The 72089-nt window shown below is 45.6% G+C and overlaps 1 protein-coding gene and 2 gene segments (V, D, J or C); 2 read left to right on the top strand and 1 right to left on the bottom strand.

Annotated features, from left to right (window-relative positions):
* Positions 1 to 28385: 28385 nt before the first annotated feature.
* LOC133114151 (Ig kappa-b4 chain C region-like) lies at positions 28386 to 30557 on the bottom strand (the record flags this gene model as incomplete). The annotated part of the segment is given in 2 exon segments: positions 28386 to 28881; positions 30449 to 30557. Coding segments are annotated over 2 exon segments (426 nt in total), but the record flags the coding sequence as incomplete, so codon positions are not given.
* Positions 30558 to 40952: 10395 nt separating this feature from the next.
* Positions 40953 to 41978, top strand: LOC133114990 (protein NYNRIN-like). Its single transcript, XM_061224696.1, has 2 exons — positions 40953 to 41625; positions 41774 to 41978. Exons 1-2 carry the CDS (start codon positions 41215 to 41217, stop codon positions 41849 to 41851), a joined length of 489 nt encoding a protein of 162 aa, XP_061080680.1. The 5' UTR covers positions 40953 to 41214; the 3' UTR covers positions 41852 to 41978.
* Positions 41979 to 52718: 10740 nt separating this feature from the next.
* Positions 52719 to 55637, top strand: LOC133114150 (immunoglobulin kappa variable 4-1-like; the record flags this gene model as incomplete). The annotated part of the segment is given in 2 exon segments: positions 52719 to 52778; positions 54588 to 55637. Coding segments are annotated over 2 exon segments (324 nt in total), but the record flags the coding sequence as incomplete, so codon positions are not given.
* Between the last annotated feature and the right edge of the window lie 16452 nt (positions 55638 to 72089).

Genomic DNA, 72089 nt, shown 5'->3' with positions numbered 1-72089 from the left:
GCTCTCCTGTTGCGTCTGGGTTTTGTAAAATGTTTTTGGACCCCAAGGCAGAGACAGTGACAACGAACGAGAGGATACAAACTAAAATTTATTCAATAAGAAAACAATAACAAAAACGCTGGCATGTAGGGGAGGCAGCGGGCGGACCGGACTGTCGGCACCACGAACCGGGAAAACGCGAGAGACAAACCACCGAGAGGAAACAAGCAGCTGTGATACTGACTAGCCATAATACTGACTTGTCATCGGAAATACGTTGTTGTACGTCGCTCTGGATAAGAGCGTCTGCCAAATGCCAATAATGTAATGGCACCGGAGTGAAGCCAGGCTTTTATGGAGCGGGGTAATTGAATGATTGCTGCCAGGTATGCCTCGTAGAAGTACCAACAGTCCAGCCACGCCCACTGCCACACACCTACACTGCCAGGGGGGAAACAGAATAAGGAAACAGAAAACACACGCAACCAACACCAAAACCTAAACCATAACAGTACCTACCCGGCTTATCCGGGAATCGTCCATAAAAGTCCCGGATGAGCCTTGGGTCCAAGATCATGGAGTGGGAGACCCATTGACGTTCCTCCGGACCGTACCCCTCCCAGTCTACTAGAAACTGGAACCCCCGGCCCCGCCGGACATCCAGGAGCCGCCGGACAGTGTAGGCTGGGTGGTTGTCGATGAGTCGGGGGGGCGGTGGGGGGTCGGCCGGAGGGCAGAGAGGACTGGTGGCGACAGGTTTGAGCAATGAGACGTGAAAGGCAGGTTGGACACGAAGACCTGGAGGCAGCTTTAGTCTAACAACATTGGGGTTGATGATTTTAGCAATTTCAAACGGTCCAATGTACCTAGGGGCAAGTTTCCTGGACTCTACCTGTAGGGGTAGGTCCCGAGAGGAGAGCCAAACCTTCTGCCCCGGCGATAGTCGGGCGCCGGGACACGATGTCGGCTAATTGCTGGTTACGGGGCGTGGTGCGAGCTAGGGCTGCCCTGACCTCCCTCCAGACTCGGTGGGCCCGCCGAAGGTGCTCCCGGACTGAGGGAACCGCAACACCAGACTCCTGTGTAGGGAACAGAGGTGGCTGAAATCCAGTAGCAGACATAAAAGGTGACATGCCTGTGGCAGAGCTGACCAGGGAGTTATGGGAGTACTCGATCCAGGGAACATGGGTGGACCAGGAGGCCGGATGGCGGGCTGTGACGCAGCGAAGGGCCGACTCCAGGTCTTGGTTAGCCCGCTCCGTCTGTCCGTTGGTTTGGGGGTGAAACCCCGATGAGAGGCTAGCATTCACCCCCAATGCCCGGCAAAACGCCTTCCAAACACGGGACGAGAACTGGGGTCCACGGTCAGACAATATATCCTGGGGGATGCCATGGAGTCGGAAGACATGTTGCACCAGTAGGTTGGCTGTCTCGAAGGCTGAGGGGAGTTTTGGTAAAGGGACAAAATGAACAGATTTGGAGAAGCGATCCACAATGGTTAGGCTGACAGTGTTACCTTCCGAGGGGGGTAGGCCAGTGACAAAGTCCACCGCGACGTGAGACCAGGGGCGTTGAGGAACTGGCAGGGGGCGTAATAGGCCAGCCGGAGGGTGGTGAGAGGCCTTGCTGCGGGCACAGACGGAGCAGGCTGCGACAAACTGCCTCCCCAAACGAACAACCTCCCCTGGGGACACTCCTCTGGTGGCGGTTGGTCTTGCTGAGCCTCCTGGACCACCCGTTCAACTTCCCACCTGGCCGCCCTGACCACACAGGCAGCAGGAAGGATAGTCCCTGCAGCCTCCTCCTTTTCCAGAGGAGCAAACTGGCGTGAAAGGGCGTCAGGTTTGGTGTTGCGGGACCCTAGCCGATAGGTGAGCGTGAAGTTGAATCGGCCCAGAAACAGCGCCCACCAAGCCTGGCGAGAGTTAAGCCTATGGGGAGAGCGGAGATAAGACAGATTTTTATGGTCAGTCCACACAATAAAAGGCTGAGAAGAGCCCTCCAGCCAGTGTCTCCACTCCTGTAATGCCAGCACCACGGCCAGCAGCTCTCTGTTACCAACGTCATAATTTCTCTCGGCCGGGGACAGCCGGCGGGAGAAGAAGGCACAGGGATGGAGATTCTGGCTGTCTGAAGCACGTTGGGAGAGAACCGCCCCAACTCCAGTATCCGAGGCCTCCACCTCCACCACAAACTGGAGAACCGGGTCTGGGTGAGAGAGAATGGGGGCAGAGGAGAACAGGCGCTTCAACCGTTCAAATGCTGCCACAGCAGCAGGAGACCAAACAAAGGGAACCTTAGGGGAGGTTAACTGGGTGAGTGAGGCTGCTACGGAGCTGTAGTTGCGAATAAACCACCGGTAAAAATTAGCGAACCCTAAAAACCGTTGGACCTGCTTGCGGATAGCGGGAACAGGCCACTCCAACACAGCTTGGACCTTCTTAGGATCCGTCATGAGCCGTCCCTTCTCGATGACAAACCCCAAGAAGTCTACTGAGGAGGCATGAAACGCGCATTTCTCGGCTTTAACATATAGCCTGTTCTCGAGCAGTCTCTGTAGGACCAGGCGGACGTGTTGGACGTGCTCCTCGATATTGCGCGAAAAAATTTGGATATCGTCTAAGTATACAAAAACGAACCGGTTGAGCATATCTCGGAGCACGTCATTAATTAGAGCCTGGAAAACGATGGGGGCGTTGGTGAGCCCGAATGGCATGACTAGGTATTCGAACTGGCCCAAGGGTGTGTTAAACGCTGTCTTCCCCTTGTCCCCCTCCCTAATGCAAACCAGGTAGAATACGTTGCGAAGGTCTAGTTTTGTGAAGATGGCCGATTGTGATTTCATTTAAGCCGCGGTAGTCTATGCAGGGACGCAGACTCTTGTCCTTTTTGGACACAAAAAAAAACCCGGCTGCAAGAGGGGAAGAGGAGGGACGAATCAAATCGAGAACTAAGGGCACGGAAGGAGACAGAATAACAAACAGTGATATTATTGCATGGTGGTTACCGGAGAGTTGTAAGGAGAGGGGACTGGTGCGGTGAGTAACGTGGGCCAGAAGTTCACCATTAAGTGCAAACACGTCTTTCGGTTCAGGGAGAGCCTCTAGTGCTAAACCTATTTGAGAGGAGAGAACAGAGTGTTACGATCGCTCGTAAATCGTAACATAAAGGACACACACCAGTTTAAGGAATAACAAAATAATAGAATTTAATAATACAAAAGATAACAAAACATACAAAAATTGGTAATGAGGTGTGTAGAGCTATGTGTCATGTATTTAATGTAGGTGCATAAATTGAATGTGAATGGATACATGTAAATGTTAGTCAGTCAAACAAAAAGGCTTGTCAGCATGGGAGGAAGCAAGCCCCAACTGCAGGAATGGCAGATGTTTTAAGCACAAAGCCTCCGGCCGCAGGTGCACCTCGTTAACCTGATGACCCTCTTGTTCCTCAGCCAGCCACTTGAAAGACAAGCAAAAAGAAAAACCAGAAACGGATACGAGAGGGCCGTCACAAGAGTCAATAAAATTGTCATCGGCGCCAGAGTCAATCAAAACTTGTAGAGGAAAAGAGTTCAGTTGCCATCTTAGCATACCTCTCTGCGTAAGTCTGGTGGGGGGGCCGTGGAGGAAGCGGTATGGCTCATCAGTGCCCTCCCAGCCGTTGATGAGCCTGATCTTTTGGCAGCGTGGGACAAGCCGCCAGGAAATGTCCCGCCTGCCCACAGTAGACGCACAAACCCTGGCGAACTCGGCGTTGTTGCTCCGACGGGGTGAGCCGCATGCGACCCAGCTGCATGGGCTCTCCAGGGTTGTCGGACGAAGAGGAATCCAGGACTGGGACCGAGGCCGTCGGGGAGTCAGGAAGCGAGTCCGGGAAACCAACGTGCCCTCTCTCTCCCTACGTCTTTCACGGAGGCGGTTATCAAGGCGTGTGGCTCAATCAATTAGCTCCTCAAGCTAGGAGGTCTTGTCACGAACCGCTAATTCATCCTTTAATTTATCAGTTAAACCGCTAAGAAAAACTCCCTGGAGAGCTACCTCATCCCAGCCGCTTTGAGCGGCTAAAATGCGGAAGTCGACAGCGGACACGGGAGGGACGGGAGCGGAGCCCTGACGGAGGGAGAGGAGCCGGTTACTGGCCTCTCTCCCTCGTACAGGGTGATCAAAAACCTTACGCATTTCTGAGAGAAAAGCGGAGTAATTTTGGCAAAAGGGTGAGTTCTGTGTGGACACGGCAACTGCCCATTCAGCGGCTCGGTCGGACAACAAACTCATAATAAAAGCGATTTTAGATCTCTCAGTGTGGTAAGTTAGCGGTTGCTGGTCGAAAACTAAAGAGCACTGGTGTAAAAACGAGCTACATTTCCCTAACTCACCGGCATATCGGGCAGGAGTGGGAATGTGGGGCCCCCGATGGTGGTTGGAGGGAAACCCCAGAGGTACCGGAGAAGCAGGTGGATGGTCCGTGACAGCGGCGGTGGATGCAGGCGCGCCGTCCGAAGGAGGAGCGGTGGGCAGCATAGTAGCTACTTTGTCCATGCGGCTGCTCAGCTGGTTGACTCCGGCGGATAAGTCTTTTAACGTGTCCATTATCTCAACTAGCGCTCTCTCATGTTGTCCCACTGTCGAGGACCCGGCCCTAGGCCCGCCTGATGAGAGATTGACAGGAGGATGGGTTAGGCAGGAATGCATTGTTAACCCCTCGCACACGCCATTGAGGTGGTAGCAAGAACGCCCGTAAGAGGAAAGATATGCGGTTCAGAGCTAATGAGCAGCCCTAATTGTCAGCAGAGGAGTCTGAAGTCGGGGGACTTAGATTTAGGGTTCTAGAGAGCAAGGTTAAAGGTCTGACTGAGGCCATGCATAGAATGAGTTCCAGCATGACCTTGGAGGAGATTCAACATGCTGAGCGAGCAGTCGGGGAATACCCCAACCCTACAGGGGAGGAGCATAATGCCTGGTTAAAGCAAAAAGATGAGGAAAACAATATAGATGATGGGGAAATGATAATCTGATAATTTATTGGATAGATTCAAAGGACGGACTGTAGAGGAGTTGGGTGATGAATTACACTCGGCTATTAATTGGATGTCCTTTGTAGATTCCTTAAGGCGCCACAAAAAAGAGCACCTGAAGAATGTATTGAGATGGTGGAAACTCCCTATTGGAGGGGTATATGACGTCAAAATTTGGAGAGAGTCCAAGGAGAGATTATGACAGGGAGATAAATAACAGTGATGAATAGGCTCATTAAAAAAGTTGCATAAGAGCTAGTGTTTTCCCATTCGTACTTCTGTACAAGTTTCAGGATATATATGGAGTGAGCTTTTAGACGTTAGAAAGCAGAAAAAGAAGAAGCAAGAGAAAAGCCTCTTAGAATTTCGCTTAACAAGATATCTATGGGCTGTTGAAGAAAGAGCAACGCAGAACGGCTGTAATCAAGCTGGAGTGGCGCGCTCCCTCTGCGCGCCACTCCAGGATCTGGATATGGAGAACGGAGTGATGTATGCGGTGCGGACTCGGCCCAGGAGTTGTGGCAGCGGGACTGATGTCGAAGAGGTGTTCATGCGCATCCCTCATCGTGCAGAAGAGCTGGTGAAAGAGTTAAAGGGCTTTTACGACATTCTTGGAGCCATGAACTGCACCTGGCGGGCAACAGACGGGACGCGGGGTCCCTCCACGCTACAGAACACCTTCCTGCTGGACCCACGCAAGAACCTGAAGCCTCCCCCCCCTAACCTCAGTGTCAGTGAGGAGAGGCACATGCTGCGGCTGCACTGCATACCCCCCAACGTGTTCGAAGACTGCTGGAAGTACACGTACCGCTACAGAAGCAAAGTCACGTCTTACGAAAGTCCGGGTCCTGATCCTGCTCCAGATTCCGAAACCAATTCAGCTGTTCAAAGAGCTCATCAACAGCAAGGAGGAGATGGCTATATTTAGGGCATGGGTGGTAATTATAATCTATATTACTTGTAAAAGTAGGAATAGTACATAGAAGTTCAACATTATAAATTTCCTTTCATTTTTATGTCTTTTATTTTTCAGTAAGATACTATATAAGGTAGGAATGAAGTAGAAAAGTTTAGGGGTGTTCGTGCCTATAATATCTAGGAGTAGCTTTTATCTCCCGGAAGGGATAAGGCTTAGGATAAGGCTAAGGCCAAAGAGGATTGGTTTTTTAGAGCCGCGGTGGCGCAACAGGCTAAGATGCAGCAGACTTGCGGTTGCAGTTTGCTGCAGTTGCATACCGGGGACCGGGGTTCGATTCTCGGTCCTGCCGAAAGCCAAGTTTGGCTGGCTCACGTGGGGCAGCAATAATTGGCTTGCTGCTCCAGAGGGAGGGACTTGGCAGGGTTATTAGATCGCTGCACAATAAGCACCTCGGGCGCCATGGAATCACGGCAACGGGCACGAGACAAGACGGCTTGAAGAAGGCGTGTCCCTCTCATTCAGGCCGCCGAGGGACGGGGTATGGGCGGTACATCTAATATGACTACCTCCAATTGAATCAGACGAGGTACAATTGGCTACCAAATTGGGAGAAAAAGGGAAAAATCGGGGAAAAATTTATTTAAAAAAAAAGAGGATGGGTATTTGAGGGGTGTACCTTGAATTTAACATCTGATGGAAAGGTAAATTAGAAAGAGCTAAAGGGGTTATATGAAACTTGTATGTGATTAGCAAACTGAAAGATGATGTTTAACCTGTCAGCTGTATAACTCTATTCTTTTGATTATAAAAGTATATCTGATTATAATCATATGTGATAAAGGTTCTTTTAGAGAAATACAGTGAATACAGGGAATCGTATACCAGATTTGCATCACACCCTTCACTTCGAGACTGGGCTGGAAGTTCAGTAGAACTTACCAGGGCTCCAGGACGTTCGGAGTACTTAAAGAGAGTTTGTCCCCGAGACACCTCCTCATGGGGTACTGCTCGTGGGAACGTGAGGTCTGAGCTCGGCAAGGGGTCCGTGGCTCACGACACCACCCGGGCACCTTGGGTGGACAAAGCGTGGCGGAGTTGCTCTGTTTCTGCGGGGTCCATATGGCCGAATTACTCTGTTGCGTCTGGGTTTGGTAAAATGTTATCGGACCCCAAAGCAGAGACAGTGACAACGAACGAGAGGATACAAACTAAAATGTATTCAATAAGAAAACAATTACAAAAACGCTGGCGTGTAGGGGAGGCAGCGGGCGGACCGGACTGTCGGCACCTTGTCTGGGGTGTACTGCAAGGTGCTGGAGTCTGTGCGGCACCAGCAACAGCGGGACATTTTTACATTACATTTTAGTCATTTGGCAGATGCTTTTAATCCAAAGCGACTTACAAGTGCATAGGTTCTACCAGAAGTCAAAGCATCACAACCAGAACTAGGAAAATACACCTGGACTGCTGTTCTAAACATATAGTCGTCATCATAAGTGCAATTTTTATTTTATTTTTTATTTTTTTTTTGGGGGGGGGGGGGGGTTAGACAGGGATAGGGGTATCAGAAGGGGGGGCGGGGTAAGTCAGGAGGGAGGACTAAGGTAGAGTTTGAAGAGGTGTGTTTTGAGTCTGCGTCGAAATAGGGGGAGGGATTCTGCTGTCCTGACAGTGGTAGGCAAGTCATTCCACCACTGAGGAACCAGAACGGAAAACAGGCGTGAACGTGCAGCTCGACCGCCAGGTGCCCGTAGAGAGGGAACCGTAAGGCGACCAGAGCTGGCAGACCGGAGTGGTCTAGCTGGGGAGTAGGGAGTGATCAGGGATTGTATGTAATGTGGGGCAGTCCCCTTAGCAGCCTGAAATGCCAACACTAGGGCCTTGAATCGGATGCGTGCGGCAATAGGAAGCCAGTGGAGGCCAATGAGAAGCGGGGTGACATGAGCCGACCTGGGCTGACTGGTGATCAAGCGGGCTGCAGCATTCTGGACCAGCTGGAGGGGCTTGATGGCGCACGCTGGGAGACCGGCTAGGAGGGAGTTGCAGTAATCCAGGCGGGAAATGACGAGCGCCTGGACTAGGAGCTGGGTGGCTTTCTCCGTCAGGAGATGACGGATGCGGCGTATATTATACAGAAAGAACCTGCAGGTTCTGGCAGTGGAGGATACTTGTGGAGCCAGGGAGAGGCAGTTATCAAGAGTCACCCCAAGATTCTTTGCCGTACGGGAGGAGGAAACTACAAAGTCCTCCACAGTCAGTGAGAGGTCAATTGACGGAGAGGACTTGGCAGGGATGTAGAGAAGCTCAGTTTTGGCAAGGTTGAGCTTCAGGTGATGGGAAGTCATCCACGCAGAGATATCAGCCAAGCAGGCAGAGATCTGTGTGGTGATTTGGGTGTCGGGGGGGAAGGAAATGAAGAGTTGGGTGTCATCAGCGTAGGAGTGATAAGAGAAGCCGTGGGAAGAGATAACAGAACCAAGAGACATGGTGTATAGCGAGAAGAGGAGAGGCCCAAGAACCGAGCCCTGCGGGACTCCAGTTCGTAGGGGTTGAGGGTCGGAGACTGCGCCCCTCCAAGTCACCTGGTAGGAGCGACCAGAGAGGTAGGAGGAAAACCAAGCGAGTGCAGAACCTGTGATACCCATCCCAGACAGCGATGAGAGCAGAATCTCATGGTTGACTGTATCGAAGGCGGCTGACAGGTCAAGGAAGATGAGGACAGAGGAGAGGGATTTTGCTTTAGCAGAGTGGAGTGCCTCAGTGACCACGAGCAGGGCGGTTTCAGTGGAGTGGCCACTCTTGAAGCCAGACTGGTTGGGGTCATGGAGATTGTTGTGGAGAAGATAAGTGGACAGTTGGGAGCAGACCGCCCGTTCCAGGGTTTTAGCGACCAGACAAGGTACGATCGCTGGCTTAAGACCTTGCTGTTATTGCCGGGGGAACCGGGTGCTTGTGTTCCAAAAAGCATTTGAAAAGGTATGGAATTGGCTACAGGATAGAGTAGTAGTAGGAGGGGCCTTATCCGAGCAGGGTATTATGGGAAGTGGAGTCCCACAGGGATAGGAGATTCTTCAAGGTGAGTTCAATTATCAGAACGAGAGGGCACAAATGGAATTTGGCAAAGGAGAAATTCCGTAGAGATAGGAAGTATTTTTCCACCCAGCGGATTTGTTTGAGGTGTGATTGAGAGTGTGGCAGTGGGGCGGCAGACCTGGGACCGTGTCACTGGCCGAGTGAAGAGGGGCGGTGGTGACGGCTGTGGAATGGCGAAATGGAAGAGAAGGCAGCTGGAGTGAACCGGCGAGCCCCGGGCTGGGCAGGAGGTGAGCGGGAGTGGAGCCCCAGTGGTGTGAGGAACGTGCACCGCCATCAAACGCAAGCGCCAGTGTGTCCCGTTCTGTCCAGTCCACAGTGGGGTAATTGGTGCTGTGCCTTCTCCTCTCCATAGTGCGGCCCTGTTCCCCTGACCGGAGGATACTGCAATCTGGGAAACCCACAGTGTTCGGCCGCGGTGGTTCCAGACGGCAGGAATGGGGAGCAGTCCCTTTTGATTTTGTTTTTTATTTTTGGAGGTGGAGACGTTCTGGCACCTGTGGCATGGGCCGAGTTGCGTCCCTCCCTTTTGGAGTGTCAGAGTGGGGTGGCTGCCAGGTCATGAAACTATTCAAAATTGTAGTCACTGTGCTTAATTCATCCCTGTGTCCTGGTTGCTAGTGGTGGATGGATTCCGGTACCTGTGGTGGTGGGGGAAGCTAGCGTGACTGCTGACCCTCTGACATATGCTCACTACAGACTGCTAGTGTAAACCATGTATGCTCACTACAGACTGCTAGTGTAAACCATGCATGCTCACTACAGACTGCTAGTGTAAACCATGTATGCTCACTACAGACTGCTAGTGTAAACCATGTATGCTCACTACAGACTTCTAGTGTAAACCATGTATGCTCACTACAGACTGCGAGTGTAAACCATGCATGCTCACTACAGACTGCACGTGTAAACCATGTCTGCTCATGTAGGGACTACAACTTCCACATTCCCACAGGAGAATTCTGCGACGTCCACCACGAATGACGTCTAACTTGGTTCAGCCAATCCCGTCATGGCGGGAGCAATAAACGGTCCCGTATAAGAGCAAGACACGTTCTTGGGATCTCTCTTCTGCTTTTTCTGCTTCTTCTGCTTCTCCTCTTCGACGCACCCTTTTTTTGCCATTCGCTTCAGCTCATCTGCTCCGAGACTCGGACAGAGGCTGAAGGCTGCACAGCGCACTACCAGGCCTACGGACACACCCAGTTACCTCGCGGTAACTACGTGGCCTATAGTGAGTGGAAATTGTTGTACGCGGAACGCTACATCAGTTTACCCCAATAAAGCTCAACAACGAAACAGCAACGAACTTTTACACCTGGAAATGGACCAGCGGATCAGACGACAACGCTGCTAAGACGCTAAGACGGGAACACCCCAGCCTGCGCATCTCTCCCAGACACCATTCACAGCACCATCGCCGCTTCTACAAGGACAGCATGTCTTTTGGATCCAGCAATGCGTATGGACTCAGTAAGAAAACAAACATTCAGGCATAGCCAGTGTTTAGTTTAGTCTTAACTGTTTTTGTGAATCTGTGTTTCAATATTTACCATCCAACCATTGTAATGTGTTTGGTTAGCTACATATATATGTACGTGAATTGATTCGCCGTCTTTTGCGCATATATAGAGTAAAACTACGCAAGTAGTCCCTTCTCACAGCTAACTCTAACTCATTACCACACCCAGAACTCTAGCGACACGCGCGCTTGCGCGCGCCACACACACGCACACACACATACCCAACTAAATTTCCTTACTAACTTCCCGTTAGTTTATCTGTTATGTGTTTGTATGTTTGTTTAATAAATATATTTTATTAAACCCCGGTGTCCGTTTTGGAATCGCATAGACATGAGAGCCGAGTTAAAGCAGTCTTTCGAAGAACTTCCAACCTTCAGGTTATCGGTATGTTTAATCATTAAAATTGGTTATTTTAATTATTAATTAAAATACTAAATTTGTGGTTAGATATTTCTGATAATAGTAATTTTATGAGACTGATTACTTTTTGCAGTTATACTGCTACACAACGTTTAACTGGCGCCCCGGTTTCGTAGAGAGTAAAATCCCTGCGTTATTTGGCGGCCCGTGCGAGGACCCTACATAATTTGGAGTCCCGTGCGAGGACCCCTACAATGTGGCAGCAACTAAATGCATAAAAGCATGCAAACATAGTCAAGAGGTTCAGCTGTTCTTCAGACCAAATGTCAGAAAGGGGAAGAAATGTGATCAAAGTGACTGTGGAATAATTGTTGGTACCAGACAGGGTGCTTTGAGTATTTCAGGAACTGCTGATCTCCTGGGGTTTTCATGCACAGTCAGTAGAATTTGCAGAGAATGCTGTGAAAAACATGAAACATCCAGTTGCTAATGAGAGAGGTCAGAGGAGAAGGGCCAGAACGGTTATGTTATGCCCTCATGTTATGTTATGTAACTTCAGCTCTTATTGTCCATATACACATGTTCCCATACAGTTCTATGCCAGAAACAGATACAGTTCCATTCAAATGTGTTGGAACAGCAAGGCCAATTCCTTTGTTTTTGCAATACTCTGGTGCCAATTGAGTTTGAGGTCAAAATATGGACATGAGATGACAGATCCAAATTTCAGCTTTTATTTCCTGGTATTTTTATCTAGATTTGTGAAACAACTTTGAATATACCATTTATATCAGACCACCCAAGTATTGTAACATGTGACTGACAGGTTTTTCTTGTTTCCCAGATGTGTCCTGTAAGATTGATTGCCTTAACAATAAATAGTTTTTAATGTCTATGTCTTGTGAGAGCTGTGAAGAAAAACAACAAAATATCAGTCAGTGACATCACAAACAATCTCCACAGGGCAGGGGTGAAGGTATCTCAATCAACCATTCAAAGAGAGCAGCAATATAGAGGCTATAACAAAAGTTGCAAACCACTCATGAGTAGTAAGAATCGGAAGGTGAGATTACAATTGGCAAAGAGGTCGATGTAGATGTAGCTCATGATGGTAGCAGCAGGATTAATTCAGAAGTCTACAAAAACATTCTGTCTGCCAACTTAAGGAGAAATGCATCCAAAATAATCGGGAGGAACTTCATCATGCAGCAAAACAACGACCCAAAATACTGCCAGCACAAGAAAAGACTTCCTGAGGGAAAAAAAGCTTTTAGACTGGCCACATCAATCACGAGACTTGAATCCAATTGAGCAAGCATTTCTCCTCCCGAAGAAGAGAAGTGAGGGGAATAAAGCACTGAAACAAACAACTGCAGTAGGCTGCAGTAAAAGCCTGGGAAAGTATCACAAAACCAGATTGCAAGCAAGGCATATTCTACCAAAGTGGTATTTGCTTTCCTTTATACTCTGTTCCAATATTTCTGCATCTGAATTATTAATATTTTAGCTGAACCCCAAATGTATTCAGTGTATTGCAAAAATGAAGAAATTGGCATTGCTGTTCTAATACTTTTGGAAGGGACTGTATACAGATATCTGAATGTTTGACAGGGTAAAAATAGCAGTGAACAGTGCACATGTCCCAGCCCTCTATAGACCCCTGCTGTTCACACATCAGAGCTCCTCTAACTGTGTGTGACAGGATTTGTATAGAGGAAGGGGCTTTGCATACCTGTCCTGCCTCACTGCTCCACACACTTTAAGACCCCCAGTACTGATCAGTGACTGTCCAGTCCTTTCACAGACACTGACACAGGCAGCATTATGATGTCAGTCTTTCTACTGCTGGTGATATTGGGATTCTTTGTACAGGGTGAGCAACATCTGAATTTGGGATTTTGGTTATATTTTAAATGGTTATATTTTAAACTCTTATCACAACAATTGTCAATTGAAGTTTACTAGAATATTACACAGGGTCTGATAATATTGAACTATATTTCTTTGTTTTTTGTTTTTCAGAATCAATGGCAGATATAGTCGTGACTCAGTCTCCATCAGCTCAGGCTGTTCAGCAGGGAGACACTGTCTCTATCAGCTGTACAGTCAGTCAGAGTGTTTACAGCGACTCCGATGGCCACAGGCTCCACTGGTACCTGCAGAAACCTGGTCAGGCTCCTAAACTTCTGATATATTATGCCACAAAACGCCGGTCTGGGATTCCTGATCGTTTCAGTGGGAGTGGATCTGGGACTCAGTTTACACTGAAAATCACTGGAGTCCAGGCTGAAGATGCAGGAGATTATTACTGTCAGAGTTTTCACTACCCCAACAGTAAAGATGTGTTCACACAGTGATACAGAGCCGTACAAAAACCTCCCTCAGTCAGACTGCACAGAGACTGCACTGCTGCAGCTGGGACCTACTGCAGGTGCTGAGGGGGGAGCACTGACCCGAGACACTGAGGAGCTCTGCTCTATAACATTGAACTACTTTGTGCAATAATAACTCCCATATTCTCAAACTTAAGACACTTTCTCTAAATGTCAATGTCAGCACATCCAACCTTCCTCTTAAAATCAGTTGTTATTTCATCAGCAAAAACATTTCATTGAAGAACACGCCTCAACCAAAGGAATTTGTCAGAATCAGTTTTCTTCATCTTTTCTGAAACACAAAAAGAATGGGAACTCTGTCACCTCTTTGTAACCACAAGGAAAAGATGCAGAGATTGAAGAAAAGACTGAAGTTGTAACTTATGGTCACCTTACCGGAGATGGGGTCTTAGACTCAGCGAAATACAGTACTGTGCAAAAGTCTTAGGCACCTGTATTACATTCTGTACAGATAAGATTCTTTCAAAATTAATTCAATGAAAGGTCCTAAATGAAAGTACTATACATTTTAGTAATTTGGCAGAATTGTTAAAAACGGAATCAAATCAATATCTTTTGTGACCACCCTGATTTAGAGGAACTTTCATGGGTATTGAAGACTAATTTCAGTATAATTTCAGCCCAATTTGAATAAGTAATGCAGGATTGACCTCTCCCCCAAATCCTCCAGAATTCGGTGTTGTTTGGCTGTAGAGGAACCACTATGTGTTCTGTGTCCAGAGCTCTTTCTCCAGACACCACACGAGCTGCCATTACACTGGGTGCGACTTTTGCTCCTGATGTAAAAGCACTCCAGGATAAAGCTACAGTCGGGTGTTAAACTGAGTGAGCTGGCCAGTGCTGAGTGAGTGAACTGCAGTGTGGGTAAAGAAGGGGTTGCTGGGAGAATGTGCAGTATGGGAGAAGCAGCTTTTCAGTGCTCTCACCAAGTGATGGAGGACATTGCAGAAATGACATTTGTTGTTAAATATGATCAAACATACTAAATTAGGACAACAGAAAAAAATCACTGATGAACATATCTTGGAAAAAGTTCCAAAGCTAGACTGGAGAAAATCTCAGTTATCAGAGAGATGAAGTAGAAAATGGCCTTCGACAGTTAGCCCAGCATTCCCTCAGTCAGACTGTACATTAAATGTATATGGATATGCTGTAACTGAATAATTCCATGTGGCTCAATGAGGTCCTTGACTTTCTGAACTCCCATAGAAACTGCCATCAGAATAGAAAACAAGTATATTTAATCAACTCATATTTTACACAATCTTACCACTTCAGCCGTTCTTCACCGTGTACACATATTCACACATCTACATGAACACAGCTCAATGTCAGAAACCATTATTTTGGTATTTGAATGTTTGACAGAGTAAAAATAGCAGTGAACAGTGCACCCAGCCCTCTATAGACCCACTGCTGTTCACACATCAGAGCTCCTCTAACTGTTTGTGACAGTATTTGTAGAGAGGAAGGGGCTTTGTTGAAGTGTCCCTGAGCAAGACGCCTAACCCCCAAATGCTCCTGACGAGCGGGTCGGCACCTTGCATGGCAGCCAATCGCCGTCGGAGTGTGTATGAATGGGTGAATGAGAAGCATCAATTGTACAGCGCTTTGGATAAAGGCGCTATAAATGCCAACCATTTACCTTTTAACAAATACAGCACATCCAAAGTAAGCTTACAGCAAACCTTCTTTGAAAAAGTAGTCTAAATGTAAATAAATCCCCCCCCCTCCCAAAAAAAAACCAGAAGCTAATTGAACCATTAGCTACGGTACCTTTAATGTTATGAGATATATATGTGTCATGTTTAGAGGTGGTGGCTGCTACACCTCTAACTCTCTTCCATCTCTATTCAGCTCTGTGGTGCTGTTCTACGAGGGTCTTGTCCCAGTACAAAACAGAACATCCCACAGGCTAAAAATCCTGAACATTGTCTTGTGCTATCATCAGTAGCAGCACTGATGAATAAGATAAAATATAATGTGATGTAAAAACACCCCCTATAATAGTACAAATGCCGACCTCTCATCCATGGTGCTTCCAGCGCCCCATTGCAATGTCAGAACGGCCCCTGGGGGGTGGTACCCCCCTCATTGAGAAACCGTGCACTACAGTATAATACCAGAGAGGAAACCACAGCCTGGTATTAAATCAGACCTGGCCAGTGCTGACTGTTTGAAGCAGCCCCACAAGGGAGCTCAAAACTGGCCACAGCACCAACCAGAGGGAGGGTGTCAGTGGGCTCAGTTTGCCCTACTCATCACAGTAGAATCCTAAATTCGGACTAAATTTAGTTTGGTCCAAATTCAGTTTTGGTAGAATAAATCAGTGATGAAAATATGGTGGAATAGTTTTACTCCTGCACAGAAATAAAATTAAGTATAAAGTCTCCTTCTACAGTTATCACAGTGCATTGCTTGTAATGAGTCTTATAATCTTATTTTCTTCTCTCAAGTAGAATATATTAGCTCATTTTATCGAGTTGCTAGAAAGTGAAATTGTATTACCCTATTGGTCAATCTCCAAATCTTGGAGTAAAACTGTGTGACCTCATTGGCAATATTTTGCTGTTATTTAGACTGACAGATGTTTTGTTTTCGGCAGTGAATATGCACAACAGACCCACTGCTGTTCACACATCAGAGCTCCTCTAACTGTGTGTGATAGGATTTGTATAGAGGAAGGGGTTTTGCATACCTGTCCTGCCTCACTGCTCCACACACTTTAAGACCCCCAGCACTGATCAGTGACTGTCCAGTCCTTTCACAGACACTGACACAGGCAGCATTATGATGATGTCAGTTGTTCTACTGCTGGTGATGCTGGGAGTCTTTGTACAAGGTGAGCAATGTTGAAACATTTAAACTTGGGATTTTTGGTCATGTTTTAGATTTAGATTTTAGAATGGTGCCATTATTTTCTGTTGAACTTTACACAGTGCCTGATAATATTAATGTGCATTGACATATATTTCCTTGTTTTCCTTTTTAGAATCAATGGCAGATATAGTTGTGACTCAGTCTCCATCAGCTCAGGCTGTTCAGCAGGGAGACACTGTCTCTATCAGATGTACAGCCAGTCAGAGTGTTTACTACTCCTCAACATATGGCCACTGTCTTTACTGGTACCTGCAGAAACCTGGTCAGGCTCCTAAACATCTGATTTATCGTGCCACAAAACGCCTGTCTGGGATTCCTGATCGTTTCAGTGGGAGTGGATCTGGGACTCAGTTTACATTGAAAATCACTGGAGTCCAGGCTGAAGATGCAGGAGATTATTACTGTCTGAGTGAACACGGTGGTGGTGTATTCACACAGTGATACAGTGCCGTACAAAAACCTCCCTCATTCCGACTGCATAGAGACTGCACTGCTGCAGCTGGGACCTACTGCAGGTGCTGAGGGGGGAGGCACTGACCCGAGACACTGAGGGTCTCTCCTCTAAAACACTGAAGTTCTTTGTGCAATAATAACTCTCACATTCTCAAACTTAAGACACTTTCTCTAAATGTCAATGTCAGCACATCCAACCTTCCTCTAAAAATCAGTTGTTATTTAATAAGCAAAAACATTTCATTGAAGAACATGCCTCAGCCAAAGCAATTGGTCAGAATCAGTTTTCTTCATCTTTTCTGAAACACAAAAAGGAATGGGGACTCTGTCACCACTTTGTAACCACAAGGAAAAGATGCAGAGATTGAAGAAAAGACTGAAGTTGTAACTTATGGTCACCATACCGGAGATGGGGTCTTAGACTCAGCACACACGTGAAATACAGTACTGTGCAAAAGTCTGAGGCACCTGTATTACATTCTGTACAGGAAAGATTCTTTCAAAATTAATTAAATGAAAGGTCCTAAATAAACGTACTATACATTTTACATTACATTTTAGTAATTTTGCAGAATAGTTAAAAACTGAATCAAATCAATATCTTTTGTGACCACCCTGATTTAGAGGAACTTTCATGAGTATTGAAGACTAATTTCAGTATAATTACAGCCAAATTTGAATAAGTAATGCAGGATTGAGCTGTCCCCAAATCCTCCAGAATTCGGCGTTGTTTGGCTGTAGAGGAAGCACTATGTGCTCTGCTTCCAGAGCTCTTTCTCCATACACCACATTAGCTGCCATTACACTCTCCAAACACCGGAGGGAGACAGAGTGCTACTGTTGCTCCTGATGTAAAAGCAATCCAGGATAATCGGAGAGAGGAAGGTTTGAGAATATGAGATGTGCATATGTTGTGCAATCCAGTCCATACTCCAGTCCAAGTCCAGTCCATCGGCTGCCACAGTCCGCCCCAGCAGGAGGGCACCACCAGGGGGTCCCGAGCCCCCGAACACGTCCCAGCCGAGAGGCTTCAGACAGCAGCTTGTCTCAGATCACATAAAGGAAGGGGCTCCATCCCCAGCATTGCACCTGGTGGAGGGATATGTGCTGATTTGTCCATTATATTCCTGAATTCAGCTGCCTCTAGAAGATCTCATATCCTCGAACGTATACACATTCTTGAATGTTAATGTTGACACATCCAAACCTTCCGCTTAAGATCCATTTTATTTAGTTCTGACTGAAAAAAACACACTTAAGACACTAGAATTGGTCAGAAGAAATGTGTTTCATCACCAAGAAGTACATTCAAGAAGGAGGGCTCAATTAACATTTTACAAACACAAGGAATATGTCCACAGATTGAACAAAGCACTAAAATGGCTAATTTAAATTCAGTAATATTTACTGGACCAGAGATTGGGTTGTGAAATGTCTTGAATGTCATGTTTGTACAGATTACACATTCCACTCTCCAACCACAAAGAGCAAACAGTGCTGCTGGTGCTGCTGATATAGAAGCACTCCAGTATAATAAGAGAGGAAACTACAGCCTGGTATTAAATCAGACCTGGCCAGTGCTGACTGTTTGAAGCAGCCCCACAGGGGAGCTCAAAACTGGCCACAGCACCGACCAGAGGGAGGGTGTCAGTGGGCTCAGTTTCCCCTACTCATCACAGTAGAATCCTAAATTAGGACTAAATTTAGTTTGGTCTTTATTTAGTTTGGTAAAATAAATCAGTGAGGAAAATATGATGACAAGGTTTGACTGCTGCACTGGAGAAAATATCAGAGTAATCAGAGAGATGAAGTAGAAAGTGTCCTTCTACAGTCAGCACAGTATACCCTCTGTTAACACAAGGATTCTCACTCTAATCATCTGAAGAACACAGTGTCTAATGTGATGGAAGGACCTGCTCATAATGTGAAAACAATCACCATTATTTTGCTCTACTTCACATTATTTCATATGGAAATCGTGTGTGTGAATCATTACCTGTGCGTGTGTGATATCCAAGATAGGTTCCGTGATATCTGTATGCTAACGTTAGCGTATTTTCGTTGGAGTGTGACGTGACCGCCTGGATGGGTGGGAGCCCATAAACTAGTCTCTGCATATAAGGGTGGGTTTGAGCGCGCACTCTGGGTAACACAGGCTGTTGATTCAAGCTAAACATGTCCAGTGCTTTAGCTTGATTCTCCAACCTGTGTTAGCATACAGATATCAGGGAACTTACCTTGGCTAGCCTGAGCGATATGATGGACAGCTCTGACTTTGCAGAGTTAGAGAACGATTGTGATGAAGAAATACAACCTTATAGTTTTGAATCGGAATTTAGAGAGGAATAATTGCATGAGTGGGAGAGACAGACAATGGAGGACACAGAGTTTGCATCACTGCCAATAATAACAGTATTTATCAACTTCTTCTGCAGCAATAGGAAAATTAATCAGAAGATATATCCACAAGCAAGATTTTGCTACAGCTTGTTAGCTAGATATTTGCTTTATTTATGATTGTGGATACTTCTTCCAATTAATCCTTGGAGATTCAAGCCAAACTGACACTGGACACATTTGCCCTTAGAAGTTTTCCCCTTTATTTAGGAAATGCCTACACTGACACTTTAAAAAAATGCCTACATACATAATTTAAGCATTAATCAAAATAAGCTCAACTGAAAAATGCGTGACAGTGCTCTTTAAAGAAAGAACATAACATTTCAATAAGCCATAAGTCAACCAACAGCTACAGAAATTATTTGATAACTTTTATACTGTCAGATGATGTCATTTGGGGTCCCGCTTGGTGATTTCCTGGAAGCTTAATCATTCGGAGGATGTCACTTGGGATCCAGAATGGTGATTGGTTGGAGGAATAGCCAATCAGATGATGTCGTTATGGGCCCTGCTTGATGGTTGCAGTGCAGGTATTTGAAGGATATCACCTGGAGTTCATAGTGCTGATCAGCTGGTAGCTTAGCCATTTGGAAGATATTATTTGGGGCTCTCCATGGTGATTGGTTGACAGCGTAGCCATTCACCCCCACCCATGGACTGGAGTACTACAGTCTACCTGCAGTTGGAAGCGTTTTGTACAGATCTGGCCAGTGCGCCCCATCCTGAGTTTGTTACAGCAATGGGATGAGCCCAAATACAGAGAGGACGAAAAAAAGTATACAGGTCTGAAACTATCATCTGTAAATGGTGATAGATTATGCCCCCTTCAGGTAACGGCACATTACATTACTTAACTAGACACATTACATAACATTATATTACTTAACCAGACACATTACATAACATAACATTACATTACACTACATTACACAACATTCTTAGCATTTAGCAGACTCTCTTATCAAGCAATAGAACAATAAACACTTACGTAGGAACATTAAACAACTAGTTTTAAGACAAGTAATGACACACTATTGAGTAAATTATGAAGTATTTTTTCACACAGCGAGTGGGTAATGTGTGGAATAGCTTGCCAGTACATGTAGTGGAGGCAGAAACACTGGGGGTTTTCAAGACCAGGCTTGATACAGTGTTACATTACATTACATTAATGGCATTTGGCAGACGCTCTTATCCAGAGCGACGTACAACAAAGTGCATACCCATAACCAGGGATAAGACCGTAGAGGGAAGATACTATTGTTAGACACTATGAAGCTTTTTTTAGGCAAACAAGGCAGTTGGTACACTTAAGGGTAGGAAAAGGCGAGCATTGCTGGGCTAAATGGCCTGTTCTTGCCATTACCTTATGTTCTGTTATATTGTGTTATGTTATGTTAACTTCATGCACCGGGAGCTAAGAAAGCTGGCCCCAAGGGGGTCTCTCTTTCTGTTTTTGGTTTTCTTCCAGCAGCAGCCGGAGCGGCCGGTGTATGTGGTCCAGCCTGAAGAACAACAGGAGGAGCAGATCAACGGAACAACCTGCGTGCCTTTCTGGTGGGCGACGCCTGGAGGGAGCCCCCAGAAGAGGAGGAAGCCAAACGGGAACCGGAACCGGGACCGCGGACCACCACCAGCTTGGTGAGAGCACTTCCCTTGATTGGTCATTGAGAGCACGCACGGGGATGTGGACCGGGGTAATTGGTCTGCTCAGCTCCGCCCGGTTGATTAACTCACACAGCTGCCACTGGTTTCCTTTGACACAGTGTTTGTGGCAGTTGGTGTTCAGGCAGCCAGGAAGTAAACAGGCTCAGATCCACATTATTCTTTCGTTTGTGCTTGGGGGAAATGGATTTGTTTGAGGTGTGATGGAGAGTGTGGCAGTGGGGCAGCAGACCTGGGACCGTGTCGCTGGCCGAGTGAAGAGGGGCGGTGGTGACGGCTGTGGAATGGTGAGATGGAAGAGAAGGCAGCTGGAGTGAACCGGCGAGCCCCGGGCTGGGCAGGAGGTGAGCGGGAGTGGAGCCCCAGTGGTGTGAGGAACGTGCACCGCCATCAAACGCAAGCGCCAGTGTGTCCCGTTCTGTCCAGTCCACAGTGGGGTAATTGGTGCTGTGTCTTCTCCTCTCCATAGTGCGGCCCTGTTCCCCTGACCGGAGGATACTGCAATCCAGGAAACCCACAGCGTTCGGCCTCAGTGGTTCCAGACGGCAGGAAAGAGGAGCAGTCCTTTTTGGTTTTGTTTTTTATTTTTGGAGGTGGAGACGGTCTGGCACCTGTGGCACGGGCCGAGTTGCGTCCCTCCCTTTTGGGGTGTCAGAGTGGGGTGGCTGCCCGGTCATGCAACTGTCTATTGTAATAACTGTGCTTAATTTATCCCTGTGTCCTGGTTGTTAGTGGTGGATGGATTCTGTTCCCTGTGGTGGTGGGTGGGGTAGCAGGGGAAGCTAGCGTGACTCCTGACCCTCCGTGACTCTGCTTACTACAGACTGCTAGTGTAAACCATGTATGCTCACTACAGACCGCTAGTGTAAACCATATATGCTCACTACAGACCGCTAGTGTAAACCATGTATGCTCACTACAGACCGCTAGTGTAAACCATGTATGCTCACTACAGACCGCTAGTGTAAACCATGTATGCTCACTACAGACCGCTAGTGTAAACCATGTATGCTCACTACAGACTGGTAGTATAAACCGTGTATGCTCACTACAGACTGCTAGTGTAAACCATGCATGCTCACTACAGACTGCTCGTGTAAGCCTTGTATGCTCACTACAGACTGCTAGTGTAAACCATGTATGCTCACTACAGACCGCTAGTGTAAACCATGTATGCTCACTCCAGACTGCTAGTGTAAACCATGTATGCTCACTACAGACTGCTAGTGTAAACCATGTATGCTCACTACAGACTGCAAGTGTCAACCATGCATGCTCACTACAGACTGATTGTGTAAACAATGTATGCTCACTACAGACTGCTTGTGTAAACCATGTTTGCTCACTACAGACTGCTTGTCTAAACCCCCTACACCCCTGCTCCTCCCTCGTGTTTAATAGACTATCACATATGGGCAGCACGGTGGTCCAGTGAATAGTACTGTCACCTCACAGCAATCCAAATCCTCGCACATCCAAAGCGAACCCATACACATGATTGTGTCCTGTGCAGCCGGATCTGTTCTGTGTGTCCCCCTCTGGGGGCTGTCTGCTGCCTCCTCCCGGTCTGATCCATCCCTGCTTGTATGGAGGGCCAGGAGGACTTCCAGAACAGAGCCATTCCACCAAACATAACTTTATTGCCACCTAAAATTGTGATAAAGATTCTTATAACAATGATTCATATTAGTCCTGACTAATGAGAAGTGGAGGATATTAATGGCTAGTGTCATGAAAGGCTGGTAGAGACTGTAGAGTGTTGTGTTCTGCCGTCAAAATGCCCCAGAAAAGTCAAAACAGTCCTGAATGCCGGGTGCTCTATGCTTCATTACAGAGCCCTGCTACCAAATTAAATCTGGAGATTGAATTCTGGAGACTTGTCCACAAGAGGGACAAAAAAAAAATGTTGTATCTCGAGTAGCCAATCCATCCAATTAATCACTCGGCCATCACGAGAAGAGCTCATCATTTTAATGTTTTGTTGTAACGTCTTGACCTATGATGTTATTGAGTATAAATAAGTATATCATAATAACAATAATAATAATAAAAATAATAGTAATAATAATAATACATGTCTCCTACTGTGCTCCTCCTCCACCTTTTGGCCTCAAGCTTTTCAGATACAGTAGACAAACATCCTGAACACTTTTTAGAATGACAAATTCAAGTAGACAAGCAAGGTACTGGGCAGAAGTCTCTGGGCAGTGGCCCTTTTATCTGGCCCACTGGTTCCTGGATGTAGAGAAATGTTGCAACTCAGCAGTGAATAATAGACTTGTTTACCAACTTAAGTGCAGCTGAGTCCAGATATGATGTAGTCCACAGGGAGGGAGTAATGTTCCCCCTTCCAGTGAATTCAGAAACGTCACATTCAACCTTGGTTGTGTTAAATGCAAATGTCTATTTCTCCCTTCCTTTTTAATAGATATAGGGGTAAGTAAAAATATGATTTTTTACAGTCAAGTTTTAGGGGGCATTTGCATGGTTATTGAAGACTACTTCCAGTTTAATTTTGGGCAAATTTTAATCAGTAATGTATATAGCTTCTGCTTCCTCTCAAATCCCAAATCCTCCAGAATTCAGTGCTGTTTGGCTGTAGAGGAACCACTTTGTGTTCTGCTCCTGATGTAAAAGCACTGCAGTATCATCAGAGAGATGAAACTACAGTCTGGTGTTAAAATCAGACCTGAGTGCTGAGTGAGTGAACTGCAGTGTGGGAAAAGAAGGGGTTGCTGGGAGAATGTGCAGTATGGGAGAAGCAGCTTTTCAGTGCTCTCACCAAGTGATGGAGGACATTGCAGAAATGACATTAGTTGTTAAATATGATCCAACATACTAAATTAGGACAACAGAAAAAAAGAACTGATGAACATACCACAGAAAAAGTTCCAAAGATGGACTGGAGAAAATCACAGTAGTCAGAGACATGAAGTAGAAATTTTCCTTCTTCAGTGATGCCAGTATTCCCTCTTTTAACACAAGGCTTCTCATTCTAATCATCTGAAGACTATTGTCTACTGTGATGGAAAGACATCATAATGCAAAAACATTCATCGTTATATTGCTCTACTTCCCATTATTCATTCATTCATTATCCTTATAACATGGTTGCAGGGGGGCTGGAGCCTATGTCCTGCCTCACTGCTCCACACACCAGTACTGATCAGTGACTGTCCAGTCCTTTCACAGACACTGACACAGGCAGCATTATGATGATGTCAGTCTTTCCAATGCTGGTGATGCTGGGAGTCATTGTACAGGGTGAGACAGATACTCTTTAGCTTGGGATTTTGTTGACATACATTTTATTTGCTTGCTTTTTGCAATACAACTCTGTCACAACTGTGCGTTGATTGTCTATTCAAATATGTAAAAGTGTTATTTTATAATACTATTATCCATTGACCTACATTTCCTTGTTTTCCTTTTCAGAATCAATGGCAGATATAGTTGTGACTCAGTCTCCATCAACCCAGGCTGTTCAGCAGGGAGACACTGTCTCTATCAGCTGTACAGTCAGTCAGGGTGTTTACTACCACTCAAGCTATGGCCACTTTCTCTACTGGTTCCTGCAGAAACCTGGTCAGGCTCCAAAACTTCTTATTTATCGCACCACAAATCGCCAGTCTGGGATTCCTGATCGTTTCAGTGGGAGTGGATCTGGGACTCAGTTTACACTGAAAATCACTGGAGTCCAGGCTGAAGATGCAGGAGCATTACTGTCTGAGTGTCCACAACATCAAGAGTAAAGATGTACTCACACAGTGATACAGAGCCGTACAAAAACCTCCCTCAGTCAGACTGCGTAGAGACTGCACTGCTGCAGCTGGGACCTACTGCAGGTGCTGAGGGGGGAGGCACTGATCTGTAACACTCAGCAGCTCTGCTCTAAAACATTGAGTTTTGTTGTGCAATAAGGACATTTATTGAATTAAATTGAATGCACTTTCTCTCAATGTTAATGTCAGCACATCAAAATCTTCCTCTTACTATCCATTTCCTTCGTTTGTTTAAAACTTCTCATTGAAAAAACATGACAAGAGGAGAAATTTGGTTCAGAGTTCATTCAGTAAGGAGGACTCTATCACCACTTTACAAGATGCAGACTGAAGAAAACACAAAAATTGTGAAGCAGCCCCACAATGGAGCTCAAAACTGGCCACAGCACCGACCAGAGGGAGGGTGTCAGTGGGCTCAGTTTGCCCTCCCTCATCACACAAGAGCCTTTCTCACCTGCAGTCTGTCTGCAGTCTGCCTGTATTTGCTGAACGGGATGTACAGTCCTCCATCACAATGGCTGTATTGTAGTTTTCATTCTTATCATCTGAAAACTACAGTATCTAATGGACCTGCTAATTGTGGCATGAGGAAAAAGTCACCATTGAGTTTTAATTCACTTTCATTTCACATGGATAAACTGAGGTTGAATCATTCCCTGTGTCCACGTGATATCACTGACTTTTTCATTTCTGATAGTGGAACTTCCTTCAGAAAGCACAATTTATGAAACACAAGTTTTAAAGAATCTCAGCCCAGTATGAAGGCACCTGTGACCACTTAGACATACTGTACATACAACTGCAATATAATTTCAGAAAATGTTCTGTTAGTGCACACACTGTTAGAGCAAATACACCAGTAAAGAGAGCATTGTTTGTCGTCTCGTAAAATCATATATTTTCCTTTCAAGTAGAAATAGTGGCTTATTTTAACCATTTGCTGAACAAGTGAAATTGTCTTACCCTTATGGCAAATGTTAAATTGAGTGAACCAGTCTGACCTCAATGGCATATTTTTGTCTTATTTAGCAAAAAGTCATAAATTTAGGACTAAAATCTTATAACTAAAATACTTGGTGATTGCCGTATACAATCAACCAGGTTGAACTATTTTTTTAAATATATATATAAGTGCAGTACAATTTCAGAAAAGTGAACATAAACATTGTATGCGGTTAAAAATAGCAGTGAGCAGTGCACATGTCCCAGCCCTCTATAGACCCACTGCTGTTCACACATCAGAGCTCCTCTAACTGTGTGTGACAGGATTTGTATAGAGGAAGGGGCTTTGCATACCTGTCCTGCCTCACTGCTCCACACACTTTAAGACCCTCAGTACTGATCAGTGACTGTCCAGTCCTTTCACAGACACTGACACAGGCAGCATTATGATGATGTCAGTTTTTCCACTGCTGGTGATATTGGGACTCTTTGTACAGGGTGAGACAGATACTTTTTAGCTTGGGATTTTGCTGACATTGTAAATTTTATTTGCTTGCTTTTTGCAATACAACTCTGTTACAACAGTGCCATGATTGTATATTTAAATATGTCAGAATTTAACAGTGTTGTTTTATAATACTATTATCCATTGACCTACATTTCCTTGTTTTCTTTTTCAGAATCAATGGCAGATATAGTAGTGACTCAGTCTCCATCAGCTCATGCTGTTCAGCAGGGAGACACTGTCTCTATCAGCTGTACAGTCAGTCAGAGTGTTTACAGCGACTCCAAGGGCCAGTGGCTCAGCTGGTACCTGCAGAAACCTGGTCAGGCTCCTAAACCTCTTATTTATCGCTCCACAAATCGCTATTCTGGGATTCCTGATCGTTTCAGTGGGAGTGGATCTGGGACTCAGTTTACACTGAAAATCACTGGTGTCCAGGCTGAAGATGCAGGAGACTATTACTGTCAGAGTTTTCACTACCCCAACAGTAAATATGTGTTCACACAGTGTTACACCGCCGTACAAAAACCTCCCTCAGTCAGACTGCACAGAGACTGCACTGCTGCAGCTGGGACCTACTGCAGGTGCTGAGGGGGGAGGCACTGATCTCTGACACCAATACTGCCAGCAGGGCTGTAGGGGGCGACAATGAGCTGCAGCCCTGAACACACACCTCTCTGTGCTGAAGAGGAGCTGCTCTGTGTCACATACAGAACCCATAGCAGAGCTGCTGCTGAACCACACACACTCCTGTACCAGAACATCACAGACATCACACAGTGTATCACACACACTCCTGTACCACAACATCACAGACATCACACAGTGTATCACACACCCCTGTACCACAACATCACAGACATCACACAGTGTATCACACACTCCTGTACCACAACATCACAGACATCACACAGTGTACCACACACACTCCTGTACCACAACATCACAGTACAATACATACATCCAAATTCATGTCATGATAGATGTTTCTATTCCGATGTGGTCCACATGATATCACAGTTTTTCTGGACTGGATCATAGAATCAGATTTTGCTAATTAATGTGATATCATGTATTTTCTTTTTTTCCTAAGAATACAAAAAATTGCAATACACGTGCATATTTGATGACTTCAGGGAATAACTTTCAAAACAGTGACATGACTGAAACAGATATGTTGTCATTGGGCAACCATTTACAATATCAACATGCAGAATACACTTATTAATGTGAATTTTGTGCAATGTAAAATTCAGATGTAGAATGTAATCTAAAGCAAACTCATGTCCGTGTTCATCGTTATTTTAAAAATGAATTCTTAGCTTTTATATAGTGTATGATCTGGCACACTTGATTTTATGCAGTACCACAAAATGTTTCCGTACAAACAAAGTAAGAGTTTCAGTTTATTCCACTGTGGAAAGTTTAATCTGACATTCTTTCTCAAGCAGGTCTGAGGTACTACCCCACATTATTCTAGTTCCACTACAGAAATGATCCCTCCACCCTCTCATGTTCAAACAGCTCTCAGTGGTGGGTATTTTGGGCTGTGGGGTGAAACTCAGATTTGCATGTGCAGGTGGGGCAGGCTGGTTCTGCTGTCCCTCAGTGGGACTGACTCAATCTCAGAATAGAGCAGCACTGTGGCCAGGTGTCTGGGCCGTCCCCAGGGGGTTAGTGTGAGCTGAGCACACATCCTGCTGTACAGAACTGCTCTGAGCACGCTGCACACATCACTGCTCCTCTCAGCAGGCCTCCAGAGCTGGGACTGCCCCTCCTCAACTGATTCCAGATCAGTTCTTTCACACACAGTCTCTTATCACCTCCATCTAGTCTCTGTGTGAGAGCACTATGAACTGATTCCAGATCAGTTCCTTTATGACCTCCATCTTGTGGAGTCCACGATGACGATTAAAAACCAGTATCAGAAAATCCAATAACAATTAAACAATGCATCAAGTTATACATAAATAATATAAAAATCAAGGTTATAAGTACATAGCGGCCCCATATTCTTTGCCAAATTGCATTTCTATTGATTAGGTTAAATAGTAATTTTATTGGGACAAATCAATAAAAGTAACTATTATACTCAGGTTGCAATTCTGAGTGGTTTATCTGGACACTCATGTCAGCAACACTCTACAGATTGGGGAATTATGACATTTTATGAATATATCTATTCTTCTATTGATTCTTTGACAATTTACTTAAAGCTATCTATCATTATCATCACTTGTTAATATATGTGTGCTTTGTAAAAGTATTTTCAGTTACAAGAATATAATTATGATTTAATCAGAGAAAGGGCAGCCCAAAAACCACAGGATCATCAGAAGCACAAACATCTATTTTTATAACAAAAGCCAGAGACACAGTAGTTCTTCAAAGAGTCTTTATTATGTCAATGATATTGATCTAACAGCTATTCTCAAAACCACACAATCACAAATAAGAATGCATATTTGTTGAAGAGCACAAGCAGAGCACATGTCAGATATTAGCACTGAAAGCTCAGGCTGGGGGAAGGATTCACACACAGGCTCAGCTCAGTGTGACAGCAGTAAGGAGCAGAGAGGCTGAGGGCAGAACAGGGTAAAAACAGTGTGACCAGAGTGTGTGAGCTGGGCCTCCACCCGGCCTACTAAGAACAGTGGGCTCTCGTCAGTGTCTGAGGGGGGGCAGACAGGGAGCCCTTTGTGGCCTCACAGGTCAGTGACCCTGCCTTCACCCAGTCGTTCTCACTGAGAGTCAGGGAGCTGCTCCAGCTGTACAGGCCGTCCTTCCCCAGGACCCCCACACTCCCGGCCACGCCCGAGCTCCTACTGGTACCGTCCACTTTCCAGCGCAGAGTCCAGTCTGAGGGGAAGCCCTTGTTGGCCAGACACACCAGTGTGGCCTTTCCCTGCTTCAGCTCCACACTGGAGGGGGGCAGGACTGTGAGGGTGGGAACTGTGTCACCTGGGAGACACAGAGAGACGTGAGGTCAGAGAGTGGACACACCCCCAAGTGTCAATCATTCTGTCCTTACAATGACACATGACTGAGACACAGAGAATGTCAGGTGTTACTCATAGGCAGTGGCTGAAGATAATTTATCCTGATTTGCTTCATCTTGTACAGCATAAAGCACATTGACATGTTTTAAGGTTCTTTCTACTTGGATTCCATTATTACCAGAACCTGTGACTGCACTTTACAATGAAAAGTTCATCACCACAACAAAACTGTTTTTTAGTAGTTACAGTTGCATTTTGCTCCACTTTTGCATCTCAATCTGTTGGATATCTTATTGCTATCTCCTTATAATTCATACTTTATGATTACAAAATAACAATAGATAATGGTATTATGCTCTGAAAACCTACAGAATAACGTTAATTTGTGGTCCGTCTCATTTACTAAATAAATACGTGCTAAACACGTCAATAATATCATAAAAAACGGTTTCAAATGATTAACTAATTCAGCAACAATGTTCTCGTTTTTTTATTATTCAAACCAATGGTTTCGAGTAGCTACGGAACGTTATGACACGAGCCTGGGACTACAGAACAGAAATGTGTCATGTAATATACGTGTTATTCATCCAATAATACGGTCATATATTATAATTATAACATTATCAAAAATGAAGTCGAATATCATAAAAAGATCGAATTTAATCTGCAATACAACCATAACATGTAGGCTGCCAAGTACGGTTCTATTTTATTCAACTATGTGAAATAAAGAACTCTTTGACTTCGGAATTTTAAGTTTTAGAATTAGTCCGGTTATGATTGATAGTCAAAATCATCACTTTCTATCATTTAATTTAATGTGACACAAATAGCATCTGGCTGCACTTCAAACAGCTACAGAGCCGATTTGCTTCCACCGAATGAACCAATGCTATTTATTTAACACTGCACGGAATAAAGTTCATTCAGAACTATTCTAAACATCAATGCGATAGCTAAAAACACTGTTTGAATCTAGTGGGCTAGTTCAAATTGCCAAGCTTATTAAAGTAATTAAACCAACATCTAACGTCGGAAACTTGCATATATAAAACAAAATACAGTAAAAATATCGATGTGAACGAAGCCTATCTGAAATAGAGATTATTTAGGCTACTTCCAATTGGCAGTTTTGTTCCGCCACCGAAAGTGAACCCGAGTGAACAGACTCATTCACCAGCCGTACAAAAACCTCTTGCTCAAAAGATACTGCCGTCCTATGCCTGTTCAAGTGCAACTTCACGGCGCTTTTCAAACGAGTCAATCATTTGCTTGTAAAAATGTGTAACATTTTCTTCGATTGTATATATCTTACCCAAATGTACTCTACTATACTGAGCGTTTCTTTGGGCAAGATTTAAAATAATTTTAAATCAATGGCTAATCTTACAAGGATTCCTGTTATTTTAACATCGCGATAATTATTAAAAATTTGACGAACGAAATCTAACATCGTAAAATGACAATATATTTAAAAATAAAGCACAAACATCGATATGGATATATGTGAAAGAGAAATTACTTACGTCCAACTGACAGTTTTGTTCCGCCACCGAAAGTCCACCACAGTGATACAGACTCATTCACCAGCCGTACAAAAACCTCTCGCTCAAGAGACACTGCCGTCCTAAGCCTTTTTCATTCTGACTTCACGCAGATTTTAAGTCAACCATTTATAATGTGTAAAAGCATACCCGAAGCTTTTTATGTCGGCATATCCGACACAAATGTATCCTACTCTCTTGAGCTTTTCAGATTCATGTTTATTTTTTCTGTCGAGTTTAACGACTGACTCGGTTGTAATAAGATATAATGTGAAATATACAATACTAGCAATTCGCAAAAACTTACAGCAAAATTATTGTATAACAACTGATCGAATTTCCAAATATTTTTGCGGAAAATCTTGAGAAGTGTTATTGAGTGGCAACTTACTGCCTATTTGGTCCCGCCACCGAAAGTCCACCACAGTGATAGAGTCTGATTAACTGGCTGTACAGACAGTTGATCCGACCCACTGTGTAGTGTTCTTAAGTCCCCTGCTGGAGGATTCTGAAACGACCATTACGATGGTATTCTGAAAGCTGATCGGCAAGGGGATACGGGTTTCTTCTCATGAATGTTATTTTATTTTCCCTCAATTGAAGAATTCATTTTAAACATATTTAAACATTCTGTATATTCCATAGATCCAGAAGAAATTGAAAAATGACGTTATTGTCACAGGGGTAGTTGTGCGATTAATTATTCATTTTTAATTTGCTTTATCATAAGCAGACCTAATTTTGCCTTGATCAGTAGCAATGATTTTCTGACAGATAATGGTTTCCTAGGGTGACCTGGCGTAACACCATCTGATTACGCCACCTTTGGAATTACACCCAAATAAATAGTTTGTACAAATCAAGGATTTATGACCAATCCCCACATCGGTACGTTCAACTAAATGAACAAACAGAGATGTGGATTCAATAATAAAAACATCCAGTTTATTTGTTACAATCCTAAAAACACAATAGAAAAACCCACACAAAAACCCATGGGATCCCCAAAAATACAAAATTATCCGGTAGGTCTTCCCCACCACAAGGGGCGCTACTGGGTGCGTGCCGGTACTAGTCCGTGGACGGTGCAGGACTTACCGGAAGTGGAACCGAAAGGTCACTCACTTGTGAAGGTGCCACAGGTACACACACACACACACTGTAAAGTGGTGAGATACAGACACTGTGAATATATCACAAAATATTCAGCTTCTACACACACACGAAAGCATGCAGTGAAAAGAACGGCACCACAACGACCTCCACGCCAACCCAGTTCCCCAAACCACGCACTGTAATGTAAACAGTAAGCCGCCCCAAAGCCCCAACTCCATCAACAGTTGGTTTGTCAATAGTAAGAGTAGCTACTAAAATATGAATAAATATGGAACCCCAGGGAAGAGGCGGGTACAACACGGTTTAAAACACAAACGGGTGGAGCTCCACTTAGCCAGTTACTGGCGTATTAATAGAACTGGAGCCCCGGTATACACGCTCCTTAGCTCTTTCAGGAGACTGAGAGATGAACGCGAATTACTAATATCAGCAAAACAGCAGCTAGCAATGTCCTCAATAGGCTATGCACGTGAAGAGTCTCAAGCTCCACCACTTTGTCTGTGGTGAACTTGAAGCCGAACAGGAACCTGCACACAAGCAGGGAAGAACAAGAACCCCAACAGCTAAGGCATTTCCATGGACCTAGTTGCTGCAGCCTATTTATAGTCCCCCTGAAATGATTGATATGTGCGTCAGCAAACCAGATACCTGAATGCATGTTAACCTAACCTATTCGCTAGTTTTTAGTCGGCAGTAAATCTGTTACACTGGGGATACCGAGAAACTGAGAGACTGAGAAACTGAGAGAAAGAGGGATCTTTATTCATCAGGTCGGACAGGTACACAGCCAACAAACAGGAACAGCACTTATCACTTAGTGATCGGACAGGCAAGGGTCAAAATAATGGATGGATAAACTGAGGTTGAATCATTCCCTGTGTCCACGTGATATCACTTTTTCATTTCTGATAGTGGAACTTCCTTCAGAAAGCACAATTTATGAAACACAAGTTTTAAAGAATCTCAGCCCAGTATGAAGGTACCTGTGACCACTTAGACATACTGTACATACAACTGCAATGTCATTTCAGAAAATGTTCTGTTAGTGCACACACTGTTAGGGCAAAAACAGCAGTAAAGAGAGCATTGCTTGTCGCCTCGTAAAAACTTTTTATCTTTCAAGTAGAAATAGTAACTTATTTTAACCATTTGCTAAACAAGTGCAATTGTCTTACCCTTATGGCAAATGTTAAATTGAGTGAACCAGTCAGACCTCAATGGCAACCACACACACTCCTGTACCACAACATCACAGACATCACACAGTGTATCACACACACTCCTGTACCACAACATCACAGACATCACACAGTGTATTACACACACTCCTGTACCACAACATCACAGACATCACACAGTGTATCACACACTCCTGTACCACAACATCACAGTACAATACATACATCCAAATTAATGTCATTAAAGATGTTTCTATTCCCATGTGGTCCACATGATATCACAGTTTCTCTGGACTGAATCATAGAATCAGATTTTGGCAATTAATGTGAAATAATTTATTTGAATAATTTTTCAAGAATGCAAAAAAAGCGACGGTTTTCCTTGATATAGTAACACAGCAATAAGACAAACGAAATAGTCAGCAGAGTTTTTCAATTGTTCAAACAAAGATACTCACTCTTTCATTCACTTCGAATCGAGACTCTATCCTGCTAGTGAAGATTTAATAAAATATGAATGAGTAAAATAATGATTAGTTACACATTGAGGTCCCCAGGCTGTGGGCAGTGGCCCTTTTATCTGGAGGTGGGGAGCCTCTAAGTGCTGCTCGAGTCACTCCTGGAGGACAGCTGCTCCCAGGTGTTGAGTAACTGGTGTAATCACTGAGCTCTGACTGGGCTGCTCCCAGGTGTTGAGTAACTGGTGTAATCACAGAGCTCTGTCTGGGCTGCTCCCAGGTGTAATTACAGGATGCTGTTCATCCTGCTCCCAATCACTGAATAACTGCTGTAATTACAGGATGCTGTTGACCCTGCTCCCAATCACTGAATAACTGCTGTAATTACAGGATGCTGTTCAGCCTGCTCCACTCTGGCCTGCGTCTGCTGTCCATGGCCCTGCAGACACGGGGAACTGGGAGAGGTCACAGGTCACAAGAGAGAGAAAAGAGAGCACAGCTGGGTGGGGCATCCAGTCCCTGCATCACAATAGGTAAAAAAAGCTGTGAACATTGCACATATCCCAGCCCTCTATAGACCCACTGCTGTTCACACATCAGAGCTCCTCTAAATGTGTGTGACAGGATTTGTATAGAGGAAGGGGCTTTGCATACCTGTCCTGCCTCACTGCTCCACACACTTTAAGACCCCCAGTACTGATCAGTGACTGTCCAGTCCTTTCACAGACACTGACACAGGCAGCATTATGATGATGTTAATCTTTCCACTGCTGGTGATGCTGGGAGTCGTTGTACAGGGTGAGATAGATACTTTTTAGCTTGGGATTTTGTTGACATAAATTCTTTGGCCCAGTTGTCTCTTTCTCAGTGAGGAAAAGTCAATCTGGTTGATTGTGTGCCAGCGGTCTCCTGAAGCCAACTGCACAATGTGAGCTCACAGACTCAGTGTCTGTGCTGTGCACAATGTGAGCTCACAGACACAGTGTCTGTGCTGTGCACAATGTGAGCTCACAGAGACAGTGTCTGTGCTTTGCACAATGTGAGCTCACAGACTCAGTGTCTGTGCTGTGCACAATGTGAGCTCACAGACACAGTGTCTGTGCTGTGCACAATGTGAGCTCACAGACTCAGTGTCTGTGCTGTGCACAATGTGAGCTCACAGACTCAGTGTCTGTGCTGTGCACAATGTGAGCTCACAGACTCAGTGTCTGTGCTGTGCACAATGTGAGCTCACAGACTCAGTGTCTGTGCTGTGCACAATGTGAGCTCACAGACTCAGTGTCTGTGCTGTGCACAATGTGAGCTCACAGACACAGTGTCTGTGCTGTGCACAATGTGAGCTCACAGAGACAGTGTCTGTGCTTTGCACAATGTGAGCTCACAGACTCAGTGTCTGTGCTGCTCAGCTGCTCCAGAGCTGAATGAACATCAGTGGCTGCTGGCTTCTCTGTGCGTCCAGCATTGATGGAGGAAAGACAGATCAGGGACGAAATACATATCAATCCTGGTTTAAACATGTAATAAGGGTTTCTGTGTTCAGCTCTGTTTCTCTAAGCAAGCTGCTTAATTTTCAGTTGTTGAAATACAACTGGCGGCATGGATGGTGCAGTGGGTAGCACTGCCACCTCACAGCAAGGAGGTCTTGGGTTCAAATCCTCGTCTGCCAGGGGCTCTCTGTGTGGAGTTTGCATGTTCTCCCCGTGTTTGCGTGGGTTTCCTCCGGGTACTCCGGTTTTCTCCCCCAGTCCAAAGACATGCAGGTTAGGCTGATTGGAGAGTCTCAATTGCCCGTAAGTGTGAATGGTGTATGTGCCCTGCGATGGACTGGTGACCTGTCCAGGGTGTGTTCCTGCCTTTCGCCCAATGTATGCTGGGATAGGCTCCAGCGACCCTGTTCTGGAGGTTTTAGGATAATTAATGAATGAATGAATGAATGAATGAATGAAATACAACTGTATTAAATACAGAGAAAGATGGTCTTCAGAGTAAATTTGGGAAAAGCACAATGAAACAGACTTTCACTTTTCATTAATTGTAGATGGATAGACTGTAACTGAATAATTCCCTGTAGTTGAGTGAGGTCCTTGACTTTCTGAACTCCCATAAAAACTGCCATCAGAATCCAGAACATGTACATTTGCTCAACTCATATTTTACACAATCTTACCATTTCAGCCCTTCTTGATCAAGTACACAACTTCCTTTACAATCCAATGTCAGAAACTGTTATTTTGACATTCGAATGTTTGACAGAGTAAAAATAGCAGTGCATAGTGCACGTGTCTCAGCCCTCTGCTGTTCACACATCAGAGCTCCTCTAACTGTGTGTGACAGGATTTGTTTAGAGGAAGGGGCTTTGCATACCTGTTCTGCCTCACTGCTCCACACACTTTAAGACCCCCAGTACTGATCAGTGACTGTCCAGTCCTTTCACAGACACTGACACAGGCAGCATTATGATGATGTCAAACATTCTACTGCTGGTGATATTGGGACTCTTTGTTGACGGTGAGTCATTGAAATTGATCACTCTGGATTTTTATGATATTTTACAAATGCAAATCTATGGCTTTTTCCCCAAAACATTGTCCTGTCATTTTTTTCTGCACAATAATATTGGTTGACACTATGTCCATTTTTACACCCATTTCCATGTTTTGTTTTTCAGAATCAATGGCAGATATAGTTGTGTCTCAGTCTCCATCAGCTCAGGCTGTTCAGCTGGGAGACACTGTCTCTATCAGCTGTACAGTCAGTCAGAATGTTTTGCTTGATTCTACTCTGAGCTGGTACCTGCAGAAACCTGGTCAGGCTCCTAAACTTCTGATTTATTATGCAACAACTCGCGAGTCTGGGATTCCTGATCGTTTCAGTGGGAGTGGATCTGGGACTCAATTTACACTCAAAATCACTGGAGTCCAGGCTGAAGATGCAGGAGATTATTACTGTCAGAGTGCACATATCATCAGTGGTAGCGTGGTGTTCACACAGTGATACAGAGCCGTACAAAAACCTCCCTCAGTCAGACTGCACAGAGACTGCACTGCTGCAGCTGGGACCTACTGCAGGTGCTGAGGGTAGAGGCACTGACCCGAGACACTGAAGGGCTCTGCTCTAAAACATTGAGCTTTGTTGTGTAATAATAACTCTCATATTCCAACATTTAATATAAAAACTCTTGTCTTAAGATCCACCTTCATCTCTTCATGTGAAGGAATGCACTTGAGACACAGCGTTTAAAGACATAATTATCCTGAGCACCGAATCTAGCTTCCTACTTTGTATTATATACATGATATGTAAAATTACTTGAGACACAGGATTATTTCAAAGTAATTCATTAACAACACAACAATAGGCTATCATGGGCATCCATCAAAACCAATACCACTTGCTGTACATCACTTGACAAAATGTACTCAACAACAACAAAAAAATCTAAATAAGAGTCCTCAGCGGCCTGTCCAATCCAAATCCAAAACTCCAGTCCATAGTCCAATCCAAGATCAGGAGCCAACCAATCCGGTAACAGCACCCTCCTCCACTCGGCCATCTTCCCTGAAGACCTGGAGGACCAACGCCCGGTCACTTCGGTCCCTCCAGGACGGGGCGCGTCGGCTGCCACAGTCCGCCCCAGCAGGAGGGCACCACCAGGGGGTCCCGAGCCCCCGAACATGTCCCAGCCGAGAGGCTTCAGACACAGGAATGGGTCAGAAGCAGCTTGTCTCAGATCACATAAAGGAAGGGGCTCCATCCCCACCATTGCACCTGGTGGAGGGATATGTGCTGATTTGTCCGTTACATTTCTGAATTTAGCTGCCTCTAGAAGATCTCATATGCTCAAACCTATACACTTTCTTGAATGTGTATGTTGACACATCCAAACCTTCCTCTTAAGAACCATTCAATTTAGTTCTCATTGAAAAAAAAACATACTTGAGACACAGGAATTGGTCAAAAGAAATGTGTTTCATCACCTCTAAAGTAGTACATTCAAGAAGGAGGCTCTATCACAATTTTATAATCACAAGGAATATATGCACAGATTGAACAAAACACTAAAATGGCAAATTGCAATTAAGCAATATTTACTGGACCAGAGATTGGGTCGTGAAATGTCTTGAATGTCATGTTTGTACAGATTACACATTCCACTCTCCAACCACAAAGAGGAAACAGTGCTACTTTTGCTCCTGATGTAAAAGCACTACAGTATAATAAGAGAGGATTAAATCAGACCTGGCCAGTGCTGTCTGTTTGAAGCAGCCCCACAAGGGAGCTCAAAACTGGCCACAGCACCGACCAGAGGGAGGGTGTCAGTGGGCTCAGTTTCCCCTACTCATCACAGTAGAGTCCTAAATTAGGACTAAATTTAGTTTGGTCTTTATTTAGTTTGGTAGAATAATGTAAAACCCCACGCTAACCCAATGACGGAATTTAGCGAGGGCCGAAGGGGGTTTTGCGTGCTTGTCCTTCTGGCGTTGCTGGGAGAACATTAGTAGGGTTATTATTATCCTCCGTACAAGAACAGAGCACAATTATGTTTTAGAATATACTGGGTCCCTTGCCATGGGTCGGATATGGATTGACCTGCCCCATATCCCGCTTACAGCTGGCCAGAAACGGATCAGTACAATTCTTAATATTCTCCGTTCTCAAACGGGGCCGTATTGTACGCTTAGTGGTTACTATAGTTTTACTTGTTTATCTGACTCCATTTAAAATATAATTTAGAAATTTGGGTTTGTAACTTACGCGGACCTTGGGAGTGATTACACTCGACTCATACCTGCGCCACCATTACTCAATAGATGCTCCCGGGATTAGCATTACTGCTGAAATCTTAGTTCGGTGGAGAACTCAGAGGCTGAGGGTCCAGTCAACACAATACATGCAAACCTGCCATGATAGTTGCAAGCCCAGGTCGGCGTAGCATTAACTGGGCTCCTTAGAGCTAATTTGGCAGGAACCAGCGCCGTAACGCCCATGGGTTCCCTTCGCACCAAATCACAAGAGCCGTGCGTCACCGACCCTTTAATTGGCAGAAACTTGCTGGCCTCACAGGTTAGAACTATCACAAATGTACCAAACCGCCGATCAGTCGGTCTTTGGCCCCCATTTTCCCCCTGAGTATTCAGTTGTAATTTAGGCTGAAAATGTACAAGATGAATTAGAGTCATGGAGATCACGCAAGTTACAAACAAAATAGTTTATTCACAGACAGGTAGGTTATTAGCTTTAGAATATCACATTCAATTACAAAATACACAAATAAAGAATAGAGATAGAGTAAATAATCATACCTAGCCTGCTTGGACTACACACAAACACAGAGTATAGAATATGCCGTGTGGAAAGTCGAATACGATCTTCCGCTGCTACACATTGTGGCACCCCTGCTCCTGCATGTTGTGCCACGTGGGTGGAGAACCCGGGAGGGACCCGCGCAGAGCAACCGCGCGGACGTCACGCATTAGGAGAGGTCTGGGAAGGAGTATATCTTCCTAGAGAGGTAATGGGAAGATCAGCACCTTGGAGAGAGATCCCTCTACCTGCAGTCCAGGACCCCGGACAGCGCACATGAGTGAGCAGAATGGAAAGGTACTGACTCAGCTGCAGCCTGTTTCCTAACGAGCAGGGAATGGTATTTAAGGCGCGGTCGAGGCTGCAAACAGGTGCAGTCGGCACCCTTCCTGAGCGTGTGAGAGGGAGAAAGGCAGAGAGAGGAAGGACCTTCTATGCCCTGCTGTACTGACCCTGAAGGAGACCCCACCTTTACGAACGGCAACCCCAAAGACCCGGAACGGACGCCGGACACGTGAGCCAAACAAAAAACCCGTCCTACTTACCCTATCTCTTTGTGTTTCCCCCACCCAGCCCGGACGTGGCTGAAGAGGGAAGGAGGGAGGAGGCCCTGGAGCATACCCCAGTCTGGGAAGAACCTTAGTTTATTTTTGCCTGAACGGCCCCTTTTATTTCTCCAGTTTTCCCCTACCCTTGCCCTGAGGGGGGGCGCTATCCCCAATACCCCCAAAAAAAAAAACACAGAAAAAATAAAAAGAATAATTTTTTCTGATATCTGCTATCTCCTGTGTCTGGTTTCCAGCTGCGCCCGCCCACTGCACCTCAGGATCCACCCCGAGGTACCACATATGGTGGAGAATGCGGGCACACTGATGCCACGCTGTGGAAGTTGGTCTGGGCAGAAGAACCGACACGAGTGAATGGAAGCCACACCTCCTGGGGAACAGCGAAGAAAGAGACGACTGGCTGCCCCTACACTAGCCGAGATGCAAGGGGTAGAAGCAGAGGAGGGGTCCAGAGGGATGATGATGGAAGTGGTCATCAAGGAGCTGGCCAGGTCCCAGCGAGCCCTGCAGGAAGCGGTGGTCGAACTCTGTCGCCTATCTCCTCGTGACAGATCAAGACGAACCCCCCGAGATGTGTTGATTAAAATGACGGGCGACGATGATGTTGAAGCATATCTCCATGTGTTTGAGCGTGCAGCTCAACGCGAAGAATGACCACAGGCAGACTGGGCGGCCATACTAGCCCCCTTCCTGACGGGGGAGGCCCAACAGGCCTACCGGGATATGGCCAAGGCTGATGCCATCGACTACCTCAAGTTGAGGAAAGCCATCCTGGCCCGATATGGGTTCAGCCTACCCGCACGAGCCAAACGATACCACGACTGGTCATATGACGCCTCCCAGCCTGCCCCGTCCCAAATCGCCGCCCTGACCCGCCTGACTAAGAGCTGGCTGGCTGAGGAAGATGGGCCACCCCTGTTGGAGAGGGTGGTTTTGGACTGATGCACCCGCGCCCTACCGAAGGAAGCCAAACGGTTTGTGGCACAGATGGGCCCCACCTCTGTAGAACTACTAGTAGGCCTCCTCGAAAACCATCAGGTAACCCAGAAGATGCTCCAATCCGAACGTACTGAACCCCAGAGCCGCCCAACCAGGGGCCCACAGCCTGTGAAGCACCCACCAGCCCGCCCTGACCCAAATCGCCGGGGCAGACCCGACGCAGGGAGACCATGGCCCATGTGGAGATGCTACCACTGCGGAGAGGAGGGGCATCTGGCCAGGAGCTGCCCTAGGAAGGAGGTGTCCATGCCCACCGCCAGTGGGGGGAGCAGCCCACCGCACCCCTGCCTGTACCTGACGACCTGCTGGGCGCACCAGAGTACGGAGGCCCCAAGATTCCCGATACGAGTGGGGGGCCAGGACACTGAAGCAGTGCTCGACTCGGGCAGCGCCATCACCCTGCTGCGACCAGACTTTGCTGGAGAAAAGAGGGGTGAAGAGGTGGCAGTGGAGTGTATCCATGGGGACACCAGGAAATACCCTACGGTGTGGGTGGACCTAATCACCCCACGGGGGACGCACTCGGTAAGAGCAGGGGTAGTACCGAATTTACCTGTACCTGTGTTGATGGGAAGAGACTGTCCGTTGTTCCAGATCTATTGGGAGGAGGGGCCCCGGTCTCTGAACAAGACGAGGCCACGGCAACCCCGACGGGCTGCCCACCGTACCCCCCAACCAGTCTGGGCAGTGACGTCCGGGGACAGTGAAGGAGAGGCCCCGCCACCAGAGAGGGAACGCCAACCAAGCGCCCCAGCCACCAGTGGAACCGTCACCGCGTCCGAAAAGGAGCTCGGGAGGCCCCGCCCCTGGACAGAGAAGTCCGTCTGGCCTTCTCGGAGGGCCCCCGAGACATGAGTGAGGAGACCGAAGCACCCACTCGCTTTGGCACTGCCCAACTAAATGAACCAAAGTTTGCTCAAGCCTGGAGAGAGGCACGAGACATTAACGGGGCACCACAAGGGGCGGTGAGTACGCCAGCTTATCCCTTCTTCAGGGTAAAACATGACCTGCTCTATCGAGTCTGTAACCCACAGGGGGAGGAAGTCGAACAGCTGCTCATCCCACAACCGTTTGTGCCCCGAGTCCTCTACTTAGGCCACACTCACCTGCTGGGAGCCCATCTGGGGATGGAGAAGACCTACGAGAGGATCCTGGCGAGGTTCTATTGGCCCGGGGTGAAAAAGGCTGTGGAGGACTACTGCCGACACTGCGCCGTGTGCCAACTCCACAGCCCTAAGGTAACCCTTCGAAACCCACTAATCCCCCTGCCGGTCATTGACGTACCCTTCAGGAGGATTGCGATGGACATCCTGGGGCCCTTGCCGAAGTCCAGCCGGGGACATCGATACATCCTTGTGATCCTGGATTACGCAACCCGCTACCCGGAAGCTGTCCCGCTCCGGACCGCGACAGGAAAAGCGGTCGCCAGGGAGTTGTTCCTGCTTTTTAGCAGGGTCTGGATAGCGGAGGAACTCCTGACAGACCAAGGATCGTGCTTCATGTCAGGGGTCCTAAAAGAGATGTGCCGGCTGCTACAGGTGACCCAGCTACGAACCTCCGTCTACCACCCCCAAACCGACGGGCTAGTGGAGAGATTCAATCAAACCCTCAAATCCATGCTGCGGAAGATGATTGAAACTGACGGTAAGGACTGGGACCAGCTCTTACCCTATCTCCTCTTTTCAGTCCAAGAGGTGCCCCAGAGCACGACCGGCTTCGCCCCTTTTGAACTGCTATATGGATGACGACCCCGGGGGTTACTAGACCTAGCGAAGGAGGCCTGGGAACTGCAACCGTCCCGAACCCGCAGCCTGATCGAGCATGTGGAGCAGATGGACCATGATGAGGGCCCACATGGAACGGGTACAACGGGAGCAAGCCAGGCTGTATAACCGGGGAGCACAGGTGAGAGAATTCGCCCCAGGAGACAAGGTGATGATACTAGTCCCCACCAGTGAATGTAAATTTCTGGCCCGATGGCATGGACCGTACGAGGTCGTGGAGCGCACGGGACCTGTGAACTACCGGGTGAGACAGCCGGGACGACGACACCGCCTCCAGATCTACCACATCAACCTGATGAAGAGGTGGCATGAGCCACCCCCGGCTCCGACCCCAGTCCTCTCCGCCCAGTGTGGGGCCCCAACAACCCCTGACGTGAGTATTGGAGAGCAGCTGAGCTCCCGCCAGAAGCAAGCACTACGTGAGCTGGTGGACCGGAACCGGGACATCTTCTCGACTATGCCCGGCCGCACCCACCTAATCGCCCACGACATCAGCACTGAACCCGGGAAGACGGTGAGGCTACAACCCTACCGAATCCCAGAAGCTCGCCGACAAGCCATACAGGAGGAGGTGAAGAAAATGCTCGACCTCGGGGTCATTGAGGAAAGCCGCAGTGCCTGGTCCAGTCCCGTGGTGCTGGTCCCCAAGCCGGATGGGAGCTGGCGGTTCTGTAATGACTTCCGCCGGCTGAACGATGTCTCCCTGTGTGATGCGTACCCCATGCCGAGAGTGGACGAGCTCATTGAGCGGCTGGGACCGGCCCGATTCATCAGCACCCTGGACCTGACGCGAGGGTATTGGCAAGTTCCCCTAACACCCCGTGCCAGGGAGAAGACTGCCTTTGCGACCCCCACAGGCCTCTACCAGTACACAGTACTCCCCTTTGGCGTGCATGGAGCCCCAGCCACGTTCCAGAGGTTGATGGACCAGGTGTTGCGGCCCCACCAGAAGTATGCAGCAGCCTACCTGGATGACATCGTCATCCACAGCACCGACTGGGACAGCCATGTCGACAAAGTCGAAGCTGTGCTGATGTCCCTGAGGGAGGCCGGGCTGACGGCTAACCCTACGAAGTGCCGGCTTGGATTGGAGGAAGCAGCCTATCTTGGCCACACTGTCGGGAGGGGGCGGGTGAAGCCCCAGTCGAACAAGGTCGACAGCATTGGCACCTGGCCCCAACCGGCCACAAAGAAACAGATGAGAATGTTCCTGGGCCTGGTGGGTTACTATCGGCAGTTCATTCCAGAATTTGCAGCCCGAGCAGCCCCGCTACATGACCTCACCAAAAAGGAGCAGCCCAACCGGGTCCAGTGGAACCCCCTCGCCACTGCAGCCTTCCAGGACTTACGGGCCGCCCTGGGTGAGGAACCTGTACTAATCTCTCCCGACTTTCAGAAACCCTTCGTGCTGCAGACCGACGCATCGGAAGTGGGCCTGGGGGCAGTCCTGTCAATGATCCAGGATGGGGTGGAGCATCCAGTGACATACATCAGCAGGAAACTCCTCAGCCATGAAAGGAATTACGCCACGGTCGAGAAGGAATGCCTCGCCATCAGATGGGCGGTAGGTAAATTAAGATATTACCTACTCGACCGTGAGTTCTTGTTGGTGACCGATCATGCTCCCCTAAAATGGATGTACCTTAACCGGGACAGCAACGCCCGAGTGACCCGCTGGTTTTTAGAGTTGCAGCCTTACCGGTTCAAGGTGGAACATCGCGCTGGGAAGCTGCACCAGAATGCTGATGCACTATCCAGGAGAGAGGATGGCCTAGGGGCAGACGCTCCCGCCTGGGGCGTGGAGCTGAGGGGGGGAGTATGTGGCACCCCTGCTCCTGCATGTTGTGCCACGTGGGTGGAGAACCCGGGAGGGACCCGCGCAGAGCAACCGCGCGGACGTCACGCATTAGGAGAGGTCTGGGAAGGAGTATATCTTCCTAGAGAGGTGATGGGAAGATCAGCACCTTGGAGAGAGATCCCGCTACCTGCAGTCCAGGACCCCGGACAGCGCACATGAGTGAGCAGAATGGAAAGGTACTGGCTCAGCTGCAGCCTGTTTCCTAACGAGCAGGGAATGGTATTTAAGGCGCGGTCGAGGCTGCAAACAGGTGCAGTCGGCACCCTTCCTGAGCGTGTGAGAGGGAGAAAGGCAGAGAGAGGAAGGACCTTCTATGCCCTGCTGTACTGACCCTGAAGGAGACCCCACCTTTACGAACGGCAACCCCAAAGACCCGGAACGGACGCCGGACACGTGAGCCAAACAAAAACCCGTCCTACTTACCCTATCTCTTTGTGTTTCCCCCACCCAGCCCGGACGTGGCTGAAGAGGGAAGGAGGGAGGAGGCCCTGGAGCATACCCCAGTCTGGGAAGAACCTTAGTTTATTTTTGCCTGAACGGCCCCTTTTATTTCTCCAGTTTTCCCCTACCCTTGCCCTGAGGGGGGGCGCTATCCCCAATACCCCAAAAAAAAAAACACAGAAAAAATAAAAATAATAATTTTTTCTGATATCTGCTATCTGCTGTGTCTGGTTTCCAGCTGCGCCCGCCCACTGCACCTCAGGATCCACCCCGAGGCACCACAACATACATACATACATGTATGTATGTACCAATAATTTCCTGACCCTAAATGAGAAAAAAACAGAGGTTATTGTTTTTAACAGTGTCCTCCCGGCCCCCCTCGTCGATGCTCTTGGCCCCCTGGGTTCTAATCTCTCGACCTCGGTCAGAAACCTTGGAGTCATTTTTGACAGTGCTTTTAAATTAGAAAAGCAGGTTAGCACTGTCGTAAAAAACAGTTTTTATCACCTCAGACTCCTGGCCAAGACTAAAGCCTACCTCTCCCAGAAAGACCTGGAGAGGGTGATACACGCTTTCGTCACCACCCGCCTTTATTATCACCCGCTTACAACTAGTGCAAAATGCAGCTGCGCGCCTCCTTACGAGGACAAAGAAACATGATCACATCAGCCCAGTTCTGTCTGCATTACACTGGCTGCCCGTGCGTTTCCGCATTGATTTTAAATTAGCCTTGACCACTTTTAAAGCGCTGCATGGAACGGCCCCTCTCTATCTCTCCGAGATCCTGCACCGCCACACCCCCTCCAGATCCCTTAGATCAGCAGACCAGCTACTGTTGGTGGTGCCCAGAACTAGGCTGAAAACTAGGGGAGACAGAGCTTTCGCGGCTGCTGCGCCCAAGTTGTGGAATAGCCTCCCCCTCCACGTACGGGCCGCTCAGACCCTAGAGGTTTTTTAATCCCTTTTGAAAACCCACCTGTTCTCCCTGGCCTTCCCCCCCACGTAGCCATCCTTCTTTACTACTTTGTCCTCGTTCGGTTCCTGGCTTCTGTTGTTTTACTGTTTACTGTTTTTAATTGCTTTTAGCCCTTTTATTTTCTCTCCTTTTTTAATTATTATCATATATTGTTTTATATTGTATTCTATTTGGTACTGTTGCACTTTTATCTGCATTTATGCTCCTTATTTTTATTTTCCTCAATCTGTAAAGCACTTTGGTTTCAGCTGTTGCTGCATGTAAATGTGCTATACAAATAAAGTTGACTTGACTTGACTTGATACATACATACATACATACACAAGACATGTTGTGTGGGAAGTCGAATACGATCTTCCTGATACTTACATACACGTACAATATGCTGTGTGGGAAGTCGAATACGATCTTCCCTGATTGGTCTGTCTCCCTTGCTTTTATGCCAAATCCTACGTTTGAAACCAGGCGGCAGTGCCATAAATCAACCTCAAATCTGGAATTTAGACCCCCACCCTTGGGGGTTGTTGAGTAGGGAAAATGAGATGATTACCAGGAGAGGATGTGTAGGTTTTCCCGTGAGTTACTGAAACTATGGTTTATTAAACTCCATTTGGTATGAAATGTATCTCATCCGATTCCTTGATTTTACCAGATCACATCCATACTAAACAGATTACCCTTATGTTTTATTATGTTGCAGTTATCATGAAACTTCCCTCCTGATTATCCATTTTACATGCAATTCCTGTTACCATTACATAAGACTTAATGCAATAATACAAGGATCACATGGGCAATGTTTTCAAGGTGTTACCGGGTCTATTTACTATCTTAATAGCAGTTTTGAATATTTAATCTAGGAGAACAGTCACCGGTGTAATGGCAGCAGTGCCCAAATGAGGGCACTGTGGCATTGTCCGGAGTCTTTCCCCTTGGAAGTGACCAGGTATGGGGTCACAGGGAGGTCACCAATGTTCTGGAGGATTCTTTTCCCATGACCCAACTGCCCTTGGACCACTCATACATCTTTCCCTTAGTCGAAACAACATTGACCAGGAACCCAAGCTCTCAGGCCCCTCACAAATGGCAGCCCTTCCTGACCTTAACCACTACGCTACAGGCCGCTCTATCATATCTATGAATGCTGTAGTTGGAAGTTTTCATGACAACTGCATTATGCTGTAAATATGTATTTGTGCCTCTCATGGTAATATACCTTTTGGATAAACCTGATTTGGGTGAATGAAAGGAAAGGAGACACAAACCCAGATTGCTTGGTTTCTTCTCCTTATCTCCGAAATCCAGGCCTTAGTTCTTGACCCTAAAAGTGAGTCACCCATCTATAATTTACAGACTAACTCCCAAACTGGTCAGGGAGCTAAAACACATGGCTTCTACAGAGACAGCTTTTGCCCAGTTTCCCCTCGGCTCCTGAATGGTTATGATATCAACGGTAGACTGTTACAAAAACTAGACCATTACACCAGTCGCACTGAACCAATCAGAATAACACCAAACATTACTATATTCTGACCTGGGATTATCATGAAACATCTTCATGCCATCTCCAATATTCCTGTGCTCTAACCTGTCAGGAATGTGAGAAAAGGGGGGCCCCCAGGGCCTCTAAGAATCATTCTCTAGCTCTCCCCCACAGGCATGTGTGCCAAAAGGTGGGGGCTAACAATGCATGCTCCGGGAGGGGGAAGTCAGCAAGCTGACCAGCGCATGAGACCAAATGTTACTTATGACTGGCTTACAATAAATCAATGATGAAAATATGATGAAAAGGTTTCACTGCTACACTGGAGAAAATATCAGAGTAATCAGAGAGATGAAGTAGAAAGTGTCCTTCTACAGTAAGCACAGTATACCCTCTGTTAACACAAGGCTTCTCAATCTAATCATCTGAAAATTTCAATGTCTAATGTGATGGAAGGACCTGCTCATAATGTGAAAACACTCACCATTATATTGCTCTACTTCACATTATTTCATATGGATATCATGTGTGTGAATCATTGGAGATTCAAGGCATTTGCCCTTTGAAGTTTTCCCCTTTATATAGGAAATGCCTACATACATAATTTAAGTATTTAATCCAAATAAGCTCAGCTGAAAAAAGCGTGACAGTGCTCCTTTAAGAAACGACATAACGTTACAATAAGCCACAAGTCAACCAACAGCTACAGAAATTATTTGATAACTTTTATATCGTAGCATTCCCTGTGGTGTTAGCAGGGTTGTCTATAAGAAGCGCCATTCAGATGATGTCATTTGGGGTCCTGCTTGGTGATTTCCTGGAAGCTTAGTCATTCGGAGGATGTCACTTGGGGTCCAGAGTGGTGATTGGTTGGAGGAATAGCCAATCAGATGATCTTATTATAGGCCCTGCTTGATGATTGCAGTGCAGGTATTTGAAGGATGTCACCTGGAGTTCATAGTGCTGATCAGCGGGTAGCTTAGCCATTTGAAGGATATTATTTGAGGCTCTCCATGGTGATTGGTTGACAGTGTAGCCATTCACCCCCACCCATGGACTGGAGTACTACAGTCTACCTGCAGTGTGAAGCGTTTTGTACAGATCTGGCCAGTGCGCCCCATCCTGAGTTTGTTACAGCAATGGGATGAGCCCAAATACAGAGAGGATGAAAAAACGTATACAGGTCTGAAACTATCATCTGTAAATGGTGATAGATTATGCCCCCTTCAGGTAACAGCACATTACATTCCTTAACCAGACACATTACCTGACATGATATTACATTACATGACTTAACCAGACACATTATATAACATTACATAACATAAAATTACTTAACCAGACACATTATATAACATTACATAACATTACAGTACTTAACCAGACACATTACATTACATAGCATTACACTACATTATTAGCATTTGGCAGACACTCTTATCAAGCACAACACAATCGAACAATAAACACTTATGTCGTAACAATCAACAGCTCACATAACCAAACAAAAGAGCACAAATATCATCCTAGCGAACTAGTTATAAGACAAGTAATGACACACAATTGAGAACAGAAACAATTACAGGGAGGTAGAGTGGGGTGGGGAGAGTTTCAGCTTGAAGAGGTGTGTCTTCAGTGTGCGCTTGAAGGTGGTCAGAGACTCTGCTGTTCTGACCTCCACGGGGAGTTTGTGGGCCACCCCGAGGAGATAGGCCATGGAGGGGTGGGTGTGGGCACACCATCGTACCTTGTCTTGGGTGTACTGCAAGGTGCTGGAGTCTGTGTGGCACCAGCAACAGCGGGACCAGACAAGGTACGATCGCTGGCTTAAGACCTTGCCGTTATTGCCGGGGGAACCAGGTGCTTGTATTCCAAAAAGCATTTGAAAAGGTATGGAATTGGCTACAGGATAGAGTAGTAGTAGGAGGGGCCTTATCCGAGGAGGGTATTATGGGAAGTGGAGTCCCACAGGGATAGGCGATTCTTCAAGGAGAGTTCAGTTATCAGAACGAAAGGGCACAAATGGAATTTGGCAAAGGAGAAATTCTGTAGAGATATTAGGAAATATTTTTTCACACAGCGAGTGGGTAATGTGTGGAATAGCTTGCCAGTACATGTAGTGGAGGCAGAAACACTGGGGGTTTTCAAGACCAGGCTTGATACAGTGTTAGATACTATTCAGCTTTTAGCGAAACTATGCAGTAGGTACACTGAGGGGTAGGAAAAGGCGAGCATTGCAGGGCGAAATGGCCTGTTCTCACCATTACCTTATGTTCTGTTATATTGTGTTGTGTTATGTTAACTTATGCACCGGGAGCTAACTAAGCTGGCCCCAAGGTGGTCTCTCTCTCTCTTTTTGGTTTTCTTCCAGCTGCAGCCGGAGCGGCCGGTGTATGTGGTCCAGCCCGAAGGACATCAGGAGGAGCGGATCAACGGAACAACCTGCGCGCCTTTCCGGTGGGCGACGCCTGGAGGGAGCCCCTAGAAGAGGAGGAAGCAGAACGAGAACCAGAACCAGGACCGCGGACCACCACCAGCTTGGTGAGAGCACTTCCCTTGATTGGTCATTGAGAGCACGCAAGGGGATGTGGACCGGGGTAATTGGTCTGCTCAGCTCCGCCCGGTTGATTAACTCACACAGCTGCCACTGGTTTCCTTTGACACAGGGAAAGGGACAAAAGAGCGGTGTTTGTGGCAGTTGGTGTTCAGGCAGCTAGGGAGAGGGAGATCCACATTATTCTAAAAAGGTTTGGACGTTTTTTCCCCCCTTTTGATTTTGTTGGCCGTAACTTTTGTATTTCTTACTTATCTTTCTTTCGTTTGTGCTTGGGGGAAATGGATTTGTTTTAGGTGTGATGGAGAGTGTGGCAGTGGGGCAGCAGACCTGGGACCGTGTCGCTGGCCGAGTGAAGAGGGGCGGTGGTGATGACTGTGGAATGGTGAGATGGAAGAGAAGGCAGCTGGAGTGAACCGGCGAGCCCCGGGCTGGGCAGAAGGTGAGCGGGAGTGGAGCCCCAGTGGTGTGAGGAACGTGCACCGCCATCAAACGCAAGCGCCAGTGTGTCCCGTTCTGTCCAGTCCACAGTGGGGTAATTGATGCTGTGTCTTCTCCTCTCCATAGTGCGGGCCTGTTCCCCTGACCGGAGGATACTGCAATCCAGGAAACCCACAGCGTTCGGCCTCGGTGGTTCCAGACGGCAGGAATGAGGAGCAGACCTTTTTTGGTTTTGGTTTTGTATTTTTGGAGGTGGAGACGGTCTGGCACCTGTGGCACGGGCCGAGTTGCGTCCCTCCCTTTTGGGGTGTCAGAGTGGGGTGGCTGCCCGGTCATGCAACTGTTTATTAAAAATTGTAATGACTCAGGTTAATTTATCCCTGTGTCCTGGTTGTTTGTGGTGGATGGATTCTGGTACCTGTGGTGGTGGGAGGGGTAGCAGGGGAAGCTAGCGTGACTCCTGACTCTGCTTACTACAGACTGCTAGTATAAACCATGTATGCTCACTACAGACTGCTAGTATAAACCATGTATGCTCACTACAGACTGCTAGTGTAAACCATGTATGCTCACTACAGACTGCTAGTATAAACCATGTATGCTCACTACAGACCGCTAGTGTAAACCATGTATGCTCACTACAGACTGCTAGTGTAAACCATGTATGCTCACTACAGACTGCTAGTGTAAACCATGTATGCTCACTACAGACTGCTAGTGTAAACCATGTATGCTCACTACAGACTGCTAGTGTAAACCATGTATGCTCACTACAGACTACATGTGTAAACCATGTATGCCCACTACAGACTGTAAGTGTAAACCATGTATGCTCACTACAGACTGTTAGTGTAAACCATGTATGCTCACTACAGACTGCTAGTGTAAGCCATGTATGCTCACTACAGACTGCTAGTGTAAACCATGTATGCTCACTACAGACCGCTAGCGTAAACCATGTATGCTCACTACAGACTGCAAGTGTCAACCATGCATGCTCACTACAGACTGCTTGTGTAAACCATGTATGCTCACTACAGACTGCAAGTGTCAACCATGCATGCTCACTACAGACTGCTTGTGTAAACAATGTATGCTCACTACAGACTACTAGTGTAAACCATGTTTGCTCACTACAGCCTGCTAGTCTAAACCCCCTACACCCCTGCTCCTCCCTCGTGTTTAATAGACTATCACATATGGGCAGCACGGTGGTCCAGTGAATAGTACTGTCACCTCAGCAATCCAAATCCTCGCACATCCAAAGCGAACCCAAACACATCATTGTGTCCTGTGCTGCCGGATCTGTTCTGTGTGTCCCCCTCTGGGGGCTGTCTGCTGCCTCCTCCCGGTCTGATCCATCCCTGCTTGTATGGAGGGCCAGGAGGACTTCCAGAACAGAGCCATTCCACCAAACAGTGGAGGATATTAATGGCTAGTGTCATGAAAGGCAGGTAGAGACTGTAGAGTGTTATGTTCTCTGCTGACTGGAGATTGAATTCTGGAGACTCCACAAGAGGGAGCAAAAAAAAATGGTTGTATCTCGAGTAGCCAATCCATCCAATTAATCACTCAGCCATCACAAGAAGAGCTCATCATTTTAATGTTTTGTTGTAATGTCTTGACCTATGATGTTATTGAGTATAAATAAGTCTATCATAATAACAATAATAATAATAATAATAGTAATAATAATAATAATAATACATGTCTCCTACTGTGCTCCTCCTCCACCTTTTGGCCTCAAGCTTTTCAGATACAGTAGACATCCTGAACACTTTTTAGAATGACAAATTCAAGTAGACAAGCAAGGTACTGGGCAGAAGTCTCTGGGCAGTGGCCCTTTTATCTGGCCCACTGGTTCCTGGATGTAGAGAAATGTTGCAACTCAGCAGTGAATAATAGACTTGTTTACCAACTTAAGTGCAGCTGAGTCCAGATATGATGTAGTCCACAGGGAGGGAGTAATGTTCCCCCTTCCAGTAAATTCAGAAACGTCAAATTTGGTTGTGTTGGTTGTGTTAAATGCAAATGTCTATTTCTCCCTTCCTTTTTAATAGATATAGGGGTAAGTAAAAATATGATTTTTTACAGTCAAGTTTTAGGGGGCATTTGTATGGTTATTGAAGACTACTTCCAGCTTAATTTTGGGCAAATTTTAATAAGTAATGTATATAGCTTGTGCTTCCTCTCAAATCCCAAATCCTCCAGAATTCAGTGCTGTTTGGCTGTAGAGGAACCACTTTGTGTTCTGCTCCTGATGTAAAAGCACTGCAGTATCATCAGAGAGATGAAACTACAGTCTGGTGTTAAACTCAGACCTGAGTGCTGAGTGAGTGAAATGCAGCGTGGGTAAAGAAGGGGTTGCTGGGAGAATGTGCTGTATGGGAGAAGCAGCTTTTCAGTGCTCTCACCAAGTGATGGAGGACATGACAGAAATGACATTTGTTGTTAAATATGATCCAACATACTAAATTAGGACAACAGAAAAAAAGAACTGATGAACATACCACAGAAAAAGTTCCAAAGATGGACTGGAGAAAATCACAGTAGTCAGAGACATGAAGTAGAAATTTTCCTTCTTCAGTGATGCCAGTATTCCCTCTTTAAACACAAGGCTTCTCATTCTAATCATCTGAAGACTAGTGTCTACTGTAATGGAAAGACATCATAATGTCAAAAACATTCATCGTTATATTGCTCTACTTCCCATTATTCATTCATTCATTATCCTTATAACATGGTTGCAGGGGGGCTGGAGCCTATGTCCTGCCTCACTTCTCCACACACCAGTACTGATCAGTGACTGTCCAGTCCTTTCACAGACACTGACACAGGCAGCATTATGATGATGTCAGTCTTTCCAATGCTGGTGATGCTGGGAGTCATTGTACAGGGTGAGACAGATACTCTTTAGCTTGGGATTTTGTTGACATACATTTTATTTGCTTGCTTTTTGCAATACAACTCTGTCACAACTGTGCGTTGATTGTCTATTCAAATATGTAAAAGTGTTATTTTATAATACTATTATCCATTGACCTACATTTCCTTGTTTTCCTTTTCAGAATCAATGGCAGATATAGTTGTGACTCAGTCTCCATCAACCCAGGCTGTTCAGCAGGGAGACACTGTCTCTATCAGCTGTACAGTCAGTCAGGGTGTTTACTACCACTCAAGCTATGGCCACTTTCTCTACTGGTTCCTGCAGAAACCTGGTCAGGCTCCAAAACTTCTTATTTATCGCACCACAAATCGCCAGTCTGGGATTCCTGATCGTTTCAGTGGGAGTGGATCTGGGACTCAGTTTACACTGAAAATCACTGAAGATGCAGGAGCATTACTGTCTGAGTGTCCACAACATCAACAGTAAAGATGTACTCACACAGTGATACAGAGCCGTACAAAAACCTCCCTCAGTCAGACTGCACAGAGACTGCACTGCTGCAGCTGGGACCTACTGCAGGTGCTGAGGGGGGAGCACTGACCCGAGACACTGAGGGCCTCTGCTCTAAAACATTGAGTTTTGTTGCGCAATAAGGACATTTATTGAATTAAATTGAATGCACTTTCTCTCAATGTTAATGTCAGGACATCAAAATCTTCCTCTTACTATCCATTTCCTTCGTTTGTTTAAAACTTCTCATTGAAAAAACATGACAAGAGGAGAAATTTGGTTCAGAGTTCATTCAGTAAGGAGGACTCTATCACCACTTTACAAGATGCAGACTGAAGAAAACACAAAAATAGTGAAGCAGCCCCACAATGGAGCTCAAAACTGGCCACAGCACCGACCAGAGGGAGTGTGTCAGTGGACTGAGTTTGCCCTGCCTCATCACACAAGAGCCTTTCTCATCTGCAGTCTGTCTGCAGTCTGCCTGTATTTGCTGAACGGGATGTACAGTCCTCCATCACAATGGCTGTATTGTAGTTTTCATTCTTATCATCTGAAAACTACAGTATCTAATGGACCTGCTAATTGTGGCATAAGGAAAAAGTCACCATTGAGTTTTAATTCACTTTCATTTCACATGGATAAACTGAGGTTGAATCATTCCCTGTGTCCACGTGATATCACTGACTTTTTCATTTCTGATAGTGGAACTTCCTTCAGAAAGCACAATTTATGAAACACAAGTTTTTAAGAATCTCAGCCCAGTATGAAGGTACCTGTGACCACTTAGACATACTGTACATACAAGTGCAATATCATTTCAGAAAATGTTCTGTTAGTGCACACAGTTAGGGAAAAACAGCAGTAAAGAGAGCATTGCTTGTCGTCTTGTAAAATCATATTTTTATCTTTCAAGTAGAAATAGTAGCTTATTTTAACCATTTGCTGAACAACAGAAATTGCCTTACCCTTATGGCAAATGTTAAATTGAGTGACCCAGTCTTACCTCAATGGTATATTTTTGTCTTATTTATCAAGGCGTCATAAACATTGGATTAAAATCTTATTTTTATGAATAAAATACCAGGTGATTGTAGTATCCCAGCCCTCTATAGACCCACTGCTGTTCACACATCAGAGCTCCTCTAACTGTGTGTGACAGGATTTGTATAGAGGAAGGGGCTTTGCATACCTGTCCTGCCTCACTGCTCCACACACTTTAAGACCCCCAGTACTGATCAGTGACTGTCCAGTCCTTTCAAAGACACTGACACAGGCAGCATGATGATGATGTCAAACATTCTACTGCTGGTGATGCTGGGATTCTTTGTTGAGGGTGAGTCATTGAAATTGATCACTGTGGATTTTTATGATATTTTACAAATGCAAATCTATGGCTTTTTTCCCAAAAACATTTTCCTGGAATTTTTTGTGCAATAATATTGGTTGACACTATTAAAATCTTTACACACATTTCCTTGTTTTCTTTTTCAGAATCAATGGCAGATATAGTTGTGACTCAGTCTCCAGCGGCTCAGGCTGTTCAGCAGGGAGACACTCTCTATCAGCTGTAGAGTCAGTCAGAGTGTTCACTACCACTCAAGCTATGGCCACTATCTACACTGGTACCTGCAGAAACCTGGTCAGGCTCCAAAACTTCTTATTTATCGCTCCACACATCGTCAGTCTGGGATTCCTGATCGTTTCAGTGGGAGTGGATCTGGGACTCAGTTTACACTGAAAATCACTGGAGTCCAGGCTGAAGATGCAGGAGATTATTACTGTCAGAGTTTTCACTACCCCAACAGTAAAGATGTGTTCACACAGTGATACAGAGCCGTACAAAAACCTCCCTCAGTCAGACTGCACAGAGACTGCACTGCTGCAGCTGGGACCTACTGCAGGTGCTGAGGGTAGAGGCACTGACCTGAGACACTGAGGGGCTCTGCTCTAAAACAGTGAACTATGCTGTTCAATAATAACTCTCATATTCCAACATTTAATATGAAAACTCTTGTCTGAAGATCCACCTTTATCTCTTCATGGGAAAGAATACACCTGAGACACAGCATTTAAAAACATAATTATCCTGAGCACCTAATCTAGCTTCCTACTTTGTACTATATACATGTCATGAGGTCAGCAGTTCCTGCCTTCCCGGTGTCTGTGTTTTTGTTTTCCCTCCCTTTTGTGTGTGTGTGTGTCTCCCTCTGTCTGTGTGTAGGTGAGCCTACACCAACTGGCTGTAGGCGTGGCTCATGCTGGCTTCAGGAGTCTCCGCCCCCATGCACACCAGGCTCAGATTTCCTCATCAGCTCCAGTACACGAGGGACACTCTGAAGATTCCCCCTCGCCAGATCGTCTGTTTGCAGGCAAGGAACTCTCCTCAAGCCTCTCAGTTCTTCAAATCAGCTAAGGAACTTTCTTGCAGTAACTTGTCCTCGGCTGTATCTGTTTTTTGACCCCCCAGCTCCTTTTTGTTTTCAGTCAGCCGTAGCCTTATTTTGTATTGGACTTTAACAAGTGTTCTTTTCTCGCTAGCCTGCTAGTAGATTTCTGTTCTCCAGACTCCCCCCTCTCTTGCGCCCCTGAAGTTTTTTCCCCTGGATTTTTGTGTACCGCTTCATTAAAGACTGTTACCACTTTTACCAGTGTCCGAGTGTGTATTCAGAGTTGCCTTTTTGGTCTGCCATTTTTGTTACCTTACAACAATACATGATATGTAAAATTACTTGAGAATTTTTTCAAAGTAATTTATGAACATAACAACAATAGGCCATCATGGGCATCCATCAAAACCAATACCACTTGCTGTACTTCACTTGACAAAATCTACTCAAAAAAAAATAAAATAAATAAGAGTCCTCAGCGACCAGTCCAATCCAAATCCAAAACTCCAGTCCAAGATCAGGAGCCAACCAATCCGGTAACAGCACCCTCCTCCACTCGGCCATCTTCCCTGAAGACCTGGAGGACCAACGCCCGGTCACTTCGGTCCCTCCAGGACGGGGCGCATCGGCTGCCACAGTCCGCCCCAGCAGGAGGGCACCACCAGGGGGTCCCGAGCCCCCGAACACGTCCCAGCCGAGAGGCTTCAGACACAGGAATGGGTCAGAAGCAGCTTGTCTCAGATCACATAAAGGAAGGGGCTCCATCTCCAGCATTGCACCTGGTGGATGGATATGTGCTGATTAGTCCGTTATATTTCTGAATTCAACAATTTATAAACACAAGGAATATATGCACAGATTCAACAAAATACTAAACTAGTGAATTGCCATTAAAAGTGTTTACTGGAGCAGAGATGGGGTCATACATTAAACAAACACAAGTGAAATGTCTTGAATGTCATGTTTTTTAATGTCATGTTTTTACCGACTCCATTGGAGGTTTGGCCAGGACTGAATCTTTTTTAAAGATTTATGCTCAGAATCTTTAGAAAATAACAACAAATATCAATGAGCTTAAGCCCACAGAACATGCAGAGATTACAGAGGTTAACAGAGAGGTCATTCAGAGAGGTCATGAAGAGAGGTTAACACAGTGCAGTACCTAATATTCACACTGCATACATTGGGCGAGAGGCTGGAATGCACTGTAGCCAGGTCCCCAGTCCATCACAGGGCACATTCACTCACACTCTCATACTTATGGGTGACCTTTTCCAAATTCACATCCATGTTCTCCAAAAACAACATTGTTTTTTGATATTTCCAAGACTAAAGAGGCACTTTCATACTTATTCACTATTTATTTCAGTATAATTCCCTCCAAAATCTTCATGAATTCAGGGTTGTTTGACTGTAGAGGACTCAACTATGGGCTGTGCTTCCAGAGGACTCTCTCCAGACGTCACACAAGCTGCGATTACACTCTCCAACCACAAGGAGGAGTCAGAGTGCTGCTTTTGCTCCCGATGTAAAAGCACTGCAGGATAATAAGAGAGGAAACTTCAGGCTGGTATTAAATCAGACCTGGCCAGTGCTGTCTGTTTGAAGCAGCCCCACAAGGGAGCTCAAAACTGGCCACAGCACTGACCAGAGGGAGGGTGTCAGTGGGCTCAGTTTCCCCTACTCATCACAGTACAATCCTAAATTAGGACAAAATTTAGTTTGGTCCTAATTTAGTTTGGTAGGACAAATCAGTGATGAAAATGTGGTGGAATAGTTTGACTCCTGCACTGGAGAAAACCTCACAGGAATAAAATGAAGTATAAAGTCTCCTTCTGCAGTTATCCCAGTACTGCCCCTCTGTGACCAGAAGGCTTCTCACTCTAATCATCTGAAAACTACAGGGTCACATGTGAAGGAAGAACCTGCTCATGGCGGCAAAATGCAAAAACTCACCATAGAGTTTTAATTCACTTTCATTTCACATGGATAAACTGTGATTGAATCATTCCCTGTGTATACGTGATATTACTGACTTCAAATAACACTGTCATTTCTGATACTGAAACTTTGTTCACTCACAATTTATAAAGCTCAAGTTTTTAACAATCTCCGCTCATATGCAGGCACCTGTGACCACTTGGACAAACTGTAGATAAAAGAGCAATATAATTTCAGTAATTGCAAATAATTTTGGGTCATAAAAAGCTTGAAACAGTGCATTGCTTGTAATGAGTCTTACAATCTTCTTTTCTTCTCTCAAGTAGAACATATTAGCTCATTTTATCTACTTGCTAGAAAGTGAAACTGTATTACTCTATTGGTCAATCTTAAATTGAGTAAAACTGTGTGACCTCTTATAATTTTGGTGTTATTTAGACTGACATATGTTTTGTTTTCGGCTGTGGATATGCACTACAGACCAACTGCTGTTCACACATCAGAGCTCCTCTAACTGTGTGTGACAGGATTTGTATAGAGGAAGGGGCTTTGCATACCTGTCCTGCCTCACTGCTCCACACACTTTAAGACCCCCAGTACTGATCAGTGACTGTCCAGTCCTTTCAAAGACACTGCCACAGACAGCATTATGATGATGTCAGTCTTTTTACTGTTGGTGATGTTGGGACTCTTTGTTCAGGGTGAGAAACTCTGACCTCATTGTAATTTGGCAGTTGGGGGGTTTGATGATGTAAAATGTCTCTTTTTTTTCACATAACCTTCTATTTTGTTCAAGTTTACCAGAATATTAGGAATTGGATGGCAATGCTTTTATACTGATATTCTTGTTTTGTTTTCCAGAATCAATGGCAGATATAGTTGTGACTCAGTCTCCATCAGCTCAGGCTGTTCAGCAGGGAGATACTGTCTCTATCAGTTGTAGAGTCAGTCAGAAGGTTCACGTTTATGACGACGGTGATGCAATGTTCAACTGGTACCTGCAGAAACCTGGTCAGGCTCCTAAACTTCTGATTAAGTATGGCAAAACACGTGAGTCTGGGATTCCTGATCGTTTCAGTGGGAGTGGATCTGAGACTCAGTTTGCACTGAAAATCACTGGAGTCCAGGATGAAGATGCAGGAGATTATTACTGTCAGAGTGTACATGTCATCAACAGTAAAGGTGTGTTCACACGGTGATACAGAGCCGTACAAAAACCTCCCTCAGTCAGACTGCACAGAGACTGCACTGCTGCAGCTGGGACATACTGCAGGTGCTGAGGGGGGAGGCACTGATCTCTGACACCAATACTGCCAGCAGGGCTGTAGGGGGCAACAATGAGCTGCAGCCCTGAAAACACACCTCTCTGTGCTGAAGAGGAGCTGCTCTGTGTCACATACAGAACCCATAGCAGAGCTGCTGCTGAACCACACACACTCCTGTACCACAACATCACACAGTGTATCACACACACTCCTGTACCACAACATCACAGACATCACATAGTGTATCACACACACTCCTGTACCACAACATCACAGACATCACACAGTGTATCAGTTCATGTGGAGAGACTTAGTAGATTACTTGAAATATCAGCAGGTTTGAGTTCAATACACACATCAGAATCAGAAAAACTTTATTGTCTGACATGACAGAAAATCATCTCCAAACTGACACAAAACAGCATTCCTGCAACAAGTGGAAAGTGACTAGTGCAATCAATCAAATCAATAAGTAAATGTTTTTCCTGATGGAGGGAAATTTGTAACGGCGGCCTAATGGTAATAGCTGGAAAGACTTATGCAGGGGATATCTGAAATCTGATGTGATGTGGTTAGCTTTCCTTTCTATTGCTTGTGTGTGGAGTACAGATAGTTGAGTTTGATTTATGCCAATTATTTTACTTGCTTAATTAATGACCCGGGAGAGCTTTGATTTGCTCTTAACAGATGTGAAGTTGAACCAGGATGAGATATTGAAGGTGAGAATTGATTCAATAAGTGATTTGTAAACAACTGTTAAAATGTCCTTCTTGACATTAAAATCCCTGAGTTTCCTCAGCAGAAACAGGCATTGCTGTGCCTTCTTGTACACTGAGTCAGTGTGGTGGGAGAAGGACAGGCAATTATCTATCTCCATACCCAGGTACTTGAAGGCCTCAACCTGCTCCACTGCCTGCCCATGCAGCCTCAGGGATTCAAAGAGGGGGTGGAGGGAATTAGGTGTACGCTTCCCCCCACAGCACAGTTCCTTAGTTTTTGACGTCCCTGATATGAGCTACCAGGGCCATGTCATCTGCATACTTTAATAGTGAGTCCATGTTGTTGTTGCAGGTGATGTTGTTTGTGTAAATTGAAAATAAAATGGGGGATAAAACACAGCCCTGAGGAACTCCTGTGTTTACAGTCTTGTTTTTGGATGTAAAACCATTGACCACAACATGCTGGGGTCTATCCAATAAAAAGTATTTTATCCATAAAATCAGAGTTGGGTTGACCTCTAATTCCAGGAGGCGGTCGCATAGAGTGTGGGAGTCAACCGTATTAAAAGCAGAGGAAAAGTCTATGAATAAAATCTGTGCGTGGTTGTGTAGAGTCCAGGTGCCGGCATACGGTGTCCAGTAGAGTGAGGCAGGCATCCTCCACCCCTCTCTTTGCCTTGTAGGCGAACTGGAGAGGATCTAGTTTGTCTGCCACCATAGCAGTAAGGTGGTCACACAACACTCTCTCCATGCACTTGCACAGTATGGAGGTTAGTGCCACTGGTCTGAAGTCCTTCATCTCCCTGGCATTGGACTTTTTCAGCACAGGTATGATGGTCGACTCCTTCCATATCTGTGGAGCACAGTTGGAATCTAGCAGCTGTTGGAATAGCCGGGTGATGACATCACCCAGCTGGGCAGAACATTCCCTCAGCACCCTGCCCCTCAGCCCATCGGGACCAGGTGCTTTCCGGGTATTGACACGGCTCAGAATTGATGTCACCTTTTTATCCACTATGATGGCTGAATGGGTGGCGTTGGTCAGGGACCAGTCCTTTTGGGCAGAGGGCTTGTTGAACCTGCTGTAGTAGTTGTTAAGCTGCTCTGCAAAGGTGGCAGAATCAGGGCATTGGATCTTGGCAGATTTCACTGTTCTGCCCATCATGATTTTAAGTCCCTCCCATGCCTCCCTTGCATTGCCAGCAGTGAATTTCTCCTCCACCTTGTTTTTATATTGGAGCTTAGCCAGCCTGGTTTTCCTCCGCAGCTCTTTATTCAGCTCTCTGACTCTGTGTGTGTCCCCCTGGAGGAACGCCGCTTTCTTGCTGTTTAAGCAATGTTTCAGGTCCTTGGTAACCCAAGGCTTGTTGTTAGGGTACAGCTTGACCTGTTTTGTTGGCATGGCAGACTCCTCACAGAAGGACAGATAGGAGGAAATGGAGTCTGTGAGAAGGTTTAGGTCTCCCTCACAGCTATGGAAACATATATCCCAGTCTATACAGTCTGTGATTATATATAATATATATACCAGTCTATACAGTCTGTGATTATATATAATATGTATCCCAGTCTAGACAGTCTGTGATTATATATAATATATATCCCAGTATGTGGTCTCTATACAGACCTGCAATGTCTCCACAGGCTCATTGTTCCAGACCTTAATAGTTTGTTTTAGTATTTTATTCGTTTTCAGTCTTTGTCTGTATTTTGGGAGCAGCAGACCGAGTGGTGGGCGGGGCTTTGAGACACAAGCTCCCGGTATGTTACCAAAACACAAGTCTAAAGTTCCGTCCAGTCTGGTGGGAGATGTAATGTATTGTTCTAGGTTGGGTAACAGTGAGGCAACATCACATGTATTAAAATCGCCAAGCAAAAACACAGGTTGTTCACTGTTCCGGTTTAGAGCTTTGTTGTAATATTCAGCAATGCGTTGTGCAGCAAATGCATTATCAGGACCAGGGACATATGCTAAAATAATTGTTATCTGTGAAAACTCCCGTGGTAAGTAAAAAGGTCTGAATGACACAGTCATGATTTCATGATGTCTGCTGCATTCTGTCTCTCTCAATGTAAAGTTGGTAGCCCAACTGTTGTTTACAGCCATGCAGATCCCTCCCCTGATTGACTTCCGTGTTTGTATTGTGTCTCTGTCAAAGCGTATAATAGTAAATCCCTCCAGATCTATATCGGATATTCCTTCTGACAGCCAGGTTTCCGTAAAACAGAAGAGGCTTGTCAGGCGGTAGTCTGAGTCCAGTTTGATGAGTGTAGAAAGTTCTGTCATTTTATTCAGCAGTGATCTCACATTAGACAGCGTTATTGCAGGTAGTGGCAGCCTCCTACCTCGTCTTCGCATTCTATTGCGAATTCCTCCTCTGGATCCCGCCGGCTTATTCCATAACGCGATTGCTGGGTGAATAATGCCGATCAAGATTCCCAGGCTCGCCAAATGTTTCAGTGTTGGAGTCATACTTGTTGTGTGGAGTCCAGTATTAAAAATGTGCCGTTTACACACTAATAGAGAGCACAAATCTCACTAACAGACAGAGACACACGCCGCGAGTCACTCACAGAGTAGCATTCATCAGCATTCATGTAATTAAAGCTGTTTCCGTTCAGATGCTATGCAAGCGACTCTCAGCTTTGCTGGACTGAATCACAGAATCAGATTTTAATGTAATGTGATTTCTTACATAGACCTGATCATCATTTTTGTAAAAATGGTCATGGAATGACTGTGTCACACACACCAGGGAATACAAAGTATTTTTCTTCAGTGTTTTTAACAAGCATGAACGTATCAAATAATATTATTATGTACCCCATTTTTCAGATTACTTTGCACAAACCGGCATGAACATAAGAATGTTCAGCATGAAAATATCAAATGCTATTAATTTAAAGGATTTTTTATAACTCAAGGGACGTGCACATGCATCCATTGTATTTCAGGCATGATTCATGATTCAGTAATTGATATTACCAGAACAGAATGTTTCAGTTCAGTGAACAAATGTTGTATTGTGTATCTTGAATTTCTAAAATGGGATATGTAAACAAACAGACATCTCTTATTCACACAGGTTTAGAATGAATAAGTAATGCACCCACACTGGGATATGTCACCATGTTGAAGTGTTGAAGGCATTGGTCCAAATCTGTTCCCTTGTCATTCATTGTTTTCATCTCCAATCCCACCAAAGTTGGGGACGCCCAGTTTGTGAACTACACCAAGCATGGTCAATACTGCCAGCAGAAGACTGGCGCTTCTCTTCCAAAAGTAACACCCAACACCAGCCAGACACTTCTGTTCACACTGCAGGCACAAGCTGCACATGCACACAACAGGGGCAGAGAGCACGCCACAGGCACCCAGACGGCCAACAGGGGGCGCTCCAGCAATGAACACTGCTATCCCTGCTGACTGAATCCCTCCCATAACCCCCTTGGACGACACAAAGCCAACATGGACCGACCCTGCAGGACTGCCAGTCACAGTCAGCCTGAGACCATGCTGCTCACTCACTTACTGCAAGTGGACATTTTACTGAGTGATCTACCCAGCAGCCCATTTCAGTCTCAAGACTCTTTAGAACTTGCACTTCCATAATGCTTATCTCTACTGCATCTCTATGTGCTTTCATGTGGACATAAAGACTACTCATGTACAGTGTTATTCATTGACATCTTTACTTTAGATGTGCTTCTTGGTGATCACCTCTCCTCTCTATTACACCTCTCTGCTTGCACAATGAATGCCCTCTTTGCTGACATTGATGGATCAGAAGAAAGAGAATGAACAAAACCAAACCTCCAGACATGAAATCTCTAATCTGAGACTGATGCTGCAGCAGGTGTGAGGTACAGCCCCCTCCCTTTCTCACCTCACTACAGAAATAACCCCTCCACCCTCTCCTGTTCAAACAGCTCTCAGTGGTGGGTATTTTGGGCTGTGGGGTGAAACTCAGATTTGCATGTGCAGGGTGGGGCAGGCTGGTTCTGCTGTCCCTCAGTGGGACTGACTCAATCTCAGAATAGAGCAGCACTGTGGCCAGGTGTCTGGGCCGTCCCCAGGGGGTTAGTGTGAGCTGAGCACACATCCTGCTGTACAGAACTGCTCTGAGCACGCTGCACACATCACTGCTCCTCTCAGCAGGCCTCCAGAGCTGGGACTGCCCCTCCTCAACTGATTCCAGATCAGTTCTTTCACACACAGTCTCTTATCACCTCCATCTAGTCTCTGTCCGAGAGCACTATAAACTGATTCCAGATCAGTTCCTTCACACACAGTCTCTTATCACCTCCATCTCGTGGAGTCCACTACGACCAGTAAAAACCCAATAACATTTAAACAATGCCTCAAGTTATGCATAAATAATATAAAAATCAAGGTTATAAGTACATAGCTGCCCCATATTCTTTGCCAAATTGCATTTCTATAGATTAGGTTCAAGAGTAATTTTATTTGGACAAATCAATAAAAGTAATTATTATACTCAGGTTACATTTCTGTGTGGTTTGTCCGGACACTTATGTCAGCAACACTCTACAGATCAGGCAATTATGAATTATATGAATAAATCTATTCTTCTATTCTTTGACAATTTACTTAAAGCTATCTATCATTATCATCACTTGTAAATGTGTGTGTGTTTTGCAAAAGTATTTCTAGTGGCACAAATATAATTATAATTTAATCAAAGAAATGGCAGCCCAAAAACCACAGGACCATCAGAAGCACAAATGTTTAAAAAAAAATAACAGCCAGAGACACAGTAGTTCTTCAAAGAGTCTTTATTATGTCAATGATATTGATCTAACAGCTATTGTCACAACCACACAATCACAAATAAGAAGGCATATTTGTTGAAGAGCACAAGCAGAGCACATGTCAGATATTAGCACTGAAAGCTCAGGCTGGGGGAAGGATTCACACACAGGCTCAGCTCAGTGTGACAGCAGTAAGGAGCAGAGAGGCTGAGGGCAGAACACGGTAAAAACAGTGTGACCAGAGTGTGTGAGCTGGGCCTCCACCCGGCCTACTAAGAACAGTGGGCTCTCCTCAGTGTCTGAGGGGGGGCAGACAGGGAGCCCTTTGTGGCCTCACAGGTCAGTGACCCTGCCTTCACCCAGTCGTTCTCACTGAGAGTCAGGGAGCTGCTCCAGCTGTACAGGCCGTCCTTCCCCAGGACCCCCACACTCCCGGCCACGCCCGAGCTCCTACTGGTACCGTCCACTTTCCAGCGCAGAGTCCAGTCTGAGGGGAAGCCCTTGTTGGCCAGACACACCAGTGTGGCCTTTCCCTGCTTCAGCTCCACACTGGAGGGGGGCAGGACTGTGAGGGTGGGAACTGTGTCACCTGGGAGACACAGAGAGACGTGAGGTCAGAGAGTGGACACACCCCCATGTGTCAATCATTCTGTCCTTACAATGAGAGATGACTCAGACACAGAGAATGTCAGGTGTTACTCATAGGCAGTGGCTGAAGATCATTTATCCTGATTTGCTTCATCTTGTACAGCATAAAGCACATTGGCATGTTTTAAGGTTCTATGTACTTGGATTCCATTATTCCCAGAACCTGTGACTGCACTTTACAAACTGTTTCTTAGTAGTTACAGTTGTATTTTGCTTCACTTTTGCACCTCAAAAGTGGCGCAAATCTCTGTCCGATATTTTATTGCTATGTCCTTATAATTATACTTTATGATTTGACAATTATATGTTAGTTGATAATGGTATTATGCTCTGAAAACCTACAGAATAATGTTCATTTGTGGTCCGTCTCATTTACAAAATAAATACGCGCTAAATACGACAATAATACAATAAAAAATGGCTTCAAATGATTGACTAATTCAGCAACAATGTTCAGTACGGTGACATTTCTCGTTTTTTATGATTCAACCCAATGGTGTCGAATAGCTACGGAACGTTATGACACGAGCCTGGGACTACAGAACAGAAATGTGTCATGTAATAGACATGTTATTCATCCAATAATACGGTCATATATTATAATGATAACATTATCAAAAATAAAGTCAAATATCATAAAACGATCGAATTTAATCAGCAAAACAACCAGAACATGTAGGCTGTCAAGTACGGTCCTATTTTATTCAAGTATGTAAAATAAAGGACTCTTTGACTTCGACATTTTAAGTTTTAGAATTCAAAATAGTCCGGTTAAGATTGATGGGCTATATCATGACTTTCTATCATTTCATTTCATGTGACACAAATAACATCTGGCTGCACTTCAAACTGCTACAGAGCCGCTTTGATTCCATCCAATGAACCAATGCTATTTATTTAGTACTGCACGGAATAAAGTTCATTCAGGACTGTATTCTAAATATCAATGCGATAGCTAAAAACACTGTTTGAATCTAGTGGGCTAGTTTAAATTGCCAAGCTTATTAAAATAATGAAACCAACATCTAACGTCGGAAACTTGCAGTATATTTAAAAAATTACAGTAAAAATATCGATGTGGACGAAGCCTATCTGAAAGAGAGATTATTTAGGCTACTTCCAATTGACAGTTTTGTTCCGCCACCGAAAGTGAACCAGAGTGAACAGACTTATTCACCAGCCGTACAAAAACCTCTTGCTCAAAAGACACTGCCGTCCTATGCCTGTTCAAGTGCAACTTCACGCCGCTTTTCAAACGAGTCAATTTGCTTGTAAAAATGTGTAACATTTTCTGAGATTTTATGCTTCATACGCAAATGTACTCTACTCTACAGAGCGTTTCTGTGGGCAAGATTTAAAATAATTTTAAATCAATGGCTAAGGATTCCTGTTATTTAATCATCGCGAGAATTATTAAAAATTTTATGAACGAAATCTAACATCGTAAAATGACAATATATTAGAAAAGAAAGCACAAACACCGATATGGATAGATCTGAAATAGAAATTACTTACGTCCAACTGACAGTTTCGTTCCGCCACCGAAAGTGTACCACAGTGATACAGACTCATTCACCAGCCGTACAAAAACCTCTCGCTCAAGAGACACTGCCGTCCTAAGCCTTTTTCATTCTGACTTCACGCAGATTTTAAGTCAACCATTTATAATGTGTAAAGGCATACCCGAAGCTTTTTATGTAGGCATATACTACACCCATGTATCCTACTCTCTTGAGCTTTTCAAATTAATTATTTTTTTCTGTCTAGTTTCACGACTGACTCGGTTGAAATAAGATAATGTGAAATATACAGTGCTAGCAATTCGCAAAAACTTTCAGCGAAATTAATGTATAACAACTGATCGAATCTCCAACTATTTTTGCAGAAAATCTTGAAAAGTCTTATTGTGTAGCAACTTACTGCCGATTTCCAGTTTGGTCCCGCCACCGAAAGTCCACCACAGTGATTGAGCCTCATTAACTGGCTGTACAGATAGTTGATCCGACCCACTGTGTAGTGTTCGTAAGTCCCCGACTGGAGAATTTTGAAACGACCGTCACGATCGTATTCTGAAAGCTGAATCATTCATATTAACATATCGAACCTCATATTTTGTGTAAAATGCTCCTAGATCCACAATAAAATTGTAAATGACGTGATTGTGACAGGGGTCGTATTGCGAGATGAGCAGATGAGCGCTTCACCTCCTGTTTGGACGTGATCATGGATTCACAGGGAGGGAGGAATGTTCTCCACACTCTGACAGAGACCACAGGGAGGGAGGAATGTTCTCCACACTCTGACAGAGACCACAGGGAGGGAGGAATGTTCTCCACACTCTGACACTGTTCCTCTTACTCTTTCCCAAACTCCATATTCACATACATGTTCTCCAGAAACTTAATTTTCATCCTGGCCTGTGTAAAAGCAATGACACGTCAAAGGGTATTTATGTCTGTCCTTTTCTTAGAGGTAGGTGTGAGTAAAATTCATTGTTTTTAAGCTGTTATCATGATTTGAGGCATTTTTATGGTTATTACAAATATATTTCAGGACAATTTTTGACAAATGCGCCCCACCTCATTAAATCAGTGTTGTTTGGGTCGTGCTTCCAGAACACTCAATCCATGCAATTACACACCAACCACAAGAGGAGCCAGAGTGCTACTGTTGCACCAACTGTAAAAGTACTACAGCAGGGGTTCTCAACCCAACACCCCTTCTTGAGGCTATCTACTTGAACAGCGTCCAATGCAACATTATTTAGCAATGAGACAAAATTAATCAACTGAACAAACTAGCAACGACAAAATGAACAAATACAGCACATCCAAAGGAAGTTAACAGCAAACCTACTGTGAAAACGTAGTCTAAATGTAAAAAAAAAAAAAAAAGGTTACATTACCTTTAATGTTATGAGATATGTATGTGTCATGTTTAGAAGTGGTGGCTGCTACACCTCTAACTCTCTTCCATCTTTATACAGCTCTGTGGTGCTGTTCTACGAGGGTCATGTCCCAGTACAAAACAAAACATCCCAGAGGCTAAAAACCCTGAACATTGTCTTGTGCTATCATCAGTAGCAGCACTGAAAAATGAAATAAAATGTAATTTAATGTAAAAACACCCCCTATAATAGTCCAAACGCCAACCTCTCACCCATGGTGCTTCCAGCGCCCCATTGCAATGTCAGAACGGCCCCTGGGGGGTGGTACCACCCTCATTGAGAAACCGTGCACTACAGTATAATACCAGAGAGGAAACGGCCTGGTATTAAATCAGACCTGGCCAGTGCTGACTGTTTGAAGCAGCCCCACAAGGGAGCTCAAAACTGGCCACAGCACTGACCAGAGGGAGGGTGTCAGTGGGCTCAGTTTGCCCTACTCATCACAGTAGAATCCTAAATTAGGACTAAATTTAGTTTAGTCTTTATTTAGTTTGGTAGAATAAATCAGTGATGAAAATATGATGAAAAAGTTTGACTGCTGCACTGGAGAAAATATCAGAGTAATCAGAGAGATGAAGTAGAAAAATACAATGTCTAATGTGATGGAAGGACCTGCTCATAATGTGAAAACACTCACCGTTATATTGCTCTACTTCACATTATTTCACATGGATACCGTGTGTGTGAATCATTACCTGTGCATGTGTGATATCCAAGGTAGGTTCCGTGATATCTGTATGCTAACGTGACCTTATTTTTGTTGGAGTGTGACGTAAACTGATAGCCTGGATGGGTGGCCGTCCATAAACCAGTCTCTACGTATTAGGGTGGGTTTGAGTGCGTCTAATGGGTAACACAGGCTGGAGATTCAAGCTAAACATGTCCAGTGCTTTAGCTTGAATCTCCAGCCTGTGTTAGCATACAGATATCAGGGAACCTACCTTGGCTAGCCTGAGCGATATGGCGGACAGCTCTGACTTTGCAGACTTAGAGAACGACTGTGATAAAGAAATACAACCTTATAGTTTTGAATCTGAAATCAGAGAGGAAGAATTTCATGAGCGTGAGAGACAGATGGAGGACACAGTTTGCATCTCTGGCAATAATAACTTCGAACCTTTGTTACATCCTGCAGTACTTATAGACTTATTCTGCTGCAATAGGAAAATGAATTGGAAGAAACATCCACAACCAAGATTTTGATGCAGCTTGTTAGCTAGATATTTGCTTTATTTATGATTGTGGATACTTCTCCCAATTAATCCTTGGAGATTCAAGCCAAACTGACACTGGACGCATTTGCCCTTAGAAGTTTTCCACTTTATTTAGGAAATGCCTACACTGACGGTGATTTAAAAAAATGCCTACATACATAATTTAAGCATTTTATTAAAATATGCTCAACTGAAAAACGTGTGACAGTGCTCCTTTTTTTTAACTTATTTGATAACTTTTATACTGTAGTATTGTATTCCTTGTGGTGTTAGCAGGGTAGTCTATAAGAATCGCCATTCAGATGATGTCATTTGGGATTCCTGCTTGGTGTTTTCCTGGAAGCTTAGTCATTTGGAGGATGTCACTTGGGGTCTATAGTGCTGATCAGTTGGTATCTAAGCCATTTGGAGGATATTATTTGGGGCTCTCCATGGTGATTGGTTGACAGCGTAGCCATTCACCCCCACCCATGGACTGGAGTACTACAGTCTACCGGGAGTTGGAAGCGTTTTGTACAGATCTGGCCAGTGCGTCCCATCCTGAGTTTGTTACAGCAATGAGATGAGCCCAAATACAGAGAGGATGAAAAAATCATCTGTAAATTGTGATAGATTATGCCCCCTTCAGGTAACAACACATTCCATTACTTAACCAGACACATAACATGACATGACATTACTTAACCAGACACATTACATAACATTACATTGCATTACATTACTTAACCAGACACATTACATGACATAACATTACATTGCACTACATTATTAGCATTTGGCAGAAACTCTTATCAAGCACAACACAATAGAACAATAAACACTTACGTAGGAACAATCAACAGCTCACATAGCCAAACAAACTAGCACAAATATCATTCTAGCGAACTAGTAATAAGACAAGTAATGACACACAATTGAGAACAGAAACAATTACAGGGAGGTAGAGTGTGGTGGGGAGAGTTGCAGGTTGAAGAGGTGTGTCTTCAGCGTGCGCTTGAAGGTGGTCAGAGTCTCTGCTGTTCTGAGCTCCATGGGGAGTCTGTGGGCCACCCCGAGGAGATGGGACATGGAGGGGTGGGTGTGGGCACACCATCGTACCTTGTCTGGGGTGTACTGCAAGGTGCTGGAGGCAACAGTGGGACCAGACAAGGTAGGATCGCTGGCTTAAGACCTTGCCATTATTGCCGGGGGAACCGGGTGCTTGTGTTCCACTAGCATTTGAAAAGGTATGGAATTGGCTACAGGATAGAGTTGTTGTAAGATGGGCCTTATCCGAGCAGGGTATTATGGGAAGTGGAGTCCCACAGGGATCGGCGATTCTTCAAGGTGAGTTCAGTTTGCAGAACGAGAGGGCACAAATGGAATTTGGCAAAGGAGAAATTCCGTAGAGATATTAGGAAGTATTTTTTCACACAGCGAGCGGGTAATGTGTGGAATAGCTTGCCAGTACATGTAGTGGAGGCAGAAACACTGGGGGTTTTCAAGACCAGGCTTGATATAGTATTAGATGCTATTCAGCTTTTAGGAAAACAAGGCAGTATGTACGCAGTAGGTGTAGGAAAAGTGAGCATTGCTGGGCTAAACTGCCTGTTCTCGCCATTACCGTATGTTCTGTTATATTGTGTTATGTTATGCTAACTTTATGCACCGGGAGCTAACTAAGCTGGCCCCAAGGTGGTCGCCCTTTCTGTTTTTGGTTTTCCGGAGCCGGAGCGACCGGTGTATGTGGCCCAGCCTGAAGGACATCAGGAGGAGCGGATCAACGGAACAACCTGCGTGCCTTTCTGGTGGGCGACGCCTGGAGGGAGCCCCTAGAAGAGGAGGAAGCCGAACCGGAACCGGAACCAGGACAGCGGACCGCCACTGGCTTGGTGAGAGCTCTTCCCTTGATTGGTCATTGAGAGCACGCACGGGGATGTGGACCGGGGTAATTGGTCTGCTCAGCTCCGCCCGGTTGATGAACTGGTTTCCTTTGACACAGGGAAAGGGACAAAAGAGCGGTGTTTGTGAGAGTTGGTGTTCAGGCAGCCAGGAAGTAAACAGGCTCAGATCCACATTATTCTTTCGTTTGTGCTTGGGGGGAAATGGATTTGTTTGAGGTGTGATTGAGAGTGTGGCAGTGGGGCGGCAGACCTGGGACCGTGTCGCTGGCCGAGTGAAGAGGGGCGGTGGTGACGGCTGTGGAATGGTGAGATGGAAGAGAAGGCAGCTGGAGTGAACCGGCGAGCCCCGGGCTGGGCAGGAGGTGAGCGGGAGTGGAGCCCCAGTGGTGTGAGGAACGTGCACCGCCATCAAACGCAAGCGCCAGTGTGTCCCGTTCTGTCCAGTCCACAGTGGGGTAATTGGTGCTGTGCCTTCTCCTCTCCATAGTGCGGCCCTGTTCCCCTGACCAGAGGATACTGCAATCCAGGAAACCCACAGCGTTCGGCCTCGGTGGTTCCAGACGGCAGGAATGAGGAGCAGTCCCTTTTGATTTCGTTTTTTATTTTTGGAGGTGGAGACGGTCTGGCACCTGTGGCATGGGCCGAGTTGCGTCCCTCCCTTTTGGGGTGTCAGAGTGGGGTGGCTGCCCGGTCATGCAACTGTTTATTAAAAATTGTAATGACTCAGGTTAATTTATCCCTGTGTCCTGGTTGTTAGTGGTGGATGGATTCCGGTACCTGTGGTAATGGGAGGGGTAGCAGGGGAAGCTAGCATGACTCCTGACCCTCCGACATATGCTCACTACAGACTGCTAGTGTTAACCATGTATGTTCACTACAGACTGCTAGTCTAAACCATGTTTGCTCACTACAGACTGCTAGTCTAAACCCCCTACACCCCTGTTCCTGGCAGCACGGTGGTCCAGTGAATAGCACTGTCACCTCACAACAAGAATGTCCCGGAAACCTCCGGGTACTTCGGTTACCTCCCACATCCAAAGATCAACCGAACCCAAACACATCATTGTGTCCTGTGCTGCCGGATCTGTTCTGTGTGTCCCCCTCTGGGGGCTGTCTGCTGCCTCCTCCCGGTCTGATCCATCCCTGCTTGTATGGAGGGGCAGGAGGGCTTCCAGAACAGAGCCATACCACAAAACAGGACTTTATTGCCACCTAAAATTATGAAAAAACATTATTTTTAGAATGACAAATACAAGTTGTGGTGCCTCGGGGTGGATCCTGAGGTGCA

This window comes from Conger conger, chromosome 16 (assembly GCF_963514075.1).
Source record: "Conger conger chromosome 16, fConCon1.1, whole genome shotgun sequence".
Lineage (NCBI taxonomy): Eukaryota > Metazoa > Chordata > Actinopteri > Anguilliformes > Congridae > Conger > Conger conger.
This window is presented reverse-complemented; position numbering and strand designations above follow the sequence as displayed.

What these genes read in the sequence shown, in the direction of transcription:
- LOC133114990 (XM_061224696.1), top strand. Translation starts at nt 41,215, where the DNA reads ATGGAGAAGACCTACGAGAGGATCCTGGCGAGGTTCTATTGGCCCGGG. An exon ending in AGATGTGCCGGCTGCTACAG is followed by an intron (nt 41,626 to 41,773) that starts GTGACCCAGCTA and finishes TCCTCTTTTCAG; the next exon opens with TCCAAGAGGTGCCCCAGAGC.